General features: G+C 39.6%; 4 protein-coding genes and 2 pseudogenes across 4 annotated transcripts in view; 4 read left to right on the forward strand and 2 right to left on the reverse strand.

The window, feature by feature from the left end:
* Positions 1 to 364, reverse strand: part of LOC103093381 (major histocompatibility complex class I-related gene protein-like) — a 12,856-nt gene extending 12,492 nt beyond the window's left edge. The window contains 1 exon segment of the mRNA NM_001324430.1: positions 271 to 364. Coding sequence (NP_001311359.1) covers positions 271 to 364 — 94 coding nt within the window.
* Positions 365 to 14,225: 13,861 nt separating this feature from the next.
* LOC107648992 (zinc-alpha-2-glycoprotein-like) lies at positions 14,226 to 23,988 on the forward strand (annotated as a pseudogene).
* Positions 23,989 to 34,388: 10,400 nt separating this feature from the next.
* Positions 34,389 to 35,641, forward strand: LOC100010090 (general transcription factor IIF subunit 2-like). Its single transcript, XM_056794238.1, has one exon. It carries the CDS (start codon positions 34,463 to 34,465, stop codon positions 35,246 to 35,248), a length of 786 nt encoding a protein of 261 aa, XP_056650216.1. The 5' UTR covers positions 34,389 to 34,462; the 3' UTR covers positions 35,249 to 35,641.
* A 4,130-nt stretch (positions 35,642 to 39,771) lies between these two features.
* LOC130457480 (class I histocompatibility antigen, F10 alpha chain-like) lies at positions 39,772 to 42,248 on the forward strand (annotated as a pseudogene).
* A 4,162-nt stretch (positions 42,249 to 46,410) lies between these two features.
* On the forward strand, positions 46,411 to 52,196 carry LOC103092429 (zinc-alpha-2-glycoprotein-like). Its single transcript, XM_056794249.1, has 5 exons — positions 46,411 to 46,495; positions 47,895 to 48,155; positions 49,035 to 49,301; positions 51,308 to 51,586; positions 51,716 to 52,196. The coding sequence occupies exons 1-5, from the start codon at positions 46,411 to 46,413 to the stop codon at positions 51,856 to 51,858; spliced, it is 1,035 nt and encodes a 344-aa protein (XP_056650227.1). The 3' UTR covers positions 51,859 to 52,196.
* Positions 52,197 to 70,068: 17,872 nt separating this feature from the next.
* The window catches only part of LOC103106351 (H-2 class I histocompatibility antigen, alpha chain-like), a 12,078-nt gene continuing 10,057 nt past the window's right edge, over positions 70,069 to 72,089 (reverse strand). The window contains 1 exon segment of the mRNA NM_001324433.1: positions 70,069 to 70,133. Coding sequence (NP_001311362.1) covers positions 70,069 to 70,133 — 65 coding nt within the window.

Here is a 72,089-nt window from a genome sequence, read left to right on the forward strand (position 1 = left end):
TTGGACATGGACATAGAGTAGATCAATATTCACTCTCTCAGGTCAAACCTCACTTCTTCCTGAAAGATTTTCCTGAACTTCTACTTGGTTAAGTGGAAGGGAAGTAACCCATCAGAATCGTCCCCTGCCCTTGTGGTTCTAGTCACAGCACTCTTGTTAGTTTGCCTCTTTAAACGTCTACTGTCAATATCAGGGTTATTCCAGCAGGGTAGGGCAGATCCAAACCACATTGCCTTCCATCCTTCCCCCCACTTGCTTCCCTAGACAAACCTGCCTGGGTCTCCATTAGAGAGAGCACCCCCAGAAAGAGCAGCAAGGATGAGAGAGATGCCCTCCTTCTTTTCTTTCTTCTTTTGCTGGCCATTCCATTCCACAGGTGATTGCCTGGCATCTGCGACCACACTCTCGGTGGTGGAGGTTTCCCCTTCCCAACTCTGAACCCCAGTGGCGTCCAAAAGAGAAATAAGGCTTCTATATAAACCTTGGCTCTTTACTACTCATCTCCCGCCTCGCTTGAATTGTCCCTGCCCAGGACTAGCCCTCCTATCATTTCTGACTGAGATATCTGTTGCTAGGCAGAAGCTAAGTATATCTGGAAGCCTTGAGAGTAGAAATGAAATGAAGTCTGTGGTGAAGACAGGAAATTCTAGAGCGGAGTCACCATCAGATGTCACTGAGAAATATGGGGGATGCATATTGCATTTGTAGTGTTCGAATTTAGAAAGCACTAGATCTCATGATGGGCACAACGATGCACCCTAGAGGACTTTGATTCTGAAAACATGGGCTCCTTTGTGTGTGTGTGTGTGTGTGTGTGTGTGTGTGTGTGTGTGTGTTTCTTACTTTACAACTAATGGACTTTCTCATTCTTATCTCTCCCACAGGCAGAGAACCTCAGTGACAAACCAATTCAAGATTTTCCTAACCAAGAATCCCTTCTACACCATCCTCAACAAATGAAGACATCTAATGATACCTTCTGATGCTTCCTGCTTTCTGTGACATATTATTCCATTGGGGGATTCCTCTAGTTAGTAATAAACTTTTTTCCTTACCCTGAAATGAAATCTGTCTCTGCAATTTCAGTCATTGATCTTAAGCTTACCCATTCTGGGGTTAAACACAAAAGTAATTTCTCTGATCAAACCTCTTTGTGTTCTTTCTCATGGTCTAGGATTCATAGTGGATTGTTGATTTAGAGAAGCAAGGGACCAGTGAATTTATTTAATCTAACTCTCTTATTTACAGTTGAGGAAATTGAGGCTTTTCCCCAAGGTCATCGTCAAGATTTCAGCCTGTCAAGATTTGAACCCAGGCCCTTTAATTGCAACTCCAGTGCTGTTTTCACTACACCACACTGCTCTCTGGAGAAAAACTCCCTTTTCACCCTTAGATCTTTTTCTAGTATAAAATAAGGTTGGGGTGGGATTCTCACAATTAAAATTCTTAGTAAAATCAGTCAGCATCACCACCACCCCTCACTGAGAGCTTTAAGCAAAGATGTGCCAGAGACATTGTTGACTTCTTCCATCTTATCCAACTCAATAAGCCCACATGATTCAGTAAAGTTTTCTCTTCCTCCAAATGCCGTATTATCTTGGTCTCTGTGGTCACTTTAATCTTCTCTATCTTTTCCATCAAAGAGAACCCCAATGCTTGGGGATTCCCCATAACTCAACAGGATGCTGTCTAGTGACCTCAATAAGGGAAATGATCAGAATCAAATGTCAAAGTGGGGGAGAGTCACCCACAGATTGTGGTCCAGAGTGAAAGGGGGAACAGCAAAGAAGAGTTCACTCAAGAATTATAGGATCGGAGATTTGTGTCTGGAAGGGACCTTAGAGATCACCCTAATGCAAACCTCTCACTTTCTGGATGAGGGAAAAGAAACCTAAAGAGGTAAATCCATGGAGGTAACTTACCTTTGTCAAAAGGCACTGCGGTATTGCCCTGACTTAGTCTCTAGACTTTGTTCATGTAAAATCTGACTAGAGCTATAATTAAAATATGGCGTACTTTGCCAACCAATCCTAAGTATCAGTTCCAAAGCAGAAGAGAGGTAAGGAGTAGGTAATTAGATTTAAATGAATTGTCCAGGGTTACACAGCAAGTAAGTGTTTGAGGTCAGATCTGAACCCAGGATCTCCGGTCACCTGTCATGGATCTCTCTGCACTGAGCTGTCCCCCTGCTCCTGGCCCTGTTTTCTAGTCATACATATCTGTGGTGACCTTTCTACCTCTTCAGCTCAAGTCTTCTTTTGTAATGTGATGCCAGTGGGTCATACCATGCAGGCACTGCTCCATTTCTCATTTGATGATATCAAGTGCTTCTGACATTCTGATTCCATGGTTCAAAGCCACACATCATCTCCAAAATAACATTGGCACTAAGAGAGTAGGACCTTTGCTCAGGAAGGAGTTTGGGAGTCAAAGAACTTGGCAGTTTCTCAAAAGCCAACTGATACAGTCTTCTCTTGTTGAAATTTGCAGCTAGCCCCACTGGACCAGTCTCTAATCTACGTCACCAGTCCTCCCAGAGACTGGGGACTCTCCAATCAGAGAAGAATGTGTCGAGCATATGCTTCCCCTTCTCTAATTGATGAGGTCTTTCAAGTACCTCCATTTGGGGTAAAGGCCCAAACCTCTCCCCATACCTCCCCCTATGGATGTCGGAGCTCCTTTTGTGTTGTCTTCCCTCATGCCAATGTAGCCCCATAATGATAGCAACTGTGTATTTTTTTGCTAATTATCCTATCCTCAGGGTTTATCACAGTGCCTGATATGTTGTTGTTCATTTGTTTCTTTTGCATCCACCTCTTTGTGACCTCTTTGGGGGTTTTATTGGCCAAGACACTAGAGTGATCTGCCATATCCTTCTCCAGCTTATTTTGCAGATGAAGAAACTGAGGCCAATAGGATAAAGTGACTTCCTCAAGGTCACATAGCTAGTAAGTGTTTAAGGCCAGATTTGATATCAGGAAGATGAGTCTAGTTGACTCCAGGACTAGCACTCCAGCTCGTTGGTATTTAGTAAGCACTTAATTATTGTCTGTTGACTGATGGACTAATTGTATGTAGCCCCTAAGCTAAGACTTGAGGATACCAGAGAAGTAAAGAATTACACACATTCTAGTTTGGATCCCAGTTCTTTATGCCCATGGCTCTTCTCCCTCACTGGAATATGGCAGCCTTGATTGCAGAGACCAAAGCTTCCTCCATCTTTTAAACTTTTGGTCCCAGTCCAGTGCTATCTCAGGCGGCACTCTTTATAGGATGAGACATTTTTCCTCCAAGCCCTACCTAAAGGGACCCTTCATAGAGAAGGAAGAAGCTTGAGCCTCATTCATATTTGAATTTTAAATTATTTTCTGTCATGCTTTTCCTCTTCCCCAACCTCCTCCCCAAACATAGCCCTCTAACTCTCATCCTGAAACCATATTACAGGTTCTCTGGGTGAGTGAGAACTCACCATCTCTACCAATCTACTCTGTTATACTCCATTCATCCTTGGAAAGTAAGATCCCTCCCCCTCTTCTTCATTCCTCTTCTTACATGGGAATTCAAGTATTCAAATTAACATTATTCATTTCCCAACAGCTACATTACTTGGACTTGATTCTACCCTGGCTCTAGGAAACCCATCACCAGGAAATTTTTAGAGATTATGTCAGTTTTAGTACTCCCACCTCATCAGGACACTATATACCTTCTGACCTGACTGAGAACTGGCAAGTGGATCAAAGAACTCCTTCCAAAGCTTCCACTCCAGTCATGTTTTCATTTCCTTCCAATTGTATTCCTTTGGAATGGACTCTCTTATGCCCCATGCTTAGTATCTTTCCCCTCCCCTACTATAAGGAATTAAATTAAGGGTTTGACTAAATATAGGTGAGAATTCTAAAATAATATGTTGGTCACCAATTTAAAATATTATATCTCAAGTCAAAATGACTTTTAATAGCTTTTATTTACAAAGAGAAATACAAAAAGAGGATAGAGAAGATATTTAGTCTATCACACTAAATATTGGTCTGGTGCTTGACTTGGCCATGACTTGTTGACCCTCGAACAGAGTTAATCTCTCTCCAAAAGTCAGGAAAGGAAAGGCCAGCTACTTACTTAAGAAACAGTCCAACAGTCAAGGTTCAAGTCCAAAGTTACCTTCTAGAGATAGGTCACCAGCCAAAGCTCCAAGCCCAAGATCCAAGCCAAAGTCTCCAGCAAAGCTTTTGAAGATTGTATCCAGAAGACTGCTCCAGCTGAAGAAGTTCAGGGCTTTTATAGTGACTTCTTGTCCCTTCTCTTCTTCACAGGGGTCAATCACTAGCACTGCCTAGTGGGGCATTGTCTGTGGGATCCTTCTGAAGGTGTTAACTCTTATCAAAGGATTCACAAGTTTCTGACTAATTGAGTTTAAAAGTGACTTGTGAATCCTCTTACTTCTCCAAGTGACTAAGTAGGGGTACTTAAGTTTTTGATTAGTTAATTGTAATAGAGGGTTAGTCTGGTGGTAAAAGAGAGACAGAATGGAGACCTCCCCTCTCAAGGCAGGGTCTAGGAGAGGCAGCTGCTGTTTAACATGGCCAAGGGAGAGAAGAGGGGGAGTGAGTCTGTAGTTCCCCCCTTTAGCCTCCCCTCAGCTATGGCTGCTCACCCAAACTGCCTCTTGACTTCCATCTAATGCTATGATATATAGAACTTCCCTCCTCAGAGAGAGAGAGAGAGAGAGAGAGAAGAGAGAGAGAGAGAGAGAGAGAGAGAGAGAGAGAGAGAGAGAGAGAGAGAGAGAGAGAGAGAGAGAGGTTACTCTCCCCCCTCAAGCTGCAACTGTTTCTCCAATCATACTAGAATCAGTTGGGGAAGACAACAACTTTATTCTAACTGATCAGTTGGGGATAACACAGGGTGCAGGAGGGGTTTGTGAGGAAAGAGGGAAAAATTGTGTCTCTATTCTAGCTATTCCTTCCTCCCTCCTCAAGTTGAGGAACCCAGGCCTTGGCAGCCTTGGTCCCCTGAGATATTCAGGCTTGGATAGCCTGGTCTTGGCCCCACTGGACACAGTTCAGACCCAAGGGCACCAGGAACTGTGAGGCAATCTTGTCAGTTGCTTTGTGTCTTCTCAAGCTGGCCACTTCAGTTGGGAATTGGGGGATAAAGGTGTCCAGTCACCAGGAGAAAGATGTAAGACTTTTCTCAGGAGCAAGTCTTGACCAAACCTTTTCCTCAGGCTGTCTCAGGATTGAGAAGGCTAACTGCCTCTTCCACAGAATCTCCTCCTCTCTCAAGATTCCAGAATCTCTCCTGGGGCCCCTCCCCCATTGTGACTGAGGCTCCAGCAATTTCCCAGACTGTAACTCCAGTTCTTGTGTTTGAAACCTCTATCACATAACTTAAAAGTAAGAAGGGGAGAGTCAATCACATCTTCTCATTACCTTTCAGCTTCCTTTTGTATAGTGTCTTCCCCTCATTAGATTGCAAACTCCTTGAGGGCAATGACTACCTTTCTTTTTCATATTTGTACCCTCATCTCTTAGCACAATGTCTGACGCCTAGTAGGCACTTAATAAATATTTCTTGGCTATCATAGCTTGCCAATCAATTGCCCTATGACTCCACTCCTCATCCTTGTGACTCATCAGATCAAACCTTCCCTAGCCACCACTCTTTTGTTTGTGTTGTTTTCTCCCACTGAAATATAAGTTCCTTGAGAGGAAAGGGGTTATATTCTTTTGGGATTTGTAAGCTCAGTTTTTAGTAATGTGTGGCATATAATGAACAAACAAAATGTTTTTCATTCATTGATTTGTTTATTCATTTATTCCAGCATCTCCTGACATTAAAATGCATGTGCCTGGGGATGGTTTTTCCCCATGAAAGAATGAGGACAGTGCCACTTTGCCCTCAAATGTCTATCACTTGCTTGCCAATATCCTTGGGCAAATATTACCATCTTTGTGCCCAGTCTCTTCACCTGTCAAGTGAAAGGATTTGACAAGATGATCTCTAACGTCTCTTCCAGCTCTCTATTTCCAAACCTAAACTCTATAATGTCAGAGGGAAATGATCATTCAAATTTACTCTTTAGGAAGAGCCAGGCAAAGAGCTGATCTGAGCCAGCAGCTCAGTGTTTTTTCTCAAGATACCAGAATGGGGAGGGGGAAAGGATCTGGACTTAGCCTAAACAGAAAATCAAGGAGTCTAGATCTCCTGGTCCAAGGACCCCCAGTCATACCCTCTCATATTCAGTTGTTGAGGTAAGAAATAACTGGGTTTGGGGGAGCTAAAGGGAATGAGGAGGGGATGAGGCAAGGAGGGAAGGGAATTCCATAAACTGCCATTTTCTCTACAATGACTAGGGTTGTTTTTGCTTTTGTTTCAGAAAAGCAACAATGACAGAGGCAGAGAAGTAATCTCATAATCTCTCCCCAACCCTCCTTCACAATCCCCCCAAACAACTCCTTTTTCAACCTGAGAGAATCTGAACTATGATGCACAATCACCTTTTAACTGTAAACTCCTTGTGTTTATCTGATGTAGGGCTTGAGGCAGGAAGATGGAGCCTGTGCATTGGGGTTGGGGGGCACCTGCTCTGCTTCATGTTTTGTTGTTTACCTGAGTCAGGATGTGGCTTGGCCTTTTAAGATTACGTACGAAGAGAAGCAAACCTGCAAGAGGGACCAATCTCTTGTCTCTGCTAACTTGAGCCAAGTACCTAGTTGGAAATGGCAGGCTGAGAGTTTCTTTTCTATAAGAGGCAGCAGTAAGGTAGGATTGCAGGCTGTGAACTACAAGGGACAGAAAAAACTCAATAAGGCTTTTGAATAGGGATCCCATCTGAGACATGACAAGTGAGATATTGGTGAACCTGAAACAAATCCATTTTGCTGCTGTCTCCTGTGGATTGAGTAAACAAAGCCCTGACAATGCAGACTCAGTTTCCAAGATGAGGAGGGACCTGAAAAAGCCAATGATGAAAATGGAAAATGGTGGAGCTCTCGCCTAGCCATCATGGAGTTGATCATGGTTAGACCAATTGTAGGGACGTAGGACAGACACTAGCTTTGCATTCCCTGATGAAAATTATATTTGGAATCTTGAGGCACAATTGGAATAACTCATTATGGTCTATTATAACCGTGAACGTGTGTAGCAATTCTGCACATGAAGGAAAATAAATCGCTTCAAAAGAAATTATATTACTGGCCAAAATATGCTATATTTGTCTAACAGATGTCATAATTCAGTAACAGTATGAAGAACAGATTATTCATCATGTCTTTCACATGCTTGGGATAATCTCAAACCAGCTTTGCTGTGGCAGATTGTTAAATTTTCAGCATGAGCATTTATACCTCAAAAATCACCACAAATCAAGGCTTGATTTATTGTTTTGTTGATTGTCTAGACTTGGGAAAGTGAAGAGAAAAATGCTAGTAATGCAGATTAAACTGAAAAGTGTATCCTACTTATATATATATATTTTTTTCTCAGACCTAGTTGTTAAACATTAGCCAGCACATTCTTGCTTGGAACCCTGATGCCCAGCTGACTAATCAAGCTATTCTTGTTCTCCAATTAAGCCATGCATTAAGAATGGATCAGAGGACTCTAGATAGAGCATAAGGCTGTAGAGGTCCCTGGAATGCTCTTCTTCCTCAGCTCCACCTACAGACCTCCCTAGATTCCTTTAAGTTCCAACTAAAATGTCATTTTCTATAGGAAGTCTTCCCCACTCTCTCTTAATTCAATTATATTTCCTACTTATCCTATATGTAACTTGCTTCATGCCTATTTTGTTTTCATGTTGTCTCCTTCATTAGATTGTAAGGTTCTAGAGGGCAAGGATGATCTTTTGCTTCTTTTTGTATCCATAGCTTTTAGCACAGTACCTGACATCATAAATTTAGCAGTAGGCACTTAATAAATATTTATTCAATTGAGTTGAACCACCTTGCTTTACAAATAAATGAGGCACAGAAAGGTGAAATGACTTGCCCAAGTCTACTCAAGCAATAAGCATCAGAGGTGGCATTATAACCTAGACATGATTCCAAGGCAGAGATTCTTTTCATTTGAGAAACAAAATGGTGAGTGCTTCTGCTTCATTATTCTCCTCGTGACCTCCCCATGGACTGATGTAGAAAGAACTCTCCTTCCTCACCTATCTGTTACTAGACAGATAGTAGATAAAGAGAGAGGGGGGGAGGATAGAGAGAGAGAGAGAGAGAGAGAGAGAGAGAGAGAGAGAGAGAGAGAGAGAGATGGAGAGATGGAGTGATAGATGGATGGATCAGTTATCTATCATTCTTCATACCTGAAGAAGACCAAATGGTATCACTACATTGGGGCCAATGTACTCTGTGGACAACTGTGGCTGATCAGACCAATATGACTTGGACAAAAGTACCACAGGTCAGGCACAAATAACCCATTTAAACATTTGGGATGGAAATATCTCTTAATTTGTACATCTCACATTCCTTTTGAGATATTGCAATTCTGTTTCACTGGTAGAGAAAAGTACTTTTTTGATGAGACAGATGATAGATAAATAGATGGAAAGATAGATGAGAGGTATATGGATGATGAGATGGGAAATTTGGTAGATAAATATATATAGACATACATATTCATATGTGTGTCACATACGGGTTTTCTTAAAGGAGGACAGCAAAGACAAAGGAAGAGCTCACTTAACCACACTTGATGAATTCAATTCACCTTGTCCAGATGTTTCATTTTCTAGTACTGAAAGAAATGACTGACCTAATTTGGAACCATTTAGAGTGATTTCAAAACATCAAACTTCTGCAGGACTAAAGATGGTGAAATGTTGCCCCAATCACCAAAAAAAAAAAAAGAGGTAAAAATAGATAGAGTCTGCATGTGATAGGCCAATGAATTTAACTCCAATTCAATCAAGGGTCTAGAGCTATGTTGGTGAACCTTTGGCACAAGTGCCAGCATGTGCCAGAGGAGGCTGCTCCCTTCTCCCACTCCACATGTACCTGAGGACATTTCTTACGTCACCTACCCCTCTTTCCAGCAGCCCAAAGGGAGCACCTCCTCTATACCCTCTCTGGGGTAAGGCAGGGGGCTCACATGCAGCATGAGGGATACAGTTTGGGCACTCATTCTCTAAAAGGTTCACCATCACTAGCCTAGAGGTACAACTTCTGTTCCTCTGATACCTCTAGGTGTGGGAATTGAGGAATACATATATACTGAATTAGCCCGAATATAATACAACCCTGAATAGAGTACAATCCCAAGTATTTTGAAGGGTAACTAAGAAAGAGGAAATACTCATTTTATTCTCTCCTTTTAAATGACAACTTTCTCTTAACTCATGAATAAAGCAGGCACACTGGGACATCATTCCTCCCAGAACTAGGTCTGTGTGCATTTCAGCAATTCTCTTCTTCAGATTTTCAATCAGGTGACCCTTGGATGCATTGAACACAAGCATTCCCATTTTCAGTGTTTTCTTCAAGACACTTCCAATACATTTGAACAATGTTGTAACATGAATTCCTGATTCATTTATGATGTAAATAGATGTGCTAAAATGCATGCTGAGGTGCACAATACACAACTTATGGTGTCAAAGCTGGAAGTGCTCAAATAAAGTGCAAATGTGACTTTCAAAGGTACATATTAGGGAAAAATATCACACTATGTTTGGGCTAATATGATATTAAATAAATTAATATGTACACATAGACATATGTATAGAGACAACAGAGATTTATAAGATGCATCTAGAAGACTTCCTTCTACGTAGTAGGTGCTCATTAAATTTGTTGATGAATTGAGAGGTGCTGTCTATTCTGAAGCACTGCTTATCTCTCCATGATATCAAGGATATAATGGCAAGTCAACGTTTATCCCCTTACTGGAATCAACAGAGGTAGTCAATGAATTAGTGAGTATGTATTAAATGCTTACAAATGACCAGGATACAAAAAGACAAAATGAAAACTTCTTTGATATCAAAGAGTTTAAATTCTATCTGGGGAAATAAGAAGGATATATTTAGAATCACTTTTTTTAATGGAAAGGATATTAGTCATAAAATTCAACCCCCTTATTTTATAGATGGGGAAACTGAGATCCAGTGCATTTAAGTGACTTGCCCAAGTCATACAGAGGTTGGATTTGAACTCAGTTCCTCTGACTTAAGCTAGGTGACCCAGTGAATAGGGTACCAAGTCATCAGTCAGGAAAACCTGATTTCAAATCTAGTTTTAGACACTTACTAGCTATATAACCCTGGACAAGTCACTAAACACTTCTGTTTGACTCAGTTTTTTCTATTGTAAAATGGGGATAACAGCACCTACATTTGAGGGTTGTTGTGAGGATTAAATGATATATTTGTACAGGACCTGGCACTTAGTAGATGCTATGTAAATGTTAGATATTAGCATCAGCACCATCGCTAGTATTCTATTATCCTAGTTTTATCCCAGAAAATATAAAATGTAAGGCTTGAAGGAAGGGAAGGTGGGAGAAGAGGGAGACCAAGAAAGACTCAATGTAGGAAGTATGGCAGGAAGCTAGTAACTGCAAGAGCTGGACAAATAAATCTTGCATTTTGGGGAGGGTACTCGAGACATAGTTGCTGCTCTATATTACCTAAAAGTGTGGTGATGATAAAGGTAGGTAACTAGTAAAATTTTCTCTATGAATATTACAAAATAATTCTTGCTCTTTGAAGTTCTTTAGTCCCATACTGAACTTTATTCTGTGGTCAGGTTCTCTCCCAGACACCTCTTAGATGTAAGACGTTAGTCACTGTTGATAATGACAGTGGTCACTAGTTGCCTCTTCGATCTTGTGGCCAGATTTGAGGTTGCCTCTCTCCTGGAGGAGGAGAGCAGAATTCCAGGGACCACAAAGGCCATGAAGCTGGGACTGGAAATGATCTCAAATGTCAGGAGAATGTCTTCTGAGATCAAAGCCCTTGAGAACAAATTGAAGGAAGAAAGTCCTTTCTTTGGTAATCACAGGGACTTTTCTATGTGTTCTAACAGGGAGAGGATGTAGGAGACAAAGAAAACTGTAGCCTAGTATAGTCTTTCTCCCTTCACTGACCATTTTTCCCTTTCCCCCCACTTTGAGCAAAGAATCTATCACTCACCTCAAAAACTCATTGTATGTCACTCTTTCTCCCTGAGGATTGTGACCATGAATCCAACATTGCTAGAGCACCCATTGCGTACCCAGACTAGAGCTGACCATGAGGGATACAAGAGAAGGTGACGAACAGCTAGACTTTGCCCTTGAAGAACTATGAAGGGAGAAATAATTTGCAAAAATGTTTAAATGTTTACAATAATTCCTTATTGAACAGTGATAATACTGTGGGTCGAGAACAGAGGCAGAGAGACAAATTCCAATACTTCAAGTGTAAGGAAATGGGGGTTTATACTTGGTAGTGGGAGTTTCAGAGGAGAGAAGAATGTGGTCAGTCGTGTCAAATGCCTCAGAGAGGTCAAGACTTCTATACTATAGGCTAGAAAAGAGCGAGGGTCCTGGAAGTCTGTGGGACTACGGGTAGAAACTATCCAGGTAAGGAACAACATGACCATGAGCCTAGACCTCAAGAACGACAGAAGCAATTCTTTGCTATAAGACTTATTGACAGGGGCAGGTGGGTGGCTTAGTGGATGGAGACCCAGGCCTAGAGATGGAGATCACTTCCAAAATCTGGGACTCTGGGCAAGTCACTTGACCCCCATTGACTAATCCTTACCACTCCTCTGCCTTGGAACCAATATTCAGTATTGATTCTAAGAAGGAAGGTGAGAGTTTTTTTTAAATAAATTTTAAAAAATAAGACTCATTGTACACTAGGCAGAAGACACATAAGGAAACATCTGTGTGGTCATTGTGGATGGCGTTATAGTCATGCATTCAAAAAGGCACCTATTGGCTTTCCAAAGACAAAAGTAAAACTAATTCTCTTTCTCCCCAAATTCTCCCCTCTCCCCATACTCATTATTCCTACTGAAAACGTTCCCATCCTCCCATACTCCATCTGGCAGCCTCGGTGTCATCACCAACTCCTCACTGCTGTTCACCTCATGTGTCCCAACTGGTTGTCTCTACCTTCTCTCTATATCATATAAATCAACTTCTCTCTTCCCTACCTCCACAGGTCCTCTACAAGCCCTCATCATCTCTCACCTAGATTATTACAATAGCCTTTTCATTCACTTCCCTACCTAAAGTCTCCCCACTAGATTCCATCCTCCACACAGTTTGCTAATACAAATTGATTTTCCCAATACACAGGTGTCACGATGTGACTTCTCTGTTTAACAAAAGCCTGGGCCTTCCTATTACCTAACCAATGAGGACATACAAAATAAGCACACACTAGACAGGAACCTTAGATGCGATGATGGGAGCATCTGGGGTTATCATTATTGCAGAGCTTGATGAGAGATCAGAGGAAGAAGAGATGACTTTTCTGGGAGGAATGGAGCTCAGGGGAAGTTTCATGGAGGTAGCAGCATCTCCATAACCCCACACAGCCAATGTGAGATTTAAAATGGTTGAGGTCTTAACTGTAGTGAGTTAAAATGGTGGAAGATATAAATTGTGATAGATATAAGAGAGAGTGAGTAAATTTAACCACAGAAATGTGCGGGGTTATGGAGAGGAAAGAACATAAGACTAAATTATAAGCCTATAAGACTGAGAAGATGAGACTCAATGGATAAACACTTATCATTGTTGTCCAGTCATGTCATCTATGTATTACTCTCCACAACCCAATGTAGGATTTTCTTGGCAGGGATATTGGAGTGGTTGGTCATTTCCTTCTCCAGCCCATTTTCAAGATGAGACCACTGAGGCTAACAAGAGCTAATTGACTTACCCAGGATCACATTTGTCCAGATTCTGATGCCAGATGTGAACTCAGCAAAATGAGTCTTCTTGACATCAGGTCTGGAATTTATCCATCTTACCACCTAGCTGCCAGGCTATGTGTCAGGCATTCTTCTAAATGCTGGAAATTAGAGAGGGGCAAGGAATGCTGTGGGAGAAAGATGAATTAAGACTTCACTTTAAGGCAGAGTGAAGTTTTGTTCATGGTGGAACAACTAGAGAAATTTCCACAAGGCAGCTGTAAATAGAGGACTACGAGCTATGGAAAATTGAATGTATAGACAAGGATTGCAGAGCCATATGCACAGAGATGGATAAATGAAGCCCAGGGATAAAGATAAGTTAGACACTTTCCAGAACCAGTGCCCCAGGTCCAAATCCCAGGGAAGGGAATAGACTCAAACTCAGGGATGAACAAGGGTGGTATACCTCTAAGCCATAATGATAATGATAAAGGTCAGATACACAGATGGTGAGTCTACAAACACTCTAAGATTCAGTGCCCAGGTCCTGACAGTAATCCAAGGGCCACGACTGAGGAAATCACAATTAATCAGCATTGAAAAGCAATGTGGAATAGGATCAAGAATGTCAACAGATCTAACGTTAGTATGACTTTTCTTTGAATTCTTCCTTGGACTTTTGCTAGTTTCACCCTAGGAAAGTAATTTAACCTCTCTTGGCCTCAATTTCCTTCTCTGAAAAATGAAGATGAATAATAGTGCCTGCTCCTACCCCTCAGGATTTTTGTGGCAATCAAGTGAGATGTTAATAAATGTGAAGCCCTTTGCCAACTTTAAAAGTATTTATTCAATGTTATTTCTGGTAATCGAACATTTTCAGACAGGAAGCTCCATTAAAAATGGATCCCATAAAATCAGGGCCTCCCCGAGAGCAGGATGAAAGCAGAAATGGGGCCTCTTCCTATTTCTCCCCTCAGGAATGAAATCTCCCTTCAGATATAACAATTTCTAGATTCAACCAACACTAAGGAATGACAACTGGATGGTTGGCACTGAAAAAAGCAGTCCATCTCTGGGCCTCCCAGAAAGTACCTGAGGGTGATGTGCTCAGAGGCCCTCTACCCTCCCCACAGACTCTGTTTCACTTCCTCTCTTATGTCTGCTAAGCAGGGAAAGTTTCAGCCTGGCAAAAGGCATGTTAGATGACATGAGAGGAGGGCAGGGTCTAAGCAGAGCCAACCCCAGCCTGGGTAGAATTAGAGGATGAAAAGCCATGTTATATACATAGGAGACCTCAGTTCCCTTTTAGGTACTGCCTGAGGCTGTGTGAGATCTAAAGCCTCCCCAGCTGTGGTGTCCTTGATGAAGCCAGGCAGCACCCTTCTGACAACTGCTGAGTGTCAGAGGAGCTCGAGATGGTACTTTTCAGCCTGGCTTCTCGTTCTGGAAGTATTTGCTTTGAGAAAGACACAGGCAGGTAAGTCTAGAGAGAAGGGAGTTCGGTAGACAGTGTAGAGACAATGGAGCTTGGGGTCTGATGGGAACAACTTATTCATTCCCTTCAAGATGCTTGGGGTGAGGCAGTCAGTCAACAAACATTTATTGAGTATATTTGTTAATTAATTATTATTAAGTATATAAGCATATTAAGCATAATTATTGTTAAACACCAGCAAAAATGTTAGGTACTGGGGATACCACCATCACCAAAACTAAAATAAAATAAAAAAAGAACATAGTCCCTGCCTAAAAGGAGCTCATGCTCTAAAAGGGAGAGACGAGACAACATATAAATAAACAAATAACGAGATACATCTAGAGAGATGAAATGTATGAGAAAACTCTCACAATTGTGGCTCGTGATGGAATGTTAGGTGTGAAGGATAATAAATGGGCCAGTTTGACTGAAATGTTAAATGCATGAAGGGGAGGACTATGAAAATAGCCTAGAAAGGAAGAGTGAAGCAGAATGTGAAGGATTTGAAATGTCATTAGTGGTTAAAGTTTGTATTTTATCCTAGAGGCAGTAGGGAACAACTAGAGTTCTTTGGAGATGGAGTGTGGTGTGCTTTGGGAATAGAAAATGGGAAGACTGGGGAGGACTGATTGGAGAAGGGAGAATTCAAAAGAAGGAAACCCACTGAGGAGGAAATTGCCAAAATCCCTGTGAGAGGGAATAAGGGCCTGAACTAGGGTGAGGGATGTGTGAATGGAGAGAAAGAGAGAGATTTGAGAGAGGAGCTGGAGGTGGAATTTGTTGGGCTTGTCCACTGGTCAGATATTGGGGAAGGACCGAGAAAGGGAAGATTTTAGAATGGATTTGAGATTACAAATCTGGATGATTGGAATATTAGTGCTGTTCTTGACCAAAATAGAAAGTAAGAAGCGTAGGTTTAGAGAGAAGTGAATGACTTATATTTTTGACATGCTGAGTTTCAAATACCTATAAGCAATCTAAATGGAGAGGACCAAAAAGAAAGGGTTTTTTTAGTAAGCATTTATTAATCCCCTATTATGCAGTACATGCTGTAATAAATCCCTTATAAAGATCTCCTTTGAGTACCAATAGAACTGTAAGAGGTCAGTGTCTTTACTGTTCTCATTTTATGTATAAGGAAACTCAGGCTTAAAGACTTTAAGTGATTTATTTGCCCAGGATCTTACAGCATAAATGTCTGAGACTAGATTTGAACTCAAATCTTTCTAACTAGAAGCCAGGCACTCTATCCACTGCACCAACTAGCTGATGATACTTGGAGCTCAAAAGAAAGAGACTAAGAGTTGGATATTTACATTTTGGAGTCATCTGTTTAGTTACATTTAATGAGGGTGGGAGACAGAGAAAGGAAAAAGAAATGGCTGAGAGGAGATGTGAGGGTCCTCTGGTATCCCCAAACCTGAAACATCATTTTCTCTTCTTCTCTTCCTTCCTATAATTCAGTCCACCACAGGCATGAGCTTCAGTTCACCACAGTGGGTACAGACCACTCAGTCTTGGAACTAAGTGTAATTAGCCTCATAGACGATGTTAAAGTGGCATCTTATAAGAAAGGACAGAAGCAAATTACTATCAAGATACCCTGGATCTCTGAAGTTCTGGGAGTCAATTATGTCACACAGCTGCATGATTTATTGGTGAACCATGAGCAAGATTTCCTCTGGCCAATCCAGTACTTAGCACGGAATGACATTAACAAACATAGTAAGTCAGATCAACTCATTTCCCCCAATCCTGTTTTTCATCATACTTTGTCTGATTCTCTCCCAAGCCCAGCAGATCCATGGATCCCAGTAGATCATCCCACTAAGACAAATTTCTTTGGTCCCAACCCACTGTATCCTTCTCTGGAGAAAAAGCTATGAAGGATCCAGCCCTGAGCCTTAGGCTTCACCCACTTGGATTAACATCCAAGATCACCATCTCCTATAACCCTTTTAAGAGACTCCTTCCTTCTGCCCAGGGACTTTCAGAGTTTGCCAAAGGTTCTTAATCAATAAACCTGAACTCAGAGAACAAAGTCCCATGTTCTCCCTCAGTCCCAGAGGTTAAAAACGTGCTACAGTCCATCCTAGTTACTGATCTCTCTCTTCATCTGGATTTCAGGCATTAGTTCTAGCACCAATTCCTTTCATTATCTTTTACTCCTGCAAGCAGCAATTTCTGGGTTTTGTTTGAAAGAAAAGAGAATACCCAGATTTGGATATAAATTGTCCACAGACCTTTAAGAGCAAAAACCTGCACTAAGAATTTGAGGACACTGCATAACACGACAGTTCAAACTGTATGGAGTAGAAATGGACATGGACCCAGAATGAAGAAACCCTAACTCCCAAGTTATTCTACCCTACCTGAATTTCCTGATTCTCTGGAGACAGTCTGACTTGATTGGGAGCCAAAAATAATTTAACACAAACCATAAGTAGCCACCAATGTTTTTAAAAAAGAAAAATCCTTTTCCCACATCTCCCCCCAAAGATGGGCCTCTCCTTTGGGTTCCATGTCCCCTTTCTACCCAAAGGAGCCCAACTCTATGTTCCTCCACAGGAAACTGCACAGTCCAGCTCCTGGCAGAATGTGAAATAGACAATGATATAACAGTAAAGAGTCACATCTATTTAATTTGGAATGGGAAGGAAAGTTACCGGATAGATGAAGAGGTTGGGCACTGGGAGAACATAAAGCCTGAAACCAAGCAATACCAATACATTCTGGAGAGTCCCCTCTGGACCAGTCTAAGGAAACACTACATGAAGTTATAGTGTGCTGACTTGATGAGGAAAATTATTGAGTATTCAAGCTTAAGGGATAATGGTGAGTGTTTACTTCTTCCAATATCCTCCTTGAAGGTCTAGATCACCTGCACAATCCTATGGAGTCACTAGAGTCCCAAAGAGAGAGAGACAGGAACCCTATCTTCTGATCATAGCCCCAGTTGACAATGGAAAATTTTGTTTTAAATATGAGAAAGTTTGTATTAGGTTCTTTCTTTTTTCCTTCATTTATTTTTCTTACTTTCTAATTTTCTTTTTTCTTTTCTATTTTTCCTTCTTTCTTTTCCACTTTCCTTCCTTCTTTCTATTTTCATCTATCTTTTTTTCCTTAATTTTTTCTCTACTTTCTTTTCTTTTTCCTTCCTTTTTCTGATATTTCAGTCCTTTCTTTCCTTCTTTTCTTTTCTCCTTCCTTACCTTTTCCTTTCTTTTTCCTTTCCATTCTTTACTTCTTTCTTTTTTCTATTCCTCGAGTTAAAGTCTTCCTCCCATGACTTATTAAGGCAAGAGGGTGACCCTAGGAGTTCAAAAATCATGTCAGGAAAATACATACTCTGAAATCATCTCCTAGGCTGAGAAAGCTATGTTCACAGTCCCAGGGATGATGAACTGTGCATCTCCAGTATAGAGAGCAGTCCAGCCAAATTTAGAACAGCAGCATCAGGATGTTGGCCACCAGTAGTGTTTTACTTTTATTTGGGGAGGAAGTGACAGAGATACATGAAGGATAGCTTAGTAAGCATTGTGAGTATGCAATCTTCATGATCAGGAGTATCCCCACTCATTCAATCATGGATCATAGAAGACTAAGCTTCTTGAAGATGGTTTAGATAACTGCTGATGATGAGTTTGTCAAAACCAACAGATGGTGACTCAGTAACTAGTATTAACCTAGCACTCTTCTAGGTGTCCAGGGTGATACACAGAAATAAAAGCTACTCTCAAGGACCTGATGCATCCATTGGGTACAACAGCATAGGAGATGCTGCATTTAGGAAACTGGGACCATTGATGAAGGTAAAGATAATGGAAGCATCAAACACATAAGACTGTTTTCCTTGATCTCTCATTCTAGTGGCCCCTGAGATGGCTGTATCTCAACATGTCAGCCCAGAAGACAGCATCATTCTCTCCTGCATTGCCACAGGTTTCTACCCTCACTCCATCCTGATGCCCTGGGAAAAGAATGGGGATCTGGGGATTTGGGGAAATGAGAGTTCCAGTGGCACCCTGCCCAATATGGATTCCACCTTCTACCTCAAAGTTACCTTAGAACTCCCACCAGAGGACACAGGTGCAGGTTATTCCTGTGTGGTAGAACACAGAGAGCTGAAGAGTCCTGCTATGTATTCTGCTAAGCATTTTAGCCACACACTCTCATCACATCCCTAAGAAACTGGGCCCCCAAATATAGTCCCATTCTCTCCCCACTTCTTTCATTGAATGCACGCTCACTTACATTCTACTCTTTATTTGTATAGTCCCTAGAAAGCCCACTATGAACAAGCCTTGGATTCTTGCACTGGGCATCATGTTGGCTGTCATCCTACTGCTGATCTGTGCTGCAGTCTTCATCAACTGAAAGCTGAGGAAGACAGGTATTGTAACAGTTAAAATTATAGTTGAGATTGAAAAAATCTAAATTTAAATGGGTGCCTAGGGAAATCCAAAATAATAAAATACCCAAGTCAGCTGCCAAATTTTTATGGTGACTTAATTACAACAGGAGGAAGAAAACATTGGAGGGAGAGAGAAAGAGGGAGAGAAGGAAAGGAGGTTAACTCAGAACCACTATGGCTCAGGCTGAGCCAAAACCTTGGAGAGCCAAGGCAGGGAAAGGGGTCAGTCCTTATCACTCATGTGACCAATCTGAAGGAAAGCAGTCTGCAGGGCTCCTTCAACCTCAAGTTCCAGCATCGAACTGAACTCTAGTGCTCCTCACAGGAAGTCCAGAGAACTTCAGAGGCAGTCCTCTACCTCACTTCCTGCATCTCACATGTACCAATGGTGACTCAAGCTTGTCTTAGGACCGCCCAGAGGTCTGTCCTTTTTGTATATGTCTGTTGAAGGCCATTTTCTCAAATAATCAAATCTTGAGTTTGATGCAGCCCTTCCTAATCTTGTTACACTGAGTAGGGAGGAGAATGTAGTTTCCAAGACCTGATTCTGTTATTCCAAGTATCTCTATTGTTATTGATCAGGAAATAGCTAAATCAAATCTTCTAAAGAATGGTCTGATTAGGGTGGAATAATTTTGAAATTCACAGTATGAATGTAAGAAGAGAGAAGTGACAGGAAGATTTGTATTGGGAGCTCCCAAGGAGACAGGAGATATTGCTATCATAGCAACCTCAATAACTGATTGTAAGAAAATGTTTTGGGAAGAGAATCCCAGAATCTTAGGGTCAAAGTAGGACACAAAGACTATGTAGTACAAACCATATCTGTTCAAAAACCTCCTCAAAAACATCCTGACAAGTCAATCTCTCCAAGCCTCAGTCAGCCTATCTATAAAAGCAGGGAAATTAATGATACTTGCATCACAATAATATGCATATAAAATGGCAGTCAGACCTTTAAGTGCTATGGAAATATTAGTAATTATTATGACTCTATTAATACAGTTAGAGATGACTTTTTCCTTCTTTTTTTTAACTGTAATGCTAAGGCTAAGTCACATTGCTGATTTATATGACACTTCAACTTACTCATATGAGACCATTGGCTTGATTAGTTCTTCTCTTCCTGGATATTGCCTCCTGTGAAATGCTGGACACTTACTACTTCATGTCTGCTAGTGTGCTGCTTCTGAACTGAGAAAATGTGTTTTGGCATTTTTCTCTTTTCTCCTCCAATTTCAACCTACAGTCCCTTCAATCTGATTATCAAGGCTCCCAGTTACTGTATTTCAAGAGACCTCATTAGACACAATCCATTCTTAGTCAAGAGTTTCTTGTTTCTATATCTGAAGTTGGGATCCAGAAATTCCAATCTTGTTCTTCTACATTTCTCTTTTCATTCAGTAGCAATCAAAATACTAAAAACTGTGTCACTCAGAATAATCAGGGATGGATATCAAAAAGGAGAGAATGCTTAGGTAGGACTCAATATTGCTTAAATATGTGGCATACCAAAGAGGGAACTGATTTGTTCTTACCTACCATGATAGAGAAAGAAGGTTTTGCAACAAACTGAGTGGTTCATAAGTCAGAGTGATTGACAGGAGCATATGACTGAGAGTCACACGGGAGCCTAAGGCTGGAGATCTGGGGAAAGGTTCTAGTCCCAAATGTCTGGGCACTTTTCTCCTGGAAGGACCTTGATTGAAAAGACTTGAAAAACAGTTTTCTGCTTCTCCTGAGCCCAGCTGAAGAGAGGAATTATTTGAATCTGGCAGCTTGAGTAAAGAAGATTGAAGACAGATCACCTCTGGACCTCTTTGGACACTAATCAACTGAAAATCCTTGCCCTTTTGATTGGACTCCATTTGTAAGAGTTGGTTATTGGGGAAATTTACTGCTTAGCTTAATAAGATAGTTTTAGATAGATTTATAGACATTAGAGTATAAGATAACTTGTAGAATTTCTCCTAACCCCTGTTCCTTCCTCCCCTTCTCAACCAATAAATTTGAATTTTTTTATACGTTCCCTTTTGTTCATTCCTCACCAAAATCCTATCATAACACTACAAAAAACAAAAGAATGGGGAACAATCAATAAATTTACAGAAATTTATTTACAGAGGATAAAATTTACAGAAACACACATGTAGGTTGCTGACAAACAGGCAGGGGCTAACTCAAGAAACAGTGAATTCTGCATTCCTAGAATTCTCCAAGAAGAGACTGAGTGACAACTGAGGAGCAATTTTGTAGAGAGAAATCTAATTTAGCTATGGGCTGAAGTAGATGCTCTCTATGGTCTTTTTCACTTCTAAGATTCCATGAATACATAGATGCACAGAGCATTTCAATTTCTGGATGAGTTCATCTTTGTCTTAATAAATTATCCTATCTAAAATCAAGCCGCTAGCCATAGTGTGATTACCATCATGAATTCCCTAACTGAGTCTTGTCATATTTATATGACACCATAAAGTTCTACATGAAGTGAAATGCTATTGTTTTCCATTGATGTCCTGTTCTGATGTCTTATTGGGATTTGGAGGTGACCTGTAATTGCTAGATGTTAAAGAAGGAGGGTAAAAGCTCTAGCAGGTTCTGCCAAGCTAAATAGGTCCCAAGCAAGACCACAATGACATTCTGTACTTATGTTCTTTGAGTTCTATTTTGGATAAATAGAGTATCTCATCACCAAGAGACCAGGTGAGAATTTCCCTTGATCTCAGCAATTCATGAAAAGTCTGTCTTCTAAGGCAAGAAGGGACTGTGCCCACACAGATGAAATGATGGCAAATTTGACTTACTGAGGTATTATTAAATTTAATTGTGCTTGGACTGAATAATTAATTGGTGGTCACCAGGGATACTAAATCCTAAAATAAATTACTAAAGTAGAATGGAATTTATGGTAGTCTTCTTTACAATAGAGGAAGGTTTAAGGAATGAGAGAGGGAGAGAGAGAGAGAGAGAGAGAGAGAGAGAGAGAGAGAGAGAGAGAGAGAGAGAGAGAACTCTGGCTTCCTCTGAGCCAGGTAGAAATTCTAAGGCCCTAATCAGGGAAAAGAGTCTCAAGACAATGGGCCTTTTTGGGAGGTTTACACATCCAGAAAGGCAGGGTCACTAAGTCAGCCTTTCACTCACCAGCAGTGACTGTCTAAAAAGAAAGCAGTCTAAGGTCTCCTGTACTAGCTCCTCCAGGGGTCCAGTTCCACAGCCAAGTCCAAATGTCCATCTTCCAGTCTCTCCAAGTAACTGTTCTTCCCTCTATCATGAATCTTGAAAGCTTGAATATCTCGAATGAATCTTATGGCCTCTGTGGTCCTCTTTTTAAAGATCTTTTTCTCTTGGGTCATCTCCCCTAAATGTCACATCTACCAATCACAGCAGATGCTTTTCTCCAGGACTGCCCACTCTTTAGTTCACACCTTCTTTGGTTAGATTATACTTTTTTTGGTTATATCACACCTTTAGTAGTTAGTTCGCACCTTTAGTAATTTAAAATGGGTAGATCTACTTCAAATACTGAGTTTACACTTTTTGTAGATTGAAATGGGTAGAACTACTTCAAATACTGAGTTACCACCTTTTGTAGGTTAATATGTAATAGATTCTGGATTACAATTCAATCTTCCCAATAAAGGAAGAGCTAAGTACCTTCATTATTACAATCAGCTAAATCCAATTAAATTAGCTAAATCCAATCTTCACTGTATTCTTATTGTTATTTTATTGTCCTCTTTTCACTAAAGTTTAGAAAGAATTTATCTTGAGAACAATTGGCAAAAATATTTTATTCTTGGGAGAAGCTAGGTGGCTCAGTGACTTGAAAGCCTGAGTTCAAGTGTGGTCTCAGAAATTTAACCAGCATTTCCTAGCCCTTAAGGCTCTTCTGCCTTGGGACCAATAAACAGTATTGATTCTAAGATGGATGGTAAACTGTTCACAAGAATATATTATTCTTTGTATTTAATAGTTTCTACACAAGTGACTAAAACAACTTCATTTGATAGTTGAATGAAGGTAGTAGGGTGTCACTCCATCTCCTGGACATTAATTGAGTCAATATTTAGCACAATTCCAATAGCCAGCAATATGAAAGAAATGATAGGCACCTTATATTTTCAACACATAATTTTCATCTCCTCTTCTAGGTCTTCTTACTTTCAAAGTTTCTTACTCAATGTTGCTTAGAAGCTAAGATGTACCATAATGTCATCAATTAAAATATTACTTTTAAATTTTTATGAATCAGTGGTGTTTCCAGTAATTATGGACAGCTTTAAAACTGTGGAAATGCTGAGGTCTTTTGATTACCATTTATTCATTCAGTTCTCAATGATTTATTGAGGTCTCTATCTACAGTATATAAATTTCTCATTTTTCTGTTCATAAAAGATAGAGAGCATCCAGCGCTCTCATTTTGTTGGTGTGGTTGTTATCTTATTCTCTCTTTTCTAGTAGAATTTATGAAGAAATTATCCTGGGACAAATAACCATCCTTCTATCATTCTATTATTATTTCAATTTCAATATTATTATGCATATTATTAACATTAATAAGAAATTTAGTTGCAACTGCTTCAAGGATTTCTGGGGTGCTGGGCAGGGAGAGCATATAGGTCAAATATATTTCTATAATTGAGGAGCCTTAGCCATATTTAGGAATTTAGATTCTGAGATCAGAAGTGACCTTTCTTGAAGCCAGGAAGGCAAATGAAACAGCTTCTCAAGTCTCACTTCTCAGCAGAGTGTGAATCCTCTTAAAATTTCTCTACTTGTTTAGAAAAAAGCATGAAGTACAAAGAATGAAGGTACAAGGGTGTCACTTCAACTCCTCAACATTAATTGAGTCAATAATTTAGCACAATTCCAGTAGTAGAATGAAAAAGATAATAGTGAAGGATCTGAGTTGGGATGGGTGGGAAGAAAATCAAAGAAAATCAGCTCCATTGGGAAGCAGCAAATATATATGATGTTATCTCAGTATTAGTAATTTCAGAACTCTCATTAACATGGTAAATGGCTAGATGGGAATGGGCTATGAGGGAAGATCAGCCTAAAGATCTTCATTAACAGGTTTAACAGGTCACCTGGAAGTATCTTTCCCTTCTGTTTCTCCTGCTCTTCCACAATGGAGAAATGAAATCTACAAATGGCAAGAGTCCAGGCAAGTCCAGCACTGTCTTCTTTGGGGTTCCCTGAATATTAATCCCAATGTGGTCTCTGGCTAATTTTTTGTCCTTTTACCCAGGGGCCAAGAAAGAATTCCTTGAAAATAAATAGGTCAAAAATGGCAGAGCAGAAGCAGGAAAATCTTGAACCACCAGGAGAATACTATTCAACCAACCTTAAAATAGTGCCTCTATCCACTGTGCCACAAGCTTTCTAAACAAGTAGGGGAGAATAAAATCCCGTGAGACAGAGAGATGGCAATAATAGCCGTTCTTCAAGGGTGTGTATAATAAACAAACTGAACTGGACCTTCTAATGCAAGGAGGTAACCAAGACCTCATAGGTGTCCCTGACACTGTGGAATGTTATTCAAGAATGGAATACAATGGTATAATGTGGAGTTATCGACTTAAACCTAGAAGTACCTCAGAGGCCAGCCAATCTGAGCTGTTCATATTATAAAAGAAGGAAACTGACAGTAAAATTCATATATTCTTTTTAGTTAGAGTTGAAATGATGGGACTCCAAAATGGTGTCTCATAGGCTGTGGTCCTTCAATTATGTTGTGTGGTTTTCTTGGCAAAGATACCAAAATTATTTGCCATTTCCTTCTGCAGTTCATTTAACAGATAGGAAAATGAGTTAAGCAGGGTTAAGTGATTTACCCATGATCACACAGCTAGTAAATGTCTGAAGTCAGAATGAACTAAGGAAGAGCCTTCCTCACTTCCCAACTCCATGCCTGTCTATATCTATCCATTATGCCACTAAAAGCTTACAGGCAAGGGAGTCAGTTTGTACATTTCCACTGTTATCTCTGCATCAGACAGATGAGGTTTGCATCTTTTGAATGAATACAATTCTTGACCAGCAGGAGGAGTCTAATCTAGTTCTCACCTTTACCTTAGTTAACTTTAAGATCCTTCCTCTCATTATTGGTCCTAATGAAGAAACTGCCACTACCTGAGTCTCACCCAAGCCTGGTACCAAAAAATGACCCACCACATCTGGGTCTTGAGGAGGCACAAGGCTCCTTCTCACATGCAGCTCCAATCACCCATTCTCAACCCAGTCCATTCTAGTGGATAGAGTTTTCCCCTTTGATCCCCAATTTTGAGCATGTTTCTCCCAGACGTGTCTCACTCCCTCTCATGCTGAGTGAGGTTCTTGCATCTGGAAGGATAAAATTCTGTCTTATACTACTATCCAGTATATTTGTGTGTGTGTGTGTGTGTGTTGTGCTCTGTTGGCTTTGCCATATAATAATAAAGCTCTTGTTTGTATCAGCTTCCTGAGCACCAATTTCCTGGACATACGCAAATGCAGGATTCTGCATTATTTCCACTGCTCTGACCTCCCTCATAGTGAAAAAGAAGAGATTAAACAAAAGGGAAATTGTAATGATGTTGTCTACCAAGGAGAGAGATGTGGAAATCCATGAACCTCAAATAGGAGAAACATATTAGAAAGCGTGGGGAAGCAGCCTGATGGAATCAATGAGCTGGATTTGGGGTCAGGAAGTCTAGGAAAGCAGGGGTTCTAATCCTGTCTGTGACAACTGAAAATTGTGTGATTTGGGGCAAGTTACTTAATTTCTCTAATCATGTGTCCTCTGTAAATGGGGTGGCGTGTGGTGGGGCAGGGGAATCGGTCATAATCAATAGCCTATGAGATCCCATTCACTTCTAGATATCTGATCCTATGAGAGTATTTGTTATTGACAAGTGAAGGAAAAGGAAAGAAGAGATAGGTAATTGTGGGAATGCACAATCAACCTTTGACAAATTGTTCCCACTTCTGAGTACGGTTGGGGGTTGGGGGTCGGGAGGCATGAGTTTGTGTTTTGTGTCCAGTCAGGAGGACCTGAGTTCAAATTAGACCTCAGATACTTACTAGGCTGGTGACCCTGGAGAAGAGACTTATGTTTGCTTTAGTTTCCTCAACTGTAAAATAGGGAAAATAGCTGCAACCTCACAGAGTTGTTGTCAAGGTCAAATGAGGTAATATTGTGAAGGAGCTTAACACAGAGCTTGGCACAAAGTAGATACCATATAAATGGTTATTCCTTTCTTTCTTTTCTTTTCCCTTTCTTTTCCTCCCTGTGTCCCCCTTCATCCTAGAAGCTTACTGAGTCTGTGTTTCCCTTCCCATTAGCCCAGAGAGCATAAGTCATATCTCTTATATTAGTCTCAGAGCTTTTAGATGGCTGAAACCTGGGGGCCTGAAACCACACCAGTAGCCAAGGGTTACTGGAGGACTTGCTTTTCCTATGCAGCTCCACAATCTCTATCTGCTCCTCCTCTCAGTTCCCTAGACCCCCTGCCTAGGTCTTCCTTAGAGCAAACATGCAAGATAAGCAGCCAGGACAGCAGTGATCCTTTCCACATTTTCCGACTCTCCATCTTGCTTACCAGAAGGCTCTGGAGACTTTTTTTTTTAAAAAAGGAGTTTGTGGAGGCAACAGTTCCTCAATCCTCTTCTCCAGGGAAAGTCTAAAACGGAAATAAGGTCCCTGTAGACACAATGTCTCCTATGCCTCACTCTCATCCTTCTTAGGATTCTTTCTGCCAAGATACTATTCTTTTAACATTGTTACTATTTTGTTGCATTGTGTACAACTCTTTCTCTTTTACAGTTTTTGAATTAATTTATTTAGTCAATGTAGAACATTATTCCTTGGTTACTCAAATCACATTATTTCCCTCCCTCCCCTCCCACCACCCTTCCCAAAGATGATACACAATTTCATTGGGTAATACACATGTCCTTAATCAGAACCAATTTCCATGTTGCTGGTGTTTGCATTAGGATGTTCATTTAGAGTCTACATCCCCATCCATATCCCCTTGGCCCATGTATTGAAAGAGTTATTTTTCTTCTGTGTTTCTACTCCCACAGTTTTTCCTCTGAATCTGGATAGTGTTCTTTTTCATAGATCCCAATGAGTTGTTCAGGATCACTGCTTTGCCACTAATGGAGAAGTCCATTAAATTCTATTGTACCAGTGTATCAGTCTCTGTGTACAATGTTCTCCTGGTTCTGCTCCTCTCACTCTGCATCACTTCCTGGAGGTTGTTCCAGTCCCCACGGAATTCCTCCACTTTATTATTCCTTTGAGCACAATAGTATTCCATCACAAACAGATACCACAATTTGTTCAGCCATTCCCCAATTGATGGGCATCCCCTCGTTTTCCAATTTTTGGCCACCACAAAGAGCGCAGCTATGAATATTCTTGTACAAGTCTTTTCCCTTATTATCTCTTTGGGGTACAAACCCAGCAGTGCTATGGCTGGGTCAAAGGGCAGACAGTCTTTTAGTGTCCTTTGGGCATAGTTCCAAATTGCCCTCCAGAATGGTTGGATCAATTCACAACTCCACCAGCAATGAATTAATGTCCCGACTTTGCCTCATCCCCTCATTACTTTCTTTTGCTGTCATGTTAGCCAATCTGCTAGGTGTGAGGTAATACCTCAGAGTTGTTTTGATTTGCATCTCTCTGATTATAAGAGACTTAGAACACTTTTTCATGTGCTTATTAATAGTTTTGATTTCTTTAAGTGAAAATTGCTTATTCGTGTCCCTTGCCCATTTATCAATTGGAGAATGGCTTGATTTTTTGTACAATTGATTTAGCTCTTTGTAAATTTGAGTAATTAGACCTTTGTCAGAGGTTTGTGTTAAGAAGATTGTTTCCCAATTTGTTGCTTTCCTTCTAATTTTGGTTGCATTGGTTTTGTTTGTACAAAACCTTTTTAATTTGATGTAATCAAAATTGATGATTTTATATTTTGTGATTTTTTTTCTAGCTCTTGCTTGGTTTTAAAGTCTTTCTTTTCCCAAAGATCTGTCAAGTATACTATTCTGTTTTCACCTAATTTGCTTATAGTTTCCTTCTTTATACTCAGGTCATTCACCCATTCTGAGTTTATCTTGGTGTAGGGTGTGAAATGTTGTTGCAAACCTAATCTCTCCCATAAAGTCTTCCAATTCTCCCAGCAGTTTTTTTTTTTTTTTATCAAGTAGTAGGTTTTGGTCCTCAAAGCTGGGATCTTTGGGTTTATCATAGACTGTCCTGCTGAAGTCATTTATCCCAAATCTATTCCACTGATCCTCTTTTTTGTCTCTTAGCTAGTACCAAATTGTTTTGATAACCACTGCTTTATAGTATAGTTTGAGATCTGGGACTACAAGGCCTCCTCCCTTTGCATTTTTTCATTATTTCCCTGGATATCCTTGATCTTTTGTTCTTCCAAATGAAATTTGTTGTGGTTTTTACTAATTCGGTTAATAAGTTTTTTGGTAGTTCAATGGGTTTTGCACTAAATAAGTAAATTAATGTGGGCAGGATTGTCATTTTTATTATGTTAGCTCATCCTACCCATGAGCAATCAATGTTTCTCCAATTGTTTAGATCTAGTTTTAATTGTGTGGAGAGTGTTTTGTAGTTGTGTTCATATAGTTCCTGTGTTTGTCTCAGCAGATAGATTCCTAAGATTTTATATCATCTAGGGTGATTTTAAATGGAATTTCTCTTTCTAATTCCTGCTGCTGAAATGGGTTGGATATATATAGAAATGCTGATGACTTATGTGGATTTCTTTTGTATCCTGCTGTCAACATGGAAAAATAGAGATCCCCAGTTTATTTAGTTTGAGTGTAGAAACCTCAGGTTTTGACCTTGTCACAGGAGAGGTTTCCCTCTGAGGGAAGGTCCCTCTTCACCAGAGAGTGAACTTCCTGGTAGTTTGGGTGGGAACAGCTAATCCCATACAATATTGAACATCCCTTTTGTCCCAATGGTTTCTCCCCCTAGGCTAAGGTCCATGACCAAGGTGACCCAGCCCTGAGCTAAGTCTTTCCCTTTTGTGTCTATTGTAGGGCCCCAGCCCCTCACTATTATTCCTGTATGGAACTCTTCATTTTCCTTTCTTACCATTGTAAAGTCAATCAACTATCCCTCTCCAAGCCCCCAGGTCATCTAGAGTGGTATATAGGTTCCCCAAGTTCTTTTGTTTCTTGGAGTCCATCCTGAGTCTGTGGCACTCCCAGGGGCTGGTGGCCAGGGCGTCTTGACTCTGTGCAGTCTTGGGAAGCAGCTCTGTTGTCTTATTAGTAGCGCTAACCCCTTTTTCCCTTGATTAAAGAGTGATTTTTGACTATTTAATAGTTCTGTGTTTTTTCTAGTTGACAGTAACAAGGTGTATTTTATTCTAGGTACTAACTTGGTTATTTGAGTGCTATAATTTTTTTTTCCAAGCTGTTAATTGTTTTCAAATAGCAAGGTGTGTGTGAGTTCTGGAGTGAAGAAAGTTCATTTTAGTATGGTCAACTGCAGACCTGCCTGGTCATTGAATTGGTGTAAATGACAAGAAATAATGGGGAAAAGGTATTGCTTTAAATGGTAAGGAAACCCCCGAACATTTTAAATTGACCCAACAAATTTCCTCTAGAAGCGGCTTTAGCCTTAGGCCAAAGTGGCTTGAGGCAAGGATAAGAGAAAGGGAAACTTGGAGCCAAAAGTAAATTAGAGCAAAAAAAAAAGAAAGAAAGAAAGAAAATAAAGGAATTGTAGAGGTATTCAGAGTTAAAGGTAATTTTTAAGCTTTCTTTGTAATCCTAAATTTTGTGTTTGGAAAAACATGTTACTGGTTTTAGATTCTGAAAAAGTAAAAGGATCCTAAACTATAAACTGATTTTTGAATTCTTAAGGTAAATTTCCAGAGTGCAACCATTACAATAGATTTTTGTTTTAAAAGACCAGTGATTACTGATTACTAATTTTTACTTTTTTTAGTGGAGAGAACTAATGGTTTTGTGAGCATTATTTCTGATGATAATTGGCACATAACCGCTAATAAAGGAATTTCTCACCTGGGAAATTCTAAAATTTTTAGGAATGTCCTGTATTTTACCACCCCAATTCTGAAGTGTGGGTGAAGTGATTAAAACCTATTAGTTTTATTTCAAGACATTTCTTAAGAGCCAAAAGCCTGGACAAGATTTTCCTGTAGCCTATAATCTGAAGGATTCTTGAAGAAGACATCCCTACGAGAAATCCGAAGGAGCCCCAAGATATTGGATCCGGATAAGTATTGTTTCTCATAATTTTCATTGACTAGAAATGTTTCTGTAGCAGACATAAAACTGGCCATTTTATTTCCCTTAAGAATTTTATTTATCCTGAGCAAAGTCCCTTTAAGTATAGAACCTAGAAAGGACAGAGCTATTCCCCAAACTTAGTTGAAGTAGGAAAAGTTTAAATAGGAGCACTTTACCTGGTTAAGAGGTTTGACAGTAGTAACATGTGTTCATGGGAGAATTTGCAGCAAAGATTCCAGAGTGCTAGTTTGTCTAAAAGTAGTATCAGAAGAAGTTAGGAAGAATGATGGAGCATAGAAATAATTGTTAGAAATAGAAGATAAATTTATTTTAAATCCAGAGCATGGTTATGGTTAAGTAGCTAAAAGGAATGAACTCAAATTCCAAAATCCCTAGCATCTCAACCTCCCTAAAGGGGGGGGGGGGGTGTGACAAGGGAATCACTTTAAAAGACTGATATATATTAATTTAAGGTCGCCAAAGAATTCAGCTATGTAATTCCTAAATGAAAACTCAAGTCAGCAGTAAATCTTTTATGGAGTTTAATTACAATAGGAGTAAGAAAGGAATTAGAGAGAAAAAGGAATAGGGCTTAAATACCCCTTCTGTTTAGGCTGGGCCAAAAGGCCCAAGCCCTTAGATAGCTGGGGCAAAGAAAAGAGATCAGTCCCTATTACTCACGTGACCAAAATGGAGAAACAGTCTCAGAGGCCCCCACCTTCAGCTTCCTTCAGAGCAAGCTTCTCAGAGCACACCACAACCACTCCAGCCAACTCCTCAACCCCCCCTCGAGTCTTCAGACCCCCCTGATCTTTAAGGAAACCATCCAAGTTGCCTCCCCTCAGTTCTCACATCTACCAATCACTGTCCATCAATTTCCCTGTGCCAATGGAGGCTCTAGCTTAACCCAGGACCGCCCAGAGGCTTTGCACATGTCTGTTGAAGGTCGTATTTTCAAATAATTAAATCTTTGCTCCTTTGCTACAGCCCTTTCTAAATCCTGTTAACCTGAGTAGGGTAGAGATTGGAATAATTAAATTTTGATCTAGGCTGCAGCCCTTACTCAATCCTGTTAGGACTGAATAGGGTGGAGATTGATTCCAAGTATCTCCATTGTGTCAATTCTAAAATCAATCATGACTCAAAGAAATTCCTGTTCTATGCTTAAGCATAGGTCAAAGTCCTTTCCATTGTTCAGCAAAAGGTTTCTGTCCTAAAGTAATCTGAAGAAGGGAAGAGAAGGAACCTCCCATGCCAATGGGATTCACATTCCAATAGTCAAGACCCACTATCAATAGGAAATTTTTCAAGTATGAAATTTCCCAATGGTGAAATTTCCAACATTTATAAGTCTAAGAAATTTTGAGGTTTACAGGGGGTGTGAGTTGAGTGTATAAGGTTTTAAAATTAAGGAAAATTAGAAGCATTTTTAATAGTGAGAATTTTTCTGCATTTATATTTCTACAGTTTGTAGGATTTTTATATTTTGGTAAAGTAAGGCAATCTTTCTGATTAAGCAGGTAAATTATGCGATTTTATAATTTGTGGAAAAGATATTATTAAAATTAATAAGATGGGATTGCAGATTTAAGGTTAGCAGCGTGGATAATCCTTGTAGTGAGTAAGCATATAGGGAGTTGATCAAGTCCTGTTAAAGAATGTGTTTATGAATTTCTCTTAAGTTTTCTCTTGCAGCAGCAAGGAAGCAGTCTGATACCAAAGAGGAGCCTGCCAGAGGACAGAAGTCTGTGAGAGAGGAGGCTGAAGGCATCATCAGGACCCATCAGAAGTGGAGATGCCCAGTTTATTTAGTTTGAGTGTAGAAACCCCAGGTTTTGACCTTGTCACAGGAGAGGTTTCCCCCTGAGGGAAGGTCCCTCTTCACCAGACAGTGAACTTCCTGGTAGTTTGGGTGGGAACAGCTAATCCCATTCAATATTGAACATCCCTTTTGTCCCAATGGTTTCTCCCCCTAGGCTAAGGTCCATGACCAAGGTGACCCAGCCCTGAGCTGAGTCTTTCCCTTTTGTGTCCATTGTAGGCCCCAGCCCCTCACTATTATTCCTGTCTGGAACTCTTCATTTTCCTTTCTTACCATTATAAAGTCAATCAACTGTCCCTCTCCAAGCCCCCAGGTCATCTAGAGTGGTATATAGGCTCCCCAAATTCTTTTGTTTCTTGGAGCCCATCCTGAGTCTGTGGCACTCCCAGGGGCTGGTGGCCAGGGCGTCTTGACTCTGTGCAGTTTTGGGAAGCAGCTCTGTTGTCGTATTAGTAGCGATAACCCCTTTTTCCCTTGATTAAAGAGTGATTTTTGACTATTTAGTAGTTCTGTGTTTTTTCTAGTTGACGGAGGTGATAATAGGCATCCTTGTTTCACTCCTGATCTTATTGGGAATGCATCTAGTTTATCCCCATTGCAGATGATGTTTGCTGATGGTTTTTGATATATACTGTTTATTGTTTTTAGGAAAGGCCCTTCTATTCCTATACTTTCTAGTGTTTTCAATAGGAATGGGTGTTGTATTTTATCAAAGGCTTTTTCTGTGTCTATTGAGATAATCATGTGGTTTTTGTTGGTTTGCTTGTAATATTGTCAATTATGTGGATGGTTGGAAAGCTAACAGACACTCTGACCAGGACAGAGTCTGGTCTTAGATCACACACAGACCACTCAGCCACTCAGTAAAATGGGAAAGTAGGTTTAATTAAAGAGAATAGGTTAAAAGGGTATGGGATAATCCTAAAGCTAATTTTCAAACTAATACCTAAGGATCTAATGTCTCTTCACAGAGATTCTTCAGAGTGGTTTTCCTATTCTAATCCTCTCCTCACTGCCTAAAAATCCCAATCCCTGCTCTACCTAAATCTGCACTAACCCCACCCCCCTCACTATGTGGTATTAGAGGTAGTGCTCAAATGGCAGTTAGGCAGGGCCCAAGGAAAGGTCCAGGTCCTTTTGGACCTGGTTTTACAGTCAGATAGGCAGATGTTCAGATCAACAGGAAACACAGCAAAATAATAGCAAGGCAGCAGGTAGGATGGGAAATCAGGGCAGATCAGCAACCACAGGAAAGGCAGCCAGTCTCCCCAGGCAAATCCAGAGAGAGACAGATAGCCGGACAGTCCCTGAGGTTTCTTCCAGCTTAAACCACTTTCCAAGATCCCAGAATTCTCTTTTCTGCTAGTCTCATGCCACTGGGTTCTACAAACCTAACTCATCTTTTCCTTATAACAATACATCATTTACCTATCAGATCTTTACATATTATCCAATTCACCTCAATATTAATTTTCTTGACAGTATGGATGTCACATGTTAATTGTGTTTACCCAAAATTACATTTTAACAAAATGCATTTAAATACATGTTTACCCTTTAGCCATGAGATCATTCTTATCTAGAGGACATACTTTGATAACAATTCATACATCCCAATCAGTTACAACAAATGTTTACAAATTCAAAAATTCCTTTTTGCCATATTCCTGTGAAAAGGGAATTAACACTCCCTTTATTTTAACTTAATCAAAAGGGACTTGGAATTCCCCTCCATTTTAATGTCAGTCAGAAACTTGAAGATCCTTTAGCATTGATTGCAAGGAAGTTCACACCCTCAGAGACAGTAAGTTGATCTGATAGGAACTGTCCCCTGGGCAATGCCAGACAAATTAAGGAACCGTGATTGGTTCCTGAAATGTGACATAGGAGAGTTAATAGGGGGAGAAAAGGGTATATAAATCAAAAGCCAGACACTGCTCACTCTGTCTTGCTCTGGTGGCCCTTGCTGAAGGGACTCTCAGACTTGGGCTCCTGTGTTGGTGACTTGAGCTGAAGAGACTCTTGCTTGACACAGTTTTGTGTTGGTGACTCAGGCTGAAGTCTAGAGACTTGCTGAACAAACTCTCACCCTCTTCTGACAGGAGATTGGAACTTTAGCAGAGGTAAACTGGATTCCATCAGAGCAGACTCTAGGGTGGTAGACTAAGCAATTTTCTATCTCCTTCCTACATTTCCCTCTTTTTACTATCTATCTCTTTTAATTAAACGAAATTGTTAAAGCTACTAACAGCCTCATAATTAAAATTTTAATTATAACAATTGACAACCATCCTTTTTAACTGTTACAACTCCAAACTCTGAATACTGTTCCATTCCACATTTGCAGATGAACAGATTTCAAGTTCTTTAACATATTCATTTGAAAAATCAAAACTTTCGATCATACGGAAGTTTTTCCATATTGCATTATCATTTCTTTCAGAAATTTGGGGATCTCCAGGAGCGGCGTGTTTCCCTCCCCCAGGAGAGCCACTTCCCGGCTTTGGAGCGACGCTGGTGGTGCCAGAGCCTCGACCTCCAGACTGTCTTTTCCGAACCCGAGCTCCCCGATCCTCCACCGGTAGCGGCATCGGCATCGGCGCGGAGCCATGGCCAAGCGCGGGGAGCTCGACTTGACCGGCGCCAAACAAAACACGAGAGTGTGGCTCGTAAAGGTTCCGAAGTACTTGTCCCAGCAGTGGACCAAAGCTTCCGGAAGAGGTGAAGTAGGAAAGCTGAGGATTGCAAAGAATCAAGGACGCACGGAAGTATCGTTTACTTTGAATGAAGAACTTGCAAATATCTGTGATATTGATGGAAAACCCTCTTCTGTCAGTGCTCCTAGAGAACATCGATTTCACTTGCAAAGCGTGGGAGGACAGACTTTAACAGTCTTTACAGAGAGCTCCCCAGAAGGCCAGCCTGAAGGAAATTCAGAGAGCAAGAATAATCAGCTTTCCTTGGAAGGAATAGTGGTACAGCGCGCTGAGTGCAGACCTGCTGCCAGTGAAAACTACATGAGATTGAAGAGATTACAAATAGAAGAATCTTCAAAACCTGTACGATTAGCCCAACACCTGGACAAAGCTGTCACGACCAATTTCAAACCAGTGGCTAATCATCAAAACAACATTGCATATGAAAAGAAAAAGAAAGAAGATGGAAAACGAGCTAGAGCTGAGAAGCAACAGGTTCTGGACATGTTGTTTTCAGCTTTTGAAAAACATCAATATTACAATATTAAGGATTTGGTAGACATCACTAAGCAGCCTATAATATACCTGAAGGAACTCTTGAGAGAAATAGGCATTTACAATGTTAAGGGGACCCACAAAAATACCTGGGAATTGAAGCCAGAATACAGACATTACCAAGGAGGGGATAAGAGTGATTGAGGAGACCTCATGTGGATGCAGAGATGCTGGCAGCTGGCAGGGTGGCTTGTCACTGTACTAGAAAGCAAACCCTGCGCTTGTCCTCAAAACTTTGAGCAATCTGTTAAAGAGAGTAAAGGAACAGATACTTTTTAATTCCTCTAGCTTCACTTTTTTGTTTGTTTGTTTTTTAATGAAGTTTCTAGAGTTTGGGGGAGGGAAAGTGCTTATAAAAGAAATTTGTCATAAACCATGCAAGGGATTGGATTGCTTTAAAGTTAGTTTTGCTTTTTGAGTTGACTTTGAAATGTAAAATAAAGAAAGGTTTTCTAACACCACAGAAAAGCCGGAAGTAATAGCAAATGTCTTGTTGAATGAAGCTTTGCCTTTATCCCCCATAATGGACAATTGATTCAAAATGAAGACATAACTAGGGGAAAGGGAGGAAACCACAGTTTCATAAATGAAAAGAGCAAAACTTCTCCATTCTGAAACACATGGAAGAACAGTTACCCGTTGGGTGTGTGTGGTTATTCAAATGTGATCATGTTTTGTGTTTAAATTTATCAATTAAAGAGACCATTTAAATTTATACCAAAAAAAAAAAAAGAAATTTGGTAGTAATTCCTATACACATTACTTTTCTTTTATTACACCTTATCATCTTTTAAGCAGCTGGGACAGCTCTAATCAGGGTGTTGCTTCCCATGTGATTCTTTAAAGTAAAAAATCCTTTTTTCTGCATCAGGCTGGCTGCTAATTACTTTTAGAGAAAACTATATTGCCCATTTTCAGTTGACTCATATATCTTAGGTATGTGCAGTCATTCAAATAGGTAGCCCTTATTCATCTCAAATCCTAGAGAGAAGAGTAAATTCTTTCACCATTAAGTTTTGTATAGAATCAAACTTATCTGAAATTTTATACAACTTGATAAACAATTTTAACTCTAAATTAATTATTTCACATAAATACATTTCAGAATCATTCATGATTTTCCAAAATCACATATATCAATCTTTAAATTTTATACGAATTAAAAATACAATCAAATTGTGGGATCAAACCTTCCCTTTTTTTTACCACTGAGATATTCTTAAAGTTTAAGAGGTTCAAAAATTCATGTTTCTTTTTGAATCTCTCAAACACAGTTTCTGATCTGTCTGTACCCCACTTTCCAGAATAATGAGGGACAGACAGAGACAGATTTCTTTTAAACCCAGTCCCCACCATTTTTGTGCACACAAGACAGCATGATCACAAAGGACAACACAGATAACATTTAACATAAACTTTTGAAAACATGTTTCAAAAGCATTGTTGTTCCGGAATTATCTACTGTGTTTACTTTTTCTTAGCATTTTGGCATGGAATGTTTAAAAATCCTCTTGCTGTGTCTTGGCTGAAACTTTCACTGATTCCTTTAGACAGTGTCCACTCTGATTTTTCACAGATACTGAGACATTTGTGGGATCATTGCAGATAGCATTATGGGCATCCATTCAAAAGGCACCTGTTGACTTTCCAAAGGCCAAAGTGAAATTAATTGACTTTCTCCCCAACTTCTTCCCTCTTCCCACACTCACTATTCCTGCTGAAGGTGTTCCCATCCTCCCAGCCCCCCATCTGGCAGCCTCACTGTCATTCTGGATGCCTTACTGTCATTCACCACACATGTCCCATCTGTTGTCAGTTCAGGTCTTTTCTACCTTCTCTATATATCATATAAATCAACTTCTCTCGTCCCTACATCCACAACTCCTCTACAAGCCCTCATCATCTCTCACCTAGATTATTACAATAGCCTTTTCATTTACTCCCCTACCTAAAGTCTCTCCCCACTAGATTCCATCCTCCACACAACTTGCTAATACAAATTGATTTTCCCAGTGCACAGGTCTCACAATGTGAATTCTCTGTTTGACAAAATCCTGGACCTTCCTATTATCTAACTAATGAGGACATACAAAATAAACACACAATAGACAGACAGTAACCTTAGATGTGATGAAGGGAGCATGTGGGAGTATAATTATTGCAAAGTTCTATGAGAGATCAGAGGAAGAAGAGATCATTTTCCTGGGAAGGGTAGGAGCTCAAGGGAAGTTTAGGGGAGGTCATGGCATCTGACTTATATCTTAAACAAGAAATACATTGGATGGAGATTGAGGATACATGTATTTCAGGCACATGGATGAGGAAGTGGGATCAAAAGCAGAGTTAGGATGAGTCAGAGTGAAAAAAGGGGAAATCAGATAGTGTGCAATGGAATTGCCAAGGTATGTGGAAATCATATTTCAGTAAAATGCCACCAAGCCCTCCATTAAGGAAGGTCTCCAACACCTAAAGTGGAACCTTTGTCACAAAGTGATGGAAGCACATGGATAAGAGTCATACAGGATGGTTAGTGCTGGCAGCCATCAGGCCACAACACCTTGACAAAGTCACTCATGGTAGCTAAGGAGGCCACAGAGTGGCCCTTGGCAAGATGTGATTGCCCAATCAATACCCTTTGCATGACCTCTCTCATTAACATCCCTTACCTATGGAATTGACATGATTACTATTCCCCCTGGTCTCAGAAGGAATAATGCAAGAGCAAAATACCTGTACCCTAATTCTCTAAGACATCACCAGAATATCAGACCCTCAAACCCAATCCCAAAAGACTACCATGGGTTAGCTTTTACTTAGGTACATCATTCCCAGTAAAAACCACAGCTACAAGCCAAGACCAGAACTCTCCCATTCACAGAAACTTATTCTCATGAAGCCACCATACAAATCGATCATAACAGCCCATACAAAACATGCGGGTACACCAAGCTTCAACATGCCTCAGTGACTCAGTTTCACAAGCCAGTAACTCACCAGTCAGAAACTCCCTAGTAAACCCTGAAAAATGATCAGTCTAATATTAAATCTGAATTGTGTTCCTCTCAACCTCAATGATATGATTGTTGAATTGTCTTTAAGAACTTCTGACTGATTATTTCTTTTTATTAAAAGTAATAAGTAAATTTCCTTGATTGTTTGTAAGCTCAAAACTCCTCACAGGGTAATGAGAAAATTAAGCCACCTATGATGAAATCATTTATCTTGTGTGAAACCTTTATTCTGTCAAGAATCTATGATCACAATACAGGAATATAGAATGTTAATCAAGTGATTTGTTAAAAGTCAATGTATCACTTTTCCAATTATCTCTATTTAGACATGTGTGTTAGGTAATATATCTGTGTTCCCCAGAAATGGGTATAAAAATAAACACCAGGCCTGGGGATGGCAGAGCAGCTATCAGGTACAGAGCATGCCCATGGACATAACATATACAGCTATCTTCCATTTGTTATTTTCTCAACTACCATTCTCTACCTGTTGGGAACCCCTGGAGTAGTGAGTAAGGCTGGACCTTGCCTGTGGCAAGTTAGGTTATGAACAAATCATTAAAATGAACACCAGAATCAATGAATTCACCAATTAATTTGAATATTTGAGGCAGGATCATACATTTATGCATATTCCATCCCAATGATGAGTGGCAGAAGATTATTGTCTTTGTTTTAATTAGAGGTGGGTTCTGTTTGATCATGTCATCTTTTAGTACAGTGGGCAATGAAAACTAGTCAGAGTCACAATGATAAAAGTCAGACACATGGATGGTGAGTCTACAAACACTGTGATATGCCATCTAAGATTCAGTGCCCAGGTCCTGGCAGTAATCCAGGGCCCACAATTGAGAGGAAATCACAATTAATCAGCATTGAAAGGCAATGTGGAATAGAATCAAGAATGTCAAAATACCTAGAGTTAGTATGACTTCTCTTTGAATTCTTCCTTAGACTTCATCCTGAGAATCTTTACTCTTGAGAGTAATTTAACCTCTCTTGGACTCAGTTTCCTTATTTGAAAAATGAGGATGAATAATAGTGCCTACTCCTACACAATAGCAATATTGTGACAATCAACTGAGATAATAATAAAGGTGAAGTCCTTTGCCAATGTTAGAAGGGTACATTCACTGTTATTTCTCTTAATAGCACATTTTCAGACAGGAAACTCCATTAAAAACTGCCCCTTAAACCACAGACTCCCTGAGAGCAGAATGAAAGAAGAAATGGGACCTCCTCCCTATTTCTCCCCTCTGGAATGAAGATTCCTGGTGTTCTCCTTCAGATATAACAGTTTCTAGGTTCAACTAACACTTGGGAATGAAAACTGGATGGTTGGCATTGAAACAACCAGTCCATCTCTGGGCCTCCCAGAAAGTGCCTGATGATGACCTTGCTCAGAAGCCCTCTACCCTCACCACAGACTCTGTTTCACTTCCTCTATTTTATCTTCTAAGCAGAGATAGTTTCAGCCTGGTAAAAGTCATATTAGATAACAATGAGAGGAGGGCAGGGTCTAAACAGAGCCAACCCTATTTTGGATAGGGTTAGAGGATAAAAAGCCATGTTATATACATAGGAGACCTCAGCACCCATTTAGGTACTGCCTGAGGCTGTGTGACATCTAAAGCCTCCCCAGCTGTGGTGTGCTTGATGAAGCCAGGCAGCAGCACCCTTCTGACGACTGCTGAGTGTCAGAGGAGCTGGAGATGGTACTTTTCAACTGGGCTTCTCATTCTGGAAGTATTTGCTTTGAGAAAGACACAGGCAGGTAAGTCTAGAGAGAAGGGGGTTCAGTAGATAGTGTAGAGACAATGGAACTTTGGGTTGTTTGGGGAAAACTTAATTCATTCCCTTCAAAGAGCAGTCAGTCAAAAAATATTTATTAAGCATATTTCTTAATTAATTATTATTATTCATAAAAGCATATTAAGCATAATTGTTATACCTCAGCAAAAACTAAGAACTTGCGGACACACTGCATAACATGACTGTTCAAACTGTATGGAGTAGAAATGGACATAGACCCAGAATGAAGAGAACCTAACTCCCAAGTTATTCTACCCTACCTGAATTTCCTATGATCCTCTGGAGACAGTCTGAGTTGATTGGGAGCCAAAAATAATTTAACAAATATATTTTTATTTAACAAATATTTTATTTAACAAATTTAACAAAATAATTTTTAAAAAGGAAACTCCTTTTGATACATCTCCCCCCAAAGATGGGCTTCTACTTTGGGTTCCCTGTCTCCTTTCCACCCAAAGGAACCCAACTCTATGTTCTTCCACAGGAAACCACACAGCCCAGCTCCTGATAGAATGTGAAATAGAAAATGACATCACAGTAAAGAGTCACATCCATTTAATTTGGAATGGGGAGGAAACTTACCAAATAGATGAAGAGGTTGGGCACTGGGAGAACATAAATCCTGAAGTCAAGCAATACCCATACATTCTGGAGGGTCCCCTCTGGACCAGTCTAAGAAAACGCTACATGAAACTATATTGCGCTGACTTGATGAGGAAAATCATTGGGTATTCAAACTTAAGGGATAATGGTAAGTGTTTACTTTTTCCTATCTCCTCCTTAAAGTCCTAGGTCACCTCCACAATCTGTGGAGTCACTGGAGTCCCAGAGAAAGAGGCAAGAACCCTACCTTCTGATCATAACCCCAGTTGACAATAGGAAAATTTGTTTTAAATGTAAGAAAATTTGAAAGTTCTTTTTTCCATCTTTTATTTTTCTTACTTTCTTTTTTCTTTTCCATATTTCCTTCTTTCTTTCCCACTTTACTTTCCTTCTCTCTCTTTTCATCTATCCTTTATCCTTTCTTTTTTCTCTACTTTCTTTTCCTTCTTTTTTCTGTTAAGTCTTTTCCTTCCTTTTATCCTTCCTTACCTTTTCTTTTCTTTCTCCTTTCATTCTCCCTTCCATTCTTTCCTTCTTTTTTCCTATTTCTCAACTTAAAGTCTTCATCCTATGACTCATTAAGGCAGGAAGGGGACTCTATGAGTTAAAAAATCATGGCAGGTAATTATATACTCTGAAATTATTTCCTAGGCTGAGAAGCCCATGTTCATAGGCCCAGGGATGATGAACTATGTATCTGCTGTGTAAAGAGCAGTCTGGCCAAATTTGGAACATCAGCAGCAGGAAGTTGGCGACAATTAATGTTTTACTTTTATTTGTGGAGGAAATGACAGAGAAACATGAAGGATAGCCTAGTAAGTATGGTAGATATGCAATGTTCATGATCAGGAGTATCCCCATTGATTCAATCATGGGTCATAGTAGACTAAGCTTCTTGAAGATGGTTTAGAAAGTTGCTGGTGATAATTTTGTCAAAACCAACAGATGGTGACTCAGTAACTAGTATTAACCTAGCAGTCCTCAAGGTGTCAAGAGCAATACAGGCAAATAAATGCTACTCTCAAGGACCTGATGAATCCATTAGCTACAACAGCATAGGATGTTGCATTTAGGAAACTGAGAACATTAATGAAGGTAAAGATAATGGAAGCATCAAACACTGACTAAGATTGTGACATGAAGCCTTCTTTCTTGATCTCTCCTCCTAGTGGCCCCTGAGGTGGCTGTATCTCAACATGTCAGCCCAGAAGGCAGCATCATTCTCTCCTGCATTGCCTCAGGTTTCTACCCTCGCTCCATCCTGATGCGCTGGGAAAAGAATGGGAAGCTGGGGATATGAGGAAATGAGAGTTCCAGTGGCACCCTGCCCAATATGGATTCCACCTTCTACCTCAAAGTTACCTTGGAGCTCCCACCAGAGGACTCAGGTGTAGGTTATACCTGTGTTGTAGAACACAGTGAGCTGAAGAGTCCTGCTATATATTCAGGTCAGTGTTTTAGCCACATACTCTCATCCCATCCCTAAGAAACTGGGCCCCCAAATATAGTCCCATCCTCTCCCCACTGCCTTCATTGAATACACACTCACTTACATTCTATTCTTTATTTGCATAGTCCCTAGAAAGCCCACTATGAACAAACCTTGGATTCTTGCACTGGGCATCATGTTGGCTGTCATCCTACTGCTGAGCTCTGCTGGGGTCTTCATTAAATGGAAGATGAAGAAGACAGTTCTGCATGTAAGAAGAGAGAAGTGACAGGAAGATTTTGGATTGGGAGCACCAAGGAGACAGGAGATATTGCTATTTTTAGCAACCTCAATAACTGATTGTAAAAAAATGTTTTGAGAAGAGAATCCCAGAATCTTAGGGTCAAAGTAGTACACAAAGTCTATGAAATCCAGATATTACATGATCAAAACACTCTTCAGTAACATCCTGGCAAGTCAATCTCTCCAAGCCTCAGTCAGCTTATCTGGGAAAATTGGGATAGTAATGACACTCGCATCACATGACAGTAATATTCACATAAAGTGCCAGTCAAACCTTTAAGTGCTGTGGCAAGATTGTTAATTATTCTTACTCTATTAATACAGTTAGAGACCACTATTTTTAAAATTGTCATGCCAAGGCCAAGTCTTGTTCCTGATTTCTATGAAGTTTTCAGTCCATTAAAATACTTGGGTTTTTTATTATTACAGAAAATATTTTATTTGTGTGTGTATGCATTATATACAACTATAATATTTAAATTTTATATATATATATTTCAGTTGAATCCAATGCAACCCAATAAAAATTTGTCAGGGACCTATTAGCGTTTTTGCTAGTCTCTTGTAACACAAAGGCAAAAGGAAAATAGTCCCTGCTCTCATAGAGCTTACATTCTATTGAATAACTCCTATCAAATTTTATCTTATTATATTCAGCACATTGTTCTACCCTTTAAAAATCTTTTGAGATCCTGCCTTATCCCCTCACTTTATTTATACTTTTTATCACATTAGCTACCCCTCCTGGATGGGAATCATCTCCAAATTTGATGTACATGTCATCTATGGATTCAACCAAGCCATCAAAAACATGGTAGTTCTTAGTGAATAAACTTCTCTTGCTAGACAATCACAAATTAATCAGTCATCCCTTTCAACTCATTACAGTAAATATTTATTAAATGTTCGCTATGCTTAAATTAATAGATAGCATGGTGTAAAGAATAGAGACTGTCCTGAAGTTAGGAAGACCTGTATTTGAGTCTCACCTATTGGTTGTGTGACCTCAAACAAGTCATAATCAGAGACTCAGGCATCTCTCTAAGACTTACTTCTAGAAAGTGCAAATCTTCACTGATAGAGGGAGTTCCTCCTTGGGATTTCCCTATACCCATGATAGCACATGTCTAGGTCAAAAAAAAGGAAGATGGGGAAGGATTATATACCTTAATAACATTGAGTTATCATGTTGATCAATGAAGTTCAGCTCACTGCCTCATATGAAGAATCCATCATCATCCCTTTAAAAAATGTCCAGTCACTCATCTATGTCCAGACCAGCAGGACTGTGTATGTTGGGAGCATGAGTGTGATAATGCGATGTGGGGTATCGTGTTTAAAGTAAACAAAAAAAGCAGTTCCATTTCAAGGGAAAATGTGAGTGTGACCTGGGATCATCCCTGGCACAGTGTCTTCTCTGTTCTGTTTTGAAATAGTTATATTGAAATAATGGGTAAAACCTAGTATTTTTAACAAATATGTAGCCCTTATTCATCTCAAATGCTAGAGAGAATAGATAATTAATTTGCAATTAAGTTTTGTACAGAATCAAACTTATCTGAAATTTTATACAACTTAATAAGCAATTTTAACTCTAAATTAATTATTTCACACAAGTACATTTCAGAATCATTCATGATTTTCCAAAATCATATATATCAAACTTTAAAATTTATCCCAATTAAAAATACAATCAAATTGTGGGATCAAATTTTCCTTCTCTTCCTTTTTTTCCCACTGAGATGTTCTTAAAGTTTAAGAGGTTCAAAAATTCATGTTTCTTTTTGAATCTCTCAAACACAGTTTCTGATCTGTCTGTACCCCACTTTCCAGAATAATGAGGGACAGACAGAGACAGATTTCTTTTAAACCCAGTCCCCACCATTTTTGTGCACACAAGACAGCATGATCACGAAGGACAACACAGATAACATTTAACATAAACTTTTGAAAACACGTTTCAAAATCAGTGTTCTAGAATTATCTACTGTGTTTGCTTTTTCTTAACATTTTGGCATGGGATGTTTAAAAATCCTCTTGCTGTGTCTTGGCTGAAACTTTCACTGACTCCTTTAGACATTGTCCATTCTGATTTTTCACAGATACTGAAACATTTGTGGGATCATTGCAGATAGCGTTATGGGCATCCATTCAAAAGGCACCTATTGGCTTTCTCCCCAACTTCTTCCCTCTTCCCACACTCACTATTCCTGCTGAAGGTGTTCCCATCCTCCCAGCCCCCCGTCTGGCAGCCTCACTGTCATCCTGGATGCCTTACTGTCATTCACCATACATGTCCCATCTGTTGTCAGTTCAGGTCTTTTCTACCTTCTCTATATATCATATAAATCAACTTCTCTCATCCCTACATCCACAACTCCTCTACAAGCCCTCATCATCTCTCAATTGCAATAGTCTTTTCATTCACTCCCCTACCTAAAGTCTCTCCCCACTAGATTCCATTCTCCACACAACTTGCTAATACAAATTGATTTTCCCAGTGCACAGGTCTCAAGGTGTGACTTCTCTGTTTGACAAAATCCTGGACCTTCCTATTATCTAACTAATCAGGACATACAAAATAAACACACAATAGACAGACAGTAACCTTAGATGTGATGAAGGGAGCATGTAGGAGTATAAGTATAATTATTGCAAAGTTCTATGAGAGATCAGAGGAAGAAGAGATCATTTTCCTGGGAAGGGTGGGAGCTCAGGGGAAGTTATGGGGAGGTTGTGGCATCTGACTTAGATCGTACACAGAGAAATACATTGGATGGAGATTGAAGATACATGTGTTTCAGGCACATGGATGAGGAAGTGGGATCAAAAGCAGAGTTAGGATGAGTCAGAGTGAAAAAAGGGGAAATCAGATAGTGTACAATAGAATTGCCAAGGTATGTGGAAATCATATTTCAGTAAAATGCCACCAAGTCCTCCATTAAGGAAGACCTCCAACACCTAAAGTGGAACCTTTGTTACAAAGTGATGGAAGCACATGAACAAGTGTCATAAGGATAGTTAGGTTATAGTCAAATCATTAAAATGAACACCAGAATCAATGAGTTCACAAATTAATTTGAATATTTGAGGCAGGATCATACATTTATACATATTCTGTCCCAATGACGAGTGACAGAAGATTATTGTCTTTGTTTTAATTAGAGGTGGGTTCTGTTTGAACAATCATGTCATCTTTTAGTACAGTGGAAAATGAAAACTAGTCACAGTCACAATGATAAAAGCCATACACATGGATGGTGAGTCTATAAACACTGCAATCCGCATCTAGGATTCAGTGCCCAGGTCCTAGCAGTAATCTGTGGGTCACAATTGAAAGGAAATCACAATTAATCAGCATTGAAAGGCAATGTGGAATAGAATCAAGAATGTCAAAAGACCTAGAGTTAGTATGACTTCTCTTTGAATTCTTCCTTAGACTTCATCCTGAGAGTCTTTACTCTTGAGAGTAATTTAACCTCTCTTGGACTCAGTTTCCTTCTCTGAAAAATGAGGATGAATAATAGTGCCTACTCCTACCCCATAGCAATATTGTGGCAGTCAAGTGAGATAATAAATGTGAAGTCCTTTGCCAATGTTAGAAGGGTATATTCACTAATAGCACATTTTCAGACTGGAAACTCCATTAAAAACTGCCCCTTAAATCAGGAGCTCCCTGAGACCAGAATGAAAGAAGAAATGGGACCTCTTCCCTATTTCTCCCCCTCTGGAATGAAGATTCCTGGTGTTCTCCTTCAGATATAACAGTTTCTAGGTTCAACTAACACTTGGGAATGAGAACTGGATGGTTGGCATTGAAACAAACAATCTATCTCTGGACCTCACATAGAGAGCCTGATGGTGACCATGCTCAGAAGCCCTCACCACAGACTGTTTCACTTCCTCTCTTATGTCTGCTAAACAGGGAAAGGTTCAGCCTGGTAAAAAACATGTTAGATGACAATGAGAGGAGGGCAGGGTCTAAACAGAGCCAACCCTATTTTGGATAGGGTTAGAGGATAAAAAGCCATGTTATATACATAGGAGACCTCAGTACCCATTTAGGTACTGCCTGAGGCTGTGTGGCATCTAAAGCCTCCCCAGCTGTGGTGTGCTTGATGAAGCCAGGTGCCCCCACACTGTGGGCCATGGAGAGTCAGAGGAGCTCGAGATGGTTCTTTTCAACTGGGCTTCTCATTCTAGAAGTATTTACTTTGAGAAAGACACAGGCAGGTAAGTCTAGAGAGAAGGGGGTTCAGTAGATAGTGTAGAGACAATGGAGCTTGGGGTCTGATGGGAACAACTTACTCATTTCCTTCAAAGAGCTTTGAGTAAGACAGTCAGTCAACAATCATCTATTAAACAATTGTGATACTTCTAAAATTCTATGTACTAGGTATACCACTACAATCCCCAAAATCAAATAAAACCAAGTCTCTGCCTAAGAGGAGCTCATACCATAAAGAGAGTGACAAAATGCAACTAATAAATAACACAAGATGGATCAAAAGGAGATGAAAAGTAACTCTGAAGGGGGAAACTAACAATTGTGGTCCCAGGATGGAATGTTCAGCGTGAATGGGCCAATTTGGAATGCATGAAGGGAAGGACTACAAAAATAGAACAAAAAATTAGGGGAGAACTACCTGTTAAAGTTGGCTAAAATTGGTAGAGGAATGACTCGAAATGTCATTAGCTGCCAAAGTTTGCATTTTATCCTAGAGGCAGTTAGGGAGATGGAGTGTGTGCTTTGGGAATAGAAAATGGGAAGATTGGGGAGGACTGATTGGAGAGGGGAGAATTCAAAAGAAGGAAACCCACTGAGGAGGAAATTGCCAAAATCCTGGTGAGAGGGAATAAGGGCCTGAACTAGGATGCGGAGGGGGGGGGGGGGTGAATGGAGAGAAAGAGAGAGATCTGAGAGAGGAGCTGGAGGTGGAATTTGTTGGGCTTGTCCACTGGTCAGATATTGGGGAAGGACCGAGAAAGGGAAGATTTTAGAATGGATTTGAGATTACAAATCTGGATGATTGGAATATTAGTGCTGTTCTTGACAAAAATAGAAAGTAAGAAGCGTAGGTTTAGAGAAAAGTGAATGACTTGCATTTTTGACATATTGACTTTCAAATACCTATAAGCAATCTAATTAGAGAGAGCAATCTAATTAATTTAATTTTTAAATAAGCATTTATTAATCTACTACTAATGCAGTAGGTACTGTAATAATTCCCTTTTAAATATCTCCTTTGTGTACCAATAGAACCCTAAGAGGTCAGTGTCTTTACTGTTCTCATTTTATGTATAAGGAAACTCAGGTTTAAAGAGCTTAAGTGATTTATTTGCCCAGGATCATACAGCATAAATGTCTGAGACTAGATTTGAACTCAAGTCTTTCTAACTACAAGTCCAGCACTCTATCCACTGCACCAACTAGCTGATGATACTTGGAGCTCAAAAGAAAGAGACTAAGAGTTGGATATTTACATTTTGGAGTCATCTGTTTAGTTACATTTAATGAGGGTGGGAGACAGAGAAAGGAAGAAGAAATGGCTGAGAGGAGATGTGAGGGTCCTCTGGTATCCCCAAACCTGAAACATCATTTTCTCTTCTTCTCTTCCTTCCTATAATTCAGTCCACCACAGACATGAGCTTCAGTTCACCACAGTGGGTACACACCACTCAGTCTTGGAACTAAGTGCAATTAGCCTCATAGATGACGTTGAAGTGGCATCTTATAAGAAAGGACAGAAGCAAATTACTATCAAGATACCCTGGATCTCCAAAGTATTGGGAGTCAATTATCTTACCCAGTGGCATAATTCACTGGTGAACCATGAGCAAGATTTCCTCTGGCCAATCCAGTACTTAGCATGGAATGACATTAACAAACATAGTAAGTCAGATCAACTCATTTCCCCCAATCCTGTTTTTTATCATACTTTGTCTGATTCTCTCCCAAGCCCAGCAGATCCATGGATCCCAGTAGATCATCCCACTAAGACAAATTTCTTTGGTCCCAACCCACTGTATCCTTCTCTGGAGAAAGAGCTAAGAAGGATCCAGCCCTGAGCCTTAGGCTTCACCCAGTTGGATTAAAATCCAAGATCACCATCTCCTGTAATGCTTTTAAGAGACTCCTTCCTTCTGCCCAGGGACTTTCACTGCTTGCCAAAAGTTCTTAATCAATAAATCTGAACTCAGAGAATAAAGTCCCATGCTCTTTTTCAGTTCTGGAGCTTAGAAATGTGCTGTAGTCTATCTTAGTTACTGATCTCTCTCTTCATCTGGATTTTAGAGACTAGTTCTTGCACCAATTCCTTTCATTATCTTTTATTCCTGCAATTAAACACAGCAGAAACCCACATACACAACAAGGCAGTTTTTCTGCAGTTTTTTTGAAAGGAAAGATAATACCAAAATTCAGATATAAATTGCCCATAGACCTTAAAAAGCAAGAACATGCACTAAGAATTTGGGGACACATGGCATAACATGAGAGTTCAAATTGTATGGAGTAGAAATGGACATAGACCCAGAATGAAGAGAACCGAACTCTTAAGTTAGTCTACCCTATCTGAATTTCCTGTGTTTCTCTGGAGATATTCTGACTTGATTGGGAGCCACAAAATAATTTAACCCAAACCATAAATAGCCCCCAGTGTTTTTAAAAAAGGAAAACTCTTTTCCTTCATCTTCCCCAAAGATGGGCCTCTCCTTTGGGTTCCCTGCCCCCTTTCCACCCAAAGGAGCCCAACTCTATGTTCCTCCACAGGAAACCACACAGCCCAGCTCCTGGGAGAATGTGAAATAGACAATGACATCACAGTAAGGAGTCACATCCATTTAATTTGGAATGGGAAGGAAAGTTACCGGATAGATGAAGAGGTTGGGCACTGGGAGAACATAAATCCTGAAGTTAAGCAATACCCATACATTCTGGAGAGTCCCCTCTGGACCAGTCTAAGGAAAAGCTACATGAAGCTATATTGTGCTGACTTGATGAAGAAAATCATTGGGTATTCAAACTTAAGGAATAATGGTGAGTGTTTACTTCTTCCAATATCCTCCTTGAAGGTCTAGGTCACCTCCATGATCTTGTGCAGACACTGGAGCCCCAGAGAAAGAGGCTGGTAGGGACCTTCTGATCATAGCCCCAGTTGACAATGGAAAAATTTGTTTTAAAAATGAGAAAGTTTGCATTAGATTCTTTCTTTTTTCTTTCTTTTCTTTTTCTTACTTTCTTATTTTCTTTTTTCTTTTCCATATTTCCTTCTTTCCCACTTTCCTTCCTTCTCTTTTCATCTATCCTTTTCCTTTCTTTTTTCTCTACTTTCTTTTCTTTTCCTTCTTTTTCTGTTATTTAAGTCTTTTCTTTCCTTCCTTTTTTCCTTCCTTCCCTTTTATTTTCTTTCTCCCTTCCATTCTTTTTTTCTTTCCTTTTTCTATTTCTCAAGTTAAAGTCTTCCTCCCATGACTCATCAAGGCAGGAGGGTGACTCTAGCAGTTCAAAAATCAGGACAGGTAAATATATATTCTGAAATGATCTCCCAGGCTGAGAACTCTATGTTCATAGGCCCAGGGATGATGAACTATGTATCTGCTGTGTAAAGCAGTCTAGCCAAATTTAGAATATCAGCATCAAGATGTTGGCCACCAGTAATGCTTTACTTTCATTTAGGGAGGGAGTGACAGAGATACATGAAGAAAAGCCTAGTAAGCAAGGTGAGTATGCAATCTTCATGTTCAGGAGTAACACCACTAATACAATCATGGGTCACACAAGACTAAGCTTCTTGAAGATGGTTTAGAAAACTGCTGATGATGTTTGTCAAAACTAAATGATGGTGACTCAGTAACTAGGACTAACCTAGCACTCTTCTAGGTGTCCAGGGTGATACACAGAAATAAAAGCTACTCTCACAGCATAGGAGATGTGTGACAAGGAAATCACTTAAAAGACTGATATATATTAATTTAAGGTCGCCAAGGAATTCAGCTATGAAATTCCTAAATGAAAACTCAAGTCAGCAGTCAACTTTTTATGGAGTTTAATTACAAACAGGAGGAAGAAAGGTATTAGAGAGAGAGAGAGAGAGAGAGAGAGAGAGAGAGAAAGGGGAGAGAAGGGAATAGGGCTTAAATACCCCCTCTGTTTAGGCTGGGCCAAAAGGCCCAAGCCCTTAGATAGCTGAGGCAAAGAAAAGAGATCAGTCCCTATCACTCACGTGACCAAAATGGAGAAACAGTCTCAGGGGCCTCCACCTCCAGCTTCCTTCAGAGCAAGCTTCTCAGAGCACAACCTCTCAGAGCAAAACCTCTTCAACCACCCCTCTCGTCCTCAGACCCCTCTCTCTTTAAGGAAACCATCCAAGTTCCCTCCCCTCAGTTCTCACATCTACCAATCACTGTCCATGTCTTCTCTGTGCCAATGGTGGCTCTACCTTAACCCAGGACCGCCCAGAGGTCTGTGGCTTTGCACATGTCTGTTGAAGGTCATATTCTCAAATAATTAAATCTTGATCCTTTGCTGCAGCCCTTCCTAAATCCTGTTACCCTGAGTAGGGTGGAGATTGGAATAATTAAATTTTGATCTATGCTGCAGCCCTTCCTAAATCCTGTTAGGACTGAGTAGGGTGGAGATTGTAATTTCCAAGACCTGGTTCTGTCATTCCAAGTATCTCTATTGTATCAATTCTAAAATCAATCATGACTCAAAGAACTTCCTGTTCTATGCTTAAGCATAGGTCAAAGCCCTTTCCCTTGTTCAGCAAAAGGTTTCTGTCCTAAAGTAATCTTAAGAAGGGAGGAGGAGGAACCTCCCATGCCAAGGGGGTTCACATTCCAATAGACTATCAGTAGGAAAATTTTCAAGTATGAAATTTCCCAATGGTGAAATTTCCAACATTTATAAGTCCAAGAAATTTTAGGGTTTACAGATGTTGCATTTAGCAAATTGAGAACATTAATGAAGGTAAAGATAATGGAAGCATCAAACACTGACTAAGATTGTGACATGAAGCCTTCTTTCTTGATCTCTCCTCCTAGTGGCCCCTGAGGTGGCTGTATCTCAACATGTCAGCCCAGAAGGCAGCATCATTCTCTCCTGCATTGCCTCAGGTTTCTACCCTCGCTCCATCCTGATGCACTGGGAAAGGAATGGGAAGCTGGGGATATGGGGAAATGAGAGTTCCAGTGGCACCCTGCCCAATATGGATTCCACCTTCTACCTCAAAGTTACCTTGGAGCTCCCACCAGAGGACTCAGGTGCAGGTTATACCTGTGTTGTAGAACACAGTGAACTGATAAGTCCTGCTATGTATCCAGGTCAGTGTTTTAGCCACATACTCTCATTATATCCCTAAGAAACTGGGCCCCCAAATATAGTCCCATCCTCTCCCCACTGCTTTCATTGAATGCACACTCACTTACATTCTACTCTTTATTTGTATTTAGTCCCTAAAAAGCCCACCATGAACAAGCCTTGGATTCTTGCACTGGGCATCATGTTGGCTGTCATCCTACTGCTGAGGTCTGCTGGGGTCTTCATTAAATGGAAGATGAGGAAGACAGGTATGCATGTAAGAAGAGAGAAGTGACAGGAAGATTTTTGGATTGGTAGCACCAAGGAGACAGGAGATATTGCTATCATAGCAACCTCAATAAGTGATTGTAAGAAAATGTTTTGAGAAGAGAATCCCAGAATCTTAGGACCAAAGAAGTACAAAAAGTCTATGAAATACAAATCTTACCTGATTAAAAAACTCCTCAATAACATCCTGGCAAGTGAATATTTCTAAACCTCAGTCAGCTTATCTGTAAAAGGGGGATATTAATGGCACCTGCATCACAGTAATATTCGCATGAAGTGCCAGTCAAACCTTTAAGTGCAATGGAAATATTAGTAATCATTATGACTCTATTAATACAATTAGAGAACACTTTTTTAAAACTTTCATGCCAAGGCCAGGTCATGTTCCTGATTTCGATGAAGTATTTCAGTTCATTAAAATACCTAAGTCTTTATGATTGCAGAAAATATTTTATTGGTTTGTGCATGTGTATGCATTTTACACAATGATAGTATTCAAATTTTATATATATTTCAATCTAATCCAATGCAATCCAATGAGAATTTGTCAAGGACCTATTCGTGTTTTGCTAAAATCTTGTAACACAAAGACAAAAGGAAAATAGTCTCTGATCTCATAGACTTTACCTTCTATTGGAATAACCCCTATCAAATTTCATCTTATTATATTTTACCCATTGACCTACCCTTTAAAATCTTTTTGCTATCCTGCCTGATCCCCTGCTTTTATTTATATTTTTTATGGCATTAGCTACCCCTCCTGGATTGGAATCATCTCCAAATTTGATGTACATGTCATCTATGGCTTCATCCAAGCCATCAAAAACATGGTAGCTCTTAGTGAAGAAACTTCTCTTGGTAGACACTGTGATTCTTAAAATTTCTCAGACTCTACCTTAGAACATTTGATTAAGGCTATTCCCTATTTAAACAATGGAGGTATTGTTTAATCAATCAGGAATGTATTGAGAACTTTACTCCACCCATACTTAGTCATACTTTAGGGGAAGATAAAGTTGTAAAACTCCTTAGTGAACAATGAAAAGTCCCCAACCCATACTTATAGTGAGGCCAAAATCTTAAGCTAGGTCTATTTTTAGATCTAATACAAAAGGGTGCTAAGTACCTATAAAGGTTAAATTAATCACTAAAAGGTCAAGGGGCAAGCTTAGCAAAAAGGTGTGAAGTACTTAGAAGATATAATCTACCCAGAGAAGGTGAGAACTAAAGAGTGGTAAGAACTAAGAATGGGTAGTCCTAGGAAAAGTGTCTATTGTGATTGGTAGACGTGAAAATTTAGGGGAGGTGACACAACGCTCACAAATCATCTCTTTCAACTCATTAGAATAAGTATTTATTAAATACTTCCTATGCTCAAATTAATAGATAGCATGGTATACAAGAATACAAGAATAGAGACTCTGTCCTGAAATTAGGAACACTTGGATTCAAGTCTCATGTATTGGGTATGTGGCCTTGAACATGTCATATTCAGAGCCTCCAAGAGTAAATTCTAGAAAGTACAAACCTTCACTTATAGAGAGAGTTCCTCACTTGGATTTCCCCATCCCCATGATAGAATATATCTAGATTAAAAAAAAAAAGGAAGAGTGGGAAGGATTATATACCTTAATAACATTGAGTTATCATGTTGATAAATGAAGTTCAGCTCACTGCCTTATGTGAAGAATCAATCATCTTCCCTTTAAAAAATGTCCTGTCACTCATTTATGTCCAGAGCAACAGGACTATGCGTGTTGGGAGCATGAGTGTGATAATGTGATATGGGGTATCATGGTTAAAGTAAACAGAAAAAGCAGCTCTGTCTCATGGGGAAATGTGAATGTGACCCTGGATCATCCCTGGTACAATGTCTTCTTTGTTCTATTTCCACATATCTGGTCTAAACTGGGGTTGTCCTGCTACAACACAGAACCTCCTCATGAATAAGCTTTCCCAAATAAAATATTTGATACTGATCCGGAACGGGCTCCTTTTTCTTTGGTATCACAATAACTTCTCATTAAGATGGGATGGTCCCTCAGGACAGGTATAATCAAAACAGAACAGACTGTATAGATGTATGTGTTGCATGTATGTTAATATGTATGCAAACTGGCCAAACCATGATGCCTAAAGGAGATGTTTCATGGGCTCTAGTCAGGTGCTCCAAAGCTCTCTCTAACTCTTATCTGCTTTTCTATGGTTACTATCTATAGTATCACTCCTCACTAACAATTCTGTCACCACATGAAGGAAACCAGAGTAGCCAGAGTGGTAAGCAACAGCTGCACACAATAATTGTGGAGGCTAGACCAAATTCTCTTGCAGTTCTCTCTCTCTCTCTCTCTCTCTCTCTCTCTCTCTCTCTCTCTCTCTCTCTCTCTCTCTCTCTCTCTCTCTCTCTCTCTCTCTCTCCCTCCCTCCCTCCCTCTCTTTCTCTCTCTCTCTTTCTCCCTCCATCCCTCTCTCTCTCTTTCTCCCTCCCTCCCTCCCTCTCTCTCTCTCTTTCTCCCTCCCTCACTCCTCCCTCTCTCTCTCTCTCTCTTTCTCCCTCCCTCACTCCTCCCTCTTTCTCTCTCTCTCTTTCTCCCTCCCTCCCTCCCTCCCTCCCTCCCTCCCTCTCTCTCTCTCTCTCTCTCTCTCTCTCTCTCTCTCTCTCTCTCTCTCTCTCTCTCTCTCTCCCTCCCTCCCTCTCTTTCTCTCTCTCTTCTTTCTCCCTCCATCCCTCTCTCTCTCTTTCTCCCTCCCTCCCTCTCTCTCTCTCTTTCTCCCTCCCTCACTCCTCCCTCTCTCTCTCTCTCTCTCTCTTTCTCCCTCCCTCACTCCTCCCTCTTTCTCTCTCTCTCTTTCTCCCTCCCTCCCTCCCTCCCTCTCTCTCTCTCTCTCTCTCTCTCTCTCTATATATATATATATATATATATATATATATATATATATATTTCTCTCTCTGTATAGTGAATCAGAAAGCAGGATCAGTGTCCATGAGTGTCGCATCCGTCAGGGACTTGAAGAATTGGTCTCCTTGAAGGAAGACAGCAAAGATAGAGGAAGTCACTAAACTTCTCTCAATGATTTCAACTTACCTGGTCCAGATGGGCACCATCTTCTAGCACTGAAAGAAATTACTGACTTCATTAGGGAACCATTTACAAGACCTTCAGAACAGCAAGATTCTGCAGGACTGAAGTATGTGAAAAGTTGTCCCAGTTTCCAAAAGAGGGAAAAGAAGAGTCTCAATGTGGGAGACCCATGAGCTTGATTTCAATTCAGCCAAGGGACTAGGGGACAACTTACATCCCTCTGAGATTTCTGTGTGGTGTGAGAGTGGAGTATGGATGCAAACCACTAAATATAGAGAGGAATAGATGGGTATACGCACATTTATAGACTTTTACACTTATAGGTAGATATGCATACATATTTTGATGTATATGTACCAATCTGGAAGACTGCCTTCTATGTGGTAGGGATCATTTAATTTGTTGATGAATCAAACAGAGAGAAGCAGTTCAAATCTGAGGCCAGGTTCTCTCCAAGATACCTCCTTGACATTGAACTTTGTCCAGTAATGATACTGACAGTTGTTACTGGTTGACTCTTAAATATGATCAGCACTGTGGCTGCCTCTCTACTATAGGAGGCAAGGAGGATTCTAAGTACCACAAAGGCCAAGAAGTTGGAAGTGGAAATGACCTCAAACATAAGGAAAATGGCTTCTGAGATCAAGGCCCTTAAGAAATAAATTGAAGGAACAATGTTCTTTCTTTGGAAATCATAGGGACTTTTTGATAAGTTCTATCACAGGGAGGATGTAGGAGTTGAAGGAAACTGTTGTCTGGTCTACTCCCTCCCCCTTTAACCAACTATCTCTCTGTCTTCCCCTACTTTACAGGAAATATTCATCACTCTCTTCAAAGTCAGAGTGGGTTTGTGGCTTGAGGTAAGAAAACATCAGTCTAAATAAGTACAGAAACAAACTACATGTGCTCTAAAACTCAGTTAGTGTCACTGATACTCCCTGAGAGTTGTGACCATGACATAATCAAATATTTCTTGAGCAACTGTGGTATACCAAAGTCAGAGCTAATGACTGTGAGGGACACAAAAGAAGATGATCTAGTTAGCCTTTGTTCTTGAGGATCTAGAGGTGGAGAAATGACTCAAAAAATTTTGTGTTTAAGATAACTCCATATTAAAGAGTGATGCTACCTATAAATGTTTAAAGAGTTAGCCCTAGGTCACTTCTTCAGTAGACAAAGTATCCACTTACTCTGATCTCCAACTAGAAAAGTCCCATGGCCACTGCCTGACAAATGCATGCCTCTAATAATAAATGGGGACAAACTCCAAAAGTGGTATTAAATCCTTCAACTCTAGCCTTTCCAGAGTTCCTCTCTCCTAGGCCAATTAGTGTCCTCTTTCAAAGAACTCAGGCAATTTGTGGCTTGTACTGCCTCAGGAGGCTTTCCAGAGCACTTCTATAAAATAAAGGTTCACAGGTATAGAATAATTGGGAAAACCATGAAGGAAGCTCTGGGTATTATTAGACCCTCCACAGGTGTACTTCTTTGTGGTAAAGAGGACGCCTCAAACTCTCTTCCTTTTTATAGAGTGATAGACTGTCAGATTTAGAAGAAGCCTCAATGACCCCCTAGCCCAAGCCACACCAGAGGAAGAATCTCAAATACAACACTCCAACAAGTAGATGTTACTGCACATTCCCAACTGCCCAGAATCCATTGGGCAGAAGAAGACTGTGTGTGTGTATATAACACAGAGAGTAATCACAAGCTAAGAAAATTGTCTAATTTCTGGTTAAAATGTAGGTATCAATGGTTGAAAAAGAGTTTACCTCACTCACAAGTATTACAGCAAAAATCTAAATAAAAGGACCTCACCAAAAATAAATAAATAAGCAAGAAATCCAAAAGAAAAACTACAATCAGCCAGTCAACACATAGATTAAACAACTAACATGTTGGAGTCACTAGGAGGCTCATTAGATTGAGAACCAAATCCAGAAACAAAATGTCCTGGGTTCAAATATGACCTCAGATGCTTTTGAGCAGTGTGACCCTGGGATAGTCACTTAACCACCATTGCCTAGCCCTTATTACTCTTCTGACTTGGAACCAATACACAGTATTTAATCTGAGATGAGAGAAAAGGATGTTTTTCTTTTAAAGCTACTAGGTTGTAGGCAATGTGCTAAATGGTTGGAGATACAAATAGAGGCAAAAAACAATCCCTACTTTATTTTTTATTTTATTTGATCAATTTCAAACATTATTCCTTGGTTACAAAAATCATATTCTATTCCTCCCTCCCCTCCCCCTGCCCTTCCAATAGCCAATGTGCAATTCCACTGAGTATTACATGTGTCCTCAATCAGAATCTATTTCCATGATGTTGATATTTGTACTAGGATATTCATTTAGGGTCTATATCCTCAACCATTTCCCCTCGACCCATGTAATCAAGCAGTTGTTTTTCTTCTGTGTTTTTACTCCCACAGTTTTTCCTCTGAATGTGGATAGTATTCTGTCTTGTAGGTCCCTCCAAGTTTTTCTGGAGCATTGCATTGCCACTAATGGAGAAGTCCATTACATTCAGTTGTACCACAGTGTATCAGTCTCTGTGTACAATGTTTTCCTGGTTCTGCTCCTCTCACTCTGCATCAATTCCTGGAGGTGCTTCCAGTTCCCATGGAATTCCTCCACTTTATTCCTTTGAGCACAATAGTATTCCATCACCAACATATACCACAATCTATTTAGCCATTCCCCAATTGAAGGGCAGCCCCACATTTTCCAATTTTTTTGCCACCACAAAGAGCACAGCTGAGATGCACACTTGAGGTGGAGCCAAGACGGCAGCCTAGAAGCAGCAGAAGTTCAGACCTCTGAATACCCTTCCTTACCTATCACAAACTGAGTGTTCCTAGGGGACTGAAAAATCAAACCTAACAAGACAGAGACAAGGAACCCTCCTGCTGAATTCAATTCAAAAGGTATGCCCCCAAAAGCCGGAATCCAAGAACACTCAGGTTTAAGGGAAAGACAGAAGGAAGGTCCCAGGACCCCTCCCCCACCACCTAGAGCGCTAAGCCTCCAGCAGCAGTGGGAACCTCTGGGCAGGCAAAGGCACTGGTCTAGAGGGTGTATCTTGCAGGCAGGGCTGTGCCAGGCTCAGAGCATCAAAAACAGGTGGCGGGGAAGGAGCTGGAGAGGGAGCATAGAGTGGGCAGCCTGGTCAGATCTGCAGAGACCCTCCATATTGCTCCAGCCTTGAAGGAGGTTTTGGCCTTGGAGCACACCCAGCCCAACTCAGCTGAACTTAATCCCATCAAAAGTCTTCAGAGGTCAGGGAATCCCAAGCTGCAACACCCCTCCCCCACAGGCTGCTGGACTTTAATCCAATCAAAAGCCTCCAGAGGACAGGGAAGCTCAAACTCCAACACCCATCCCCCACAGACTGCACAGAGATAGCTCCTGACAAAGCTCTAAGAAGGGAGACTGACAGAAAGCCCCAAAACCAAAAAAGTGAGAGGAGCAAGAGCACAGACAAATATGGGGAGCAAAGAAGGGGTAAATATGAGCAAATAACAGAAAAAGAAGAAAGAAATTACAATTGACAGCTTCTATACAGGCAACAAACTAAGAGCAAATGGAACAGAGAAGGAGGGATCAGTAAATGATAGATCAAAAATCCCAGCAAATTGGATACAGGCTTTGGAAGAAATCAAATTGCAATTCAAAACACAATTAAGAGAGGCTGAAGACAATTGGGAAAAAGAATTTAAAAACTAAGATAAGTCATCTGGAAACAGAAAATACTGGCTTGAAAGCCAGAATCAACCAGCTTGAAAATGAGGCAAAGGAGATGAAAGATGAGGCAAAGAAGATGAAAGATGAGGCAAAGGAGATGAGAGATGAGGTAAAGAGAATGAAAGATGACCTCCAAAGAAAATCAGACCAGAAGGAGAAGGATGACCAAAAAGCCAGTGATGAAATCCAGTCTTTAAGAACCAGAATACAAAAACTAGAATTAAGTGACCTCACAAGGCAGCAGGAAACTATAAAACAAAAATCAAAACAATGAAAAAATTGAGGAAAATACGAAGCATCTCATTCACAAAGCAGAGGATTTAGAAAATTGTTTGAGGAGAGACAATTTAATAATCAATGGTCTACCAGAAGACCATGACAAAAGAAAAAGCCTGGACATAACACTACAGGAAATTATTCAAGAAACCTGCCCCGATATTCTAGAATGAGAGGGAAAAGTGGAGATTGAAAGAATCCACAGATCACCTCCTGTACTTAATCCCCAACTGACAATACCCATGAATGTTATAGCCAAATTCAAGAACTACCAGACCAAAGAAAAGATATTACAAGCTTCCAAGAAGAAGGCATTCAGATACCATGGAACCACAGTGAGGATAATGCAGGATCTGGCTACATCCACACTGAAGGACAGAAAGGCATGGAATATGATATTCCGGAAAGCAAGGGAAGTAGGTCTACAACCAAGAATCAACTACGCAGGAAAATTGAATATTTTCTTACAGGAGAAAATATGGTCATTCAACAAAATAGAAGAATCCCAAAAACATATAAAGAAAAGACCAGACCTGAACAGAAAATTTGATGCCAAGGAGAGAACTCAAGAGAATCATCAAAAGGTAATTTAAAAAGAGGGGAAAAAAGAAAAACAAAACAAAACAAAACAAAAAACCTTTTTTTAAGAGACTCAATAAGTTAAAATGTTATGTATCCCTGTAAGAAAAGAGATCATTGGTATCTCTTAAAAACTGTTGTTATCACCTGGGCAGCTAGAAGAATTACACTTAGAGGGAACAGTAACAAACTTTATAGGATGAAATGACGAGACATAAATAGGTATATAGATATATGTATGCATAAATGCATATACATCTGTATATATACATATATAGATACAACTAGAGCTAAAAAAAGAGGTTAATACTAAAAGAAATAGGAAAAGAAACAAATGGGGGTAAATTTATATGTCACAAAGAAGCTCATGGCAGGAGGCGAGTGAACATCAATACACTGGAAGGGTAAAGAGGTTGGAGATAGGAAATACTCAACTCTTACATGCATTGAAATTGACCCAAAGAGGGAAGAACAATCCAATCCATTAGGACAGAGAATAGATTTGCACCCTATAGGGGAGTAGAAGGGTAACAAATGAACTGGTGGAGAGGAAAGAAGTATAAGAGAGGGAGAGGGTGGGGGTAGTTTTAGAATGACTATAGGGAAGATAAGGGGGGGGAGAAAAAAGGGGAGTAGAAAGGGAAGTAAAATAAGGGTGGGAATTAGGGGAGCTGATTAAAAACAAACATTGGTACAGAAGGTAATAGCAAAAGAAGAAAAGGCAGGACCAGGTGTAGAAATTAAAATGTTGGGAAATACACAGCTAGTAATCATAACTCTAAATGTGAATGGAATGAACTCACCCATAAACTGCAAGCGAATAGCAGAGTGGATTAGAATACAAAACCCTACCATATGCTGTTTACAAGAAACACACATGAGGAAGTTAGATACACATAGGGTGAAAGTAAAAGGATGGAGCCAAATCTATTGGGCATCAACTGATAAAAAGAAGGCAGGAGTCACAATCATAATATCTGTCAAAGACAAAGTAAAAATAGACCTAGTTAAAAGAGATAGGGAAGGTAATTACATCCTGATAAAAGGCAGTATAGACAATGAGGAAATATCAGTACTCAACATGTATGCACCAAATGGCATAGTATCCAAATTTCTAAAGGAGAAACTAGTGGAGCTCAAGGATGAAATAGATAGAAAAACTATACTAGTAGGAGACCTGAAACTTCCTCTATCTGAACTAGATAAATCAAACCAAAAAATAAATAATAAAGAGGTAAGAGAAGTGAATGAAATCTTAGAAAAAGTTGGTTAGTAGACATGTGAAGAAAAATAAATAAGGACAAAAAAGAATATACCTTCTTTTCAGCAGCACATGGTACATTCACAAAAATTGATCACGTATTAGGGCATAAAAACATTGCAAAAAAGTGCAAAAGAGCAGAAATAATAAATGCATCCTTCTCAGATCACAATGCAATGAAAATGATAATTAGCAAGGATACATGGAGAGGTAAATCAAAAATTATTTGGAAATTAAACAATATGATTCTCCAAAACTGGTTAGTTAAAGAAAAAATCATAGAAACATTTAATAACTTCATTGAAGAAAATGACAATGATGAGATATCCTTTAAAAACCTATGGGATATAGCCAAAGCAGTACTCAGGGGAAAATTTAAATCCATGAGTTCATATATTAACAAATTAAGAAGGGCAGAGGCCAATGAATTGGGCATACAAATTAAAAAACTAGAAATTGAACAAATTAAAAATTCTCAGATGAAGACTAAATTAGAAATCCTAAAAATCAAATGAGAAATTAATAAAATTGAAAGTCAAAGAACTATTGATTTAATAAATAAGACTAGAAGCTGGTACTTTGAAAAAAAAACAAATAAAATAGACAAAGTACTGGTCAATCTAATTTTAAAAAGGAAAGAAGAAAAACAAATTGACAGTATCCAAGATGAAAAGGGAAACCTCACCTCTAATGAAGAGGAAATTAAGGCAATCATTAAAATTATTATGCCCCATTATATGGCAATAGATATGCCAATTAGGTGATGTGGATGAATATTTACAAAAATATAAATTGCCTAGAGTAATAGAGGAAGAAATAAATTACCTAAACAACCCCATATCAGAAAAAGAAATTGAACAAGCCATCAAAGAACTCCCTAAGAAAAAATCCCCAGGTCCAGATGGATTCACAAATAAATTCTATCAAACATTCAAGGAACAACTAATCCCAATATTATACAAACTATTTGACAGAATAAGCCAAGAAGGAGTTCTAGCAAATTCATTTTATGGAACAAACATAGTACTGATCCCAAAGCCAGGCAGGTCAAAACAGAGAAAGAAAACTATAGACCAATCTCCTTAATGAATATAGGTGCAAAAATCTTAAATAAGATACTAGCAAAAAGACTCCAGCAAGTCATCACGAGAGTTATTCACTATGATCAGGCAGGATTCATACCAGGAATTCAAGGATGGTTCAATATTAGGAAAAAGATCCACATAATTGACCATATTAACAAGAAAACTGACAAAAATCACATGATTATCTCAATAGATGCAGAAAAAGCCTTTGGTAAAATACAACACTCATTCCTATTGAAAAACACTAGAATGTATAGGAATAGAAGGGCCTTTCCTAAAAATAATAAACAGTATATATCTAAAACCATCAGTAAACATCATCTTCAATGGGTATAAACTAGAAGCCTTCCCAATAATATCAGGAGTGAAACAAGGATGCCCATTATCACCTCTATTATTTAACATTGTACTAGAAACACTAGCAGTAGCAATTAGAGAAGAAAACGAAATTGAAGGTATTAAAATTGGCAGTGAGGAGACCAAGCTGTCACTCTTTGCGGATGATATGGTGGTATACTTAAAGAATCCTAGAGAACCAATCAAAAAACTAGTTGAAACAATCAACAATTTTAGCAAAGTTGCAGGATACAAAATAAACCCACATAAGTCATCAGCATTTCTATATATATCCAACTCATTTCAGCAGCAAGAATTCAAAAGAGAAATCCCATTTAAAATCACCCTAGACAATATAAAATACTTAGGAATCTATCTGCCTAGACAAACACAGGAACTATATGATCATCCTAATGCAAACACCAGCAACTTGGAAATAGATTCTGATCAAGGACATGAATATTACCCAGTGAAATTGCATATCGGCTGTGGGAAGGGTGGTGGGAGGGGAGGGAGGGAAATAATGTGATTCATGTAACCAAGGAATAATGTTCTAAATTGACTAAATAAACTAATTCAAATGGGAAAAAAATAAAATCACCCTAGATAATATAAAATACTTGGGAATCTATCTGCTGAGACAAACACAGGAACTATATGAACACAACTACAAAACCCTCTCCACGCAATTAAAACTAGATCTAAACAATTGGGAAAACATTAATTGCTCATGGATGGGACAAGATAACATAATAAAAATAAAAATCCTACCCAAATTAATTTACTTATTTAGTGCCATACCCATTGAACTTCCAAAATTTTTTTTTTACTGAATTAGAAAAAAAATATAACAAAGTTCATTTGGGAAGAACAAAAGGTCATGGATATCCAGGGAAATCATGAAAAAAAAATGCAAAGGAAGGAGGCCTCTCAGTCCCAGATCTCAAACTATACTATAAAGCCATGGTTATCAAAACAATTTGGTACTGCCTAAGAGACAGAAAGGAGGATCAGTGGAATAGACTTGGGGTAAATGATCTCAGCAAGACAGTCTATGATAAATCCAAAGATCCCAGTTTTGGGGACCAAAACCCACTTTTTGATAAAAAGTGCTGGGAAAATTGGAAGACAGTATGGGAGAGATTAGGTTTGGATCAACATCTCACACCCTACACCAAGATAAACTCAGAATGGATGAATGACATGAATATAAAGGAGGAAACTATAAGCAAATTAGGCAAACACAGAATAGTATACTTGTCAGATATTTGGGAAAGGAAAGTCTTTAAAACCAAGCAAGAGCTAGGAAAAATCACAAAATATAAAATCAATAATTTTGATTACATCAAATTAAAAAGATTTTGTACAAAGAAAACTAATGCATCCAAAATTAGAAGGGAAGCAGCACATTGGGAAACAATCTCCATTGCAAAAACCTCTGACAAAGGTCGAATTACTCAAATTTACAAAGAGCTAAACCAATTGAACAGAAAATCAAGCCATTCTCCAATTAATAAATGGGCAAGGGACATGAATAGGCAATTTTCAGTTAAAGAAATCAAAACTATTAATAAGCACATCAAAAAGTATTGTAAATCTCTGATAATCAGAGAGATGCAAATCAAAACAACTCTGAGGTATTACCTCACACCTAGCAGATTGGCTAACATGACAGAAAAGGAAAGTAATGAGTACTGGAAAGGATGTGGCAAAGTTGGGACACTAATTCATTTTTGGTGGAGTTGTGAATTGATCCAGCCATTCTGGAGGGCAATTTGGAAATATGCCCAAAGGGTGATAAAAGACTTTCTCCCCTTTGATCCAGCCATAGCACTGCTGGGTTTGTACCCCAAAGAGATAATAAGGAAAAAGACTTGTACAAAAATACTCATAGCTGTGCTCTTTGTGGTGGCAAAATATTGATAAATGAGGGGATGCCCTTCAGTTGGGGAATGGCTGAACAGATTGTGGTATCTGTTGGTGATGGAATACTATTGTGCTCAAAGAAATAATAAAGTGGAAGAATTCCATGGAGACTGGAATGACCTCCAGGAATCGATGCAGTGAAAGGAGTAGAACCAGGAAAACACTGTACATAGAGACTGATACATTGTTATACAATCAAATGTAATGGATTTCTCCATTAGTGGCAATGCAGTGACCCTGAACAACTTGGAGGAACCCAGGAGAAAAACCACTCTCCACATCCAGAGGAAACACTAAACACCGAAGAAAAACAATTGCTTGATCACATGGGTTGAGGGGGATATGGTTGGGGACGTAGACTCTAAATGAACATCCTAGTGGAAACATCAACAACATGGAAATAGGTTCTGATCAAGGACACAAGTAATACCCAATGAAATTGCACATTGGCTGTGGGAAGGATGGGTGGATGGGAAAAAGGGAAATAATGTGATTTTTGCATCCAAGGAATAATGTTCTAAATTGACTAAATAAACTAATTCAAATGGAAAAAACAAAGAGCACAGCTATGAATATTCTTGTACATGTATTTTTCCTTATTATCTCTTTAGGGTACAACCCCAGCAGTGCTTAGGCTGGATCAAAGGGCAGATCGTCTTTTAGCACCCTTTAACAATCCCTACTTTAGAGAAGCTCACAATCAAATGGAGAACACAATATAAAAGCAACTGTGAACAAAAAATATACATACAGGAGAGACTGGAAGTAGCCTCAGAAGGGCACCAGAAATGGAAAGCTGGAAAGGACTTCCTGCAGGAGGAAGAACAACAAAACTGATACTTAAAAGAAGCTAAAGCTGATAGGAGATATAGATGTGGAGACAGAGGATTCCAGGAATCAAGGATAGCCAGTGGAAATGCTCAGAGTCAGGTGATTAGGTGTGGGGTGTGAGGAACAGCAAGAAGGTTAGTGACATTAGATTGTTCTTTGAAGGTAGATGTTAAATGATCCTGTCCGTGATAGGAGCTTTAGAAAGATCAATTCCACAGCAAGAGAATGGGACAGGAAGGGAGAGAGAAACTTGAGGCAGAGAGACACAGTTTAATAATTCAGGTTTGAGGAGATGAGGGCCTTCTGCTGGGAGGTAGCAGTGTCAGAGGAGAGAAGAATGTGATCAGCAGTGCCCATGCTATGAAGAGGTCAAGACTCCTATAGAGTAATCTAGAAAAAAATGGGGCCAAGGAAGTCTGGGACCATGGACAGCAAGTTTCAAGGGCAGGAGCACCATGGCCATGAGCCTGTCCTCAAGAACAACAGAAATGATCAATAATTTCACTGACTTTCTCAATAAGTATAAAGGCAGTTCTCCTGGCCATATAGAGCAGAAGAAGACACAGAAGTAAGAGAAGGTAAATATGAAATAATTGCATGGACCACATAAACAGAGGACTATGAACTCTGGGAAACAGTGTATAGACAAGAATTGCAGAGTCACATGCATGGAGATGATAACTGAAGCCCAGGGATAAAGATAAGTTAACCCTTTCCAGAACCAGAGCCCCAGGTCCAAATCCCAGGGAAGGGAATGGATTCAGACTCAGGAATGAATGAGGAAGTACAACTCCCAGCATACATGATAAAAAGCCAGACACAGAAGGTGAGTCTACAAATAGTACAATATGCCATCTAAGATTCAGTGCCCTAACCCTGGCAGTAATCCAGGGGCCACAATTGAGAGGAGATAGAAATTAATCAGCATTGCAAGGCAATATGGAATAGAATCAAAAATATCAACAGACCTAGAGGTAGTATGACTTCTCACTGAACTATTTCTTAGACTTTAGCTCATTTTCACCCTAAGAAAGCAATTTGACCAATCTTGGACTCAGTTTCCTCATCTGAAAAATAAGGATGTATAATAGTGCCTGTTCCTGCTCCACAGCAATTGTTGTAACAATCAAGTGGGATAATAATAAACATGAAGCCCTTTGCCAACTTTAAAAGTATATATTCACTGATTTTTATTATTATTATTATATTATATTATATATTATATTTATTATTATGATTATTAAAAGCATATTTTGAGACATGTATCTCCATTAAAAACTGCCCCATAAAATCAAGGGTTCCCTGAGAGCAGGATGAAAGGAGAAATGGGGCTTCTTCCCCATTTCTCTCCTCCAGAAGGAAGTCTCCCTGGTGTTCCCTTTCAGATATAATACTTTCTAGGTTCAACGAACACATAGAAATAACAACTGGATGGCTGGAATTGAAATAACTAGTTGATCTTGGGGTCTCCCAGAAAGTGCCTGGTGGTTACCATGCTCAGAGGCCCTCTACCCTCACCAGAAACTCTGTTTCCCTTCCTCTCTTACGTCTGCTAAGCAAGGAAAGTTTCAGCCTGGTAACAGGCATTTTATTTTATTTTATTTTATTTTTAATTTGGAAATTTTTATTTAATTAATTGATTTAGAATATTTTTCCATGGCTACATGATTCAAACTCTATCCCTCCCCTCCTTTCACCCTCCTCCTGTAGGAATGTGTAATTCCACTGGGTTTTACATGTTGGTAAAAGGCATGTTAGATGCCAATGAGAGGAGGGCAGGGTCTAAGCAGAGTCAACTCCATCCTGGGTGGGGTTAGAGGATAAAAAGCCATGCTATATACATAGGGGCTCCCTTTCCCCAACTTGGTGCTGGGCTTTTCTGGACTTTGGCTAATAACAGACATGACCCATGTAGGGTTAGGAAGAGAGATGCCAGTCTGATTGACAGGTCAGCCTGAGGAGCAGCAGGGGAAGGGCAGGAGAATGCTGACAGTTCTGAGAGCTGCTTAGAACTTTGAAGCCAACTGATGGGTTTTTACTTCCAGCCTAGGAAGTGAAGGAAGAAGGTGGATTTCTGGAAGCTGAGAAAGAGCCCATCCAGTTGGGGCCTGTCTTCCTTCCTTCCTTCTGGGACCCCAAAAATACCTCCCCTTCAGCAACAACTACCCGACTTCTCAAGGATTTAGATTGGACTATCTCTGGCCAGAGCCAACAAGATCCTTCCTAGGGATCTCTCTCTCCCTTACCTGTTCCTTGAACTGTACTTTAGGATTTAGTTAGCTTTAGGAGTAAGACCAAAAAGCAGTTGGCAAAACGGGAGGCCAGAGCCCCAAAGCCTCTGATCTCCAGACCCTAAAAGCCAATCTGCAAGAGGGACAATCTTTAGGGCTCCCTTTCACCCACTTCCCCTTTTTCCCCATACCTCTGCCATTACCTGCCTCATTTAACCCCAAATAAATCATTTAGAAACATTGGACTTTGGGTTTGGACCTGCCTTGAATAATCAAACAAGGGGATTAGGTTAAAATAGTTTGAGACAGGATTTCAAACTGAAATCCTATCCTTATCTAGGGCAACCCAAAGACTTGGGCTTGTCATATTTCTCACAAGGAGGGGGCTAATTCCAAACCCCAGTGACTCAGTATCTCTGACCAGGGAAACCACCATTCTTTCCTTGACAGTTGGCCATACCAAAAACCCTGGGGCCTGACTGTTGATGTCCCCTCAGGAGGACAGATTTTGTCTCACAAAGACAGATTTGACCTCAGGGGCCCTGAGCTCTTCTGAAGGAGGCATAGTGCCACCTCATTGAATCAACCTCTATCTAGTCTCCTGTCCTCCATTTCTCAAAACATCATCTCACTGGTTACATCCTTTCCAGTGAGGAGACTGGACATGACTTGCCTCACCCCATAAGTAATGGAGGAGAGAAACAATCCCTTCACTCTCTCTCCCCTCCTTCCTTCCTTCCCTTTTATCTCCTCCATTACACCCATCACTGAGCCTAATTAGAGGTGTCTGCAGTTTGGAAGGACTTGCATTACACTGAATAGTTTCAAAATCCCAGGGGTATTTCTATATGACAATGAAGCACTGGAAGGCTATACATGTGCAAGAGCACTGTGACTTCATGGGTAGAGAGTTAGCCTCAGAGTCAAGAAGACCTGACTTTAAGCTTAGTGCTCTTGGATAAGTCAACTAACTTTTCACTATCCCAAGTCAGTTCTCCAAGACCAAATTGCCAAGCAGGTGCTGACATTCATTAGCAGATGAAGTTACTTATATTAATGAACTCACAAGTTCAGTTCTTTTTCATATATACATGTTGGTAGATTTTGTTGTCTTTCCCAATGGGGAATTTCAGAGAAAGAAACACACATGAAATTAGTGTCTGATAAAAATGGAGGCTATTGAAAACCAGGGGAAAGATTCCAGAGTTCAATCATGTTGAGAGAATAGTATGGCGAAACCTAAATTTCAGTCTTTGTTCCATAACCTCCAACAAAGTCTATCTGGATGTCTGAATTAAAAATATGAGAGTGAATCTTGAATAGTTAAGAAGAAAAGACAATAATATATTTTCTCTTCATTACACAAGGCAATTCATTTTTATTAAGCAGAAACATTAGAGTGAATAAAGGTTGCTGAGTTTGTTGCATAAAATTACCATCTACTTCACAACCACAAGTAGTCATCAAGGTCGGGTCTGAAAAATGTGCATCAAACATAAAGGGTCAAAATTCAACATATAAAATGTATAAAGAACCCTTTATGACTATTTGACTGTAATGTCTCATCACACAAGAAAAACTCTAGAATGGGTGAACAGTTTGCAAAAGAGGACCAGAACAAAGCCCAGCAGAACATATTGGCCACTTGCTTGCTAGTGGGTGGGTAATTACTTCACTGACCCAAACCATAATGCCTCTATGAATTAATTGGTCATCTTTAGCATTGCTGCAAGTAAAAATGTACTTGGGCCAGTGAGCATTTTGGTTATGAGTCTATGAATTCAGGAGGCTGGTGAGGAGACAATAGACATTTCATCCAATGAATGGAGTTGCTCGAGATTGGTAGGACCTGCAAAGGTGTGTCTTCCATTGGCAGAGCTTGGAGAAGACTAGATCACTAGTGCCATATATGATGAGCCATCAGAAGAGGACATTAATGGAGGAGGACAATAGTAGGAAAGGAAAAATGTGCACCTGGATAAAGAAGATGAAAAGATAGACATTCTGTAGTTTTCACTTAATCTTGTATATTTTGTTTTCCTCTCCTCAAATCCAAGTAAGATTATTGAGGGTGAGAGCTTTCCTTTTTTTTTTTGTATTAATTTCCCATATTCCTAGTACATAGAAGGCACTTAATAAATAACCGTAATGACAATAATAACTAGCACTTCTACAATGCTTTCAAGTTTGCAAATCTCATTTGATTATCACAGCAAACTGGGAAGCAGGTGTTATTATCATCTCCATTTTACAGCGAAAGAAAATGAGGCAAAAGTATCAGAGGCTGGGTTTGTGTTTGACTGCAGGCTTAATGCTCTGTCACCTGTGCTACCTAAGGATTGTCAAAATGCTTGTTGAATTAAAATGAACTGAGGAATAAACTAATACACCTTTATAGGCATATTGTACATATGAATTTATTAATTTTAAATGGCTATTTGCTTGGGCTTGCTGTTTAATATAAAATGCACAATAATTTTAAAACTTAGATATTTATGACATTTTTCTTTTCTTTTAAGAAAAAACCCTTACCTCCTATCTTAGCCACTAAGTATCCATTCCAAGGCAAAAGAGCACTAAGGGTTAGGCAATTGGGGTTAAATGACTTACCCAAGGTCACAAAGCTAAGAAGTGTCTGAGGCTAGATTTGAATCCACGTCCTCTAAACTCTAGGCTTGGTTCTCTATCCATTGAGTCACTTAGCTGCCTCTGACCTATTTCTTTTCAAAGAACTCTACCTTGGCTACTAGATGAAAATGAAAAAAATCAGCCAGGGACAGCACTGGTACTAATGGTCACAGAATCCCAAAGAAGATGGTGATTGATTTGCCTGTAGTCTTACCATTAGTGTATTCCATTCCTTTATGGTAAGGAGGAAGGAGCAGGAGGAGTAGAAGGAAAAGCTCTTTCCAGCTGACCTGTTGAACCTATGAACAAAGGTCTCTAGGTTAATCTTTCATCATAGCCCCCCTGCATGCTAACCTGGCCACCCACCATGCTAATGGGAGAAGTGGAAAAAGCACCCATAGTTTTGAAATGTCTCACACTTACAGGAAACTATTTTTTAATAGTAAAAAAATGTACTTGATGTCAAATGTACTTGGATCACATCTCAAGCTTAACATATGCTTATATAACCTTGGATAAGTTATTTAACTTTTCTCTGTCTCATTTTGCTCATCTTTCTTCCTTTTTTAAAAATGATGTTTTATTTTCTCCCAGTTACATGTAAAAACATTTTAACATTCATTGAAAATGTTTTGAGTTCCAAATTCCCTCCCTCTTTCCCATCCTTCCTCCCAGATTCCCTCCCATCCCTCCCTCTTTCTTGAGACAGGAGGCCATCTGATACAGATTTTACTTGTGTAATCATGTAAGACAATTTTTCATAGTCATCATTTTCTGGAAAAGATCTTAAACAAAAAATAAGAAAGTGAAACACAGTAGGCTGTGGTCTGCATTCAGACTTCATCAGTTCTTTCTTTGAAGGTCAATGGCATTTTTCCTCAAGAGTATCTGGGATTGTCTTGGATTACTGTATTGCTGAGAATCACTAGATCATTCATAGTTGCTTGGAAAAGTATTTCAGTTACTGCATACACTGTTCTTCGGGTTCTGCTCATTTTACTTTGCATCACTTCATGTAAATCTTCACAGATTTTCCTAACATCACTCTGCTCCTCATTTCTTATGACACAGCTGTAGTCCATCACCATCCTATTCTACAACTTGTTCAGACATTCACCAGCTGATGGACAGCTCCTCAATTTCCAATTCTTTGCCACCACAAAAAGAACTGCAATAAATATTTTTGTACAAATGGGCCCTTTCCCCTTTTGGGGATCTCTTTTGCACACAGATAAAGTAGTGGTATTGTTGGATCAAAGGGGATGCACAAAACCATACAGTCTTGTTGCTTCCCAAAGGAATTGCTTTTCATAATCTTTCTTTCTACCAGTCCCACCCCGCACCCTTCATTATTATCCTCTGCATTCCCATTGCAGTTCATTAATTTTTCCCCAAAAGTAGAGACATTTCCAGAGTATGAACGCTCTGTTGAAAGACTTGAGAAGTTATTTCATTTGACTTCTTGTCTCCAAGCAGGGCCATTTCTGATTTCAGGACCTGAACTCCTAAATCTGACTAGAGCTCCTCAGTTTTAGAAGCCTATTTGACCTATATGCTTTCCCTGGCATTCTGTGCATTGTCCAAGAAAGCCCCCCTGAAACACTTTCCTTAAAGTGTCCTTTGCCCCTAAAATTTTCCCAATAATGATAATGATGATGACGATGATGATGATGATAAAAGAGACATCTTGGTTTTTCAGCGGATAGAGCACCAGGGCTGGGATAGGAGGTCTTGGGTTCAAATCTGGACCCAGACATTTCCTACCTTTGTGACTCTGGACAAGTCATTTAATCCCAGTTATCTGGCCCTTATTGTTCTTCTACCTTGCAACTGATGCTTAATATTGATTCTAAAGCAGAAGGTAAATGATTAAAATTGATAATAGTGAGAACAACAATAATAGAGCAATAGCAAAATAATCATTTGTCTGAGGATTATTTCTTACCAGGATCAAATGGAAAAGATGAGAATAATAAGATTTTATTACACCAACAGTAAGAGCATGAGAAGCTCTGTGTCTTTCAAGGACAGACAAAGGACAAATCTGAGTGATATAAATACCAACTTCAAAATATACTAGAGAACTAAGCCAAAAAATGGGAATAGAATGACCAGAGCAAGACCACAGATCAAATAATTGTATGGAATCATCCATATGTAGCACTGATTCATAAAAGATCTTTTGAAATAATATTTTAATATATGTAATTATGCCATTTTATAGCCCGTAAACTACATAAGAAGCTCAAAAAATA

Source organism: Monodelphis domestica, chromosome 1 (assembly GCF_027887165.1).
Source record: "Monodelphis domestica isolate mMonDom1 chromosome 1, mMonDom1.pri, whole genome shotgun sequence".
In the NCBI taxonomy this organism is placed as follows: domain Eukaryota; kingdom Metazoa; phylum Chordata; class Mammalia; order Didelphimorphia; family Didelphidae; genus Monodelphis; species Monodelphis domestica.

Excerpts from the sequence above, each read along its gene's own strand:
- LOC103092429 (XM_056794249.1), top strand. The coding sequence starts at position 46,411 with ATGGAGAGTCAGAGGAGCTCGAGATGGTTCTTTTCAACTGGGCTTCTC. Across the intron at positions 46,496-47,894 it reads TTTGAGAAAGACACAGGCAG|TCCACCACAGACATGAGCTT; the intron begins GTAAGTCTAGAG and ends CCTATAATTCAG. Across the intron at positions 48,156-49,034 it reads GAATGACATTAACAAACATA|GAAACCACACAGCCCAGCTC; the intron begins GTAAGTCAGATC and ends GTTCCTCCACAG.
- LOC100010090 (XM_056794238.1), top strand. The coding sequence starts at position 34,463 with ATGGCCAAGCGCGGGGAGCTCGACTTGACCGGCGCCAAACAAAACACG.